Below are 72,089 nucleotides of genomic sequence, written 5' to 3'. Positions count from 1 at the left end.
CACTATAGTCTGCATTAACACCAGATAAGAATTTCAATCTTGCAGCAAATTTGTCTAATCATATTATTAAATATCCCATTCAAGTGACTTCAACAGCACATAGTTTGCACTGTATTATCAACAGCTCTTCAAAGGGCAAAAACCATCATCACCATCAATAAATAGCTATTGACCACTTACCGTGTATATCTTGAGTTTTTGAAAGATCATATTATTTCCAATTTGTTAAGCTAATCTTTTTTTTTTTTTAATTTATTTTATTTTTGGCTGTGTTGGGTCTTCGTTTCTGTGCGAGGGCTTTCTCTAGTTGTGACAAGCGGGGGCCACTCTTCATCGTGGTGCGTGGGCCTCTCACTATCGCGGCCTCTCTTGTTGCAGAGCACAGGCTCCAGACGCGCAGGCTCAGTAGTTGTGGCTCACGGGCCCAGTTGCTCTGCGGCATGTGGGATCTTCCCAGACCAGGGCTCGAACCCGTGTCCCCTGCATTGGCAGGCAGATTCTCAACCACTGCACCACCAGGGAAGCCCTTGTTAAGCTAATCTTTTATAGAATTTTTTCATGTTGAGAAACCAAACTCACATCATATCCATAAGGCAAATATTAATCCAGGAGATCCAGAATATTTAAAAGCCATTTTAATAACTGAATTTAAGAAATTATTCAACTGTTCATGATAATAGTATATGTAAAAAAAGAAAGTATAGAAACCGTCAAGAATTAAGAAATGCCACCAATATCTGTCAATATGAATTCTCCCATGTCCATATAATTAAATTCTCCATGTCCATATAATATAATATAATCTCCACAAATGTCCATATAATTAAAAAGCTTATTTTACTCTATTATCTCTATGAATTGATTCTGCCAAGTCTCTCCTTCTCCACTACTACCATACCACTCCAAGAAGGATCATCGTATACAGTTTTACAGTTTTTCATTATGCAACTCTAAAGAGAACTATTCACTTTGCAGTCTATGAGAATGGCGCCACCTATAGGTGAGCTGTACAAGAACAGCACAATCGCACACAGCAGCCCTGCTTCCAAGTCACCATCCTCTCTCACCGGGACTACTGCATTGTTTCCCATTTCATCTGCTTCCATTATTACTTACTCCAATCACTGTCTACAGTGAAGCTAAAGTGATACTTTAAAAGTGTACAATACACCATAATATTTTCCTATTTAAAACCCTTCAAATAGCTTTCCATTGCATTTCATATGCAATTAAAGTTCCTTACTTTTGTATTTGCTGTCTCCCTGACTTAAGTTCACTTGTCATGTTTAACTCTCAACTCAATTCAAATGCCCCCTCATCAAAGCAGCATTATCTGACCACTCATTTTTAATTAGCAGCTCCTTCCTCTTCAATTTATTCTGCCTGAACAACAGGTTTGTTTTCTTTGTGGTATTTCTTAGAATTAAAAATTCATCTTCTATTTGTTCATTTACTTTGGGGGGCGGGGTGTCTATCTTATTCTTTAAACACTAGGTTTAAGGAAAAGAATGGGAAATAATTCTCTTGTGAGCAATTGACAATGCCTGACACACTGAATGACTTCATATGTATTTTTGAATGAGTAAATGAATGAGTGTAATATTTAAAATTATGAATGTTAATATTGTGCTTTATCAAAATGTATTAAATTTTATGTATGGTGACTGATAAAATTTGTTTCAACTGAGGAAGAAATTAAATTATTGCCATTACAGGAATAGCAAAGTTTGAATAAAAATAATAAAGGAACTATAGGGAAAAACATATGAAGTAATATAATTGTCCTTGTATACATACCATGGAAAATTCACCAATTTTCTCTCAGCTTCAGTTTTCTCATATGGAAAATGAGAAAGATAGAGTAAATAATCACTTTTTTTTTTCAGTTACCAAACTCGATGATTTTATGATCTTGGGCAATTATTTAGACTCTCTGTCTCAGTTTGCTCACAGATCTAATATAGGTAACTGTTCTGCAACTCACATACCATTGGCAAAAGTAAAAGTAAAATGATTTGCACACACTAAATTGTTAAATAAACATAATGGGTTACCAACGTTTTTCTCTGGGCAAGGGCAAATTGAGCCCATAGTGAAAGTAATTCCATTAATGTTCGTGAAACTCTCATTTATGTAGTCCATCAAGATTTACAGAGTACTTTTATATTTACAATTGCTTCTATAGATTCCCACATCCTATGCATGAGACACAGAAACTGTTATTATCCCCATTGCACAGATCACAAAACTGAGTTTCAGTAATACTGGTTTCCTGCCCAAAGTCACTCAGATAGTAAAACTCTGGATTGTGACTTGAACTCATGACACTTTTGAGTCTACATCTAGAAATCTTTCTATTGTAGTACTAAAGTTCTAAACAGCAAAACAGTTGATTCCTTTGAATGGCCACACCAAGATACAGAAGTATGGCATTGTATGCTCAGCCTGCAAAGAATGTGTTAGTCTTATAAAAGAATGAAATGACACTATGATCTTACAAAATATAGATTACATTATAGTAAACCTTGAATATAGTACTAAATTTGCACCACAACTAGACAGATGAGTTCTTAAGGTCACTTATTTTTCAAAAACTATCAATTGCTAAAGTAGTCTTCATATCAGTAAAAGTAAACTGAATTATATTGAATTCTTAATATAAAAAGTGCACATAGCACCCTCTGTCAATTATTTAATCTCATTTAAAAAAATAGTTCTGTGTATTTGACACCTGTCAAAAATTTAGTCGGCAGACTTCTTTTTTCAATCTATTACACCTTCTAAGAATCTAATCAATGTGTCCAATTTACTATTCATAATTTGCATAGCATACTTATGGCTTTATTCCTTATTTATCTTCTATTTTCTCATCACCAACTTTCAGCATTCATCAGAAAGATTAATGAAAATCCTATTACTTCAACCACACATTTGGGTATATAATAATGCATTTATTAATTTTTACAAAATTAAAAACAAAACTAAGGAAGCTTTCTTAATTTGAAAAAATAATCAAGATGAGAAAAATATGTGTTTGATTTTACTGGGAATATTGTAGTAGTAATTGCACAAATTTGCCACATAATGCACCTTAAAGAAGGAGGAGAATCTTTATAATAATATAAACAGCATTTTGAGGTTTGTATCAGAGCCAGGTACACAAATTTTAGGCCACTGTTCAAAAATGAATATGCCCAGTGCTTTGTTCAAAAAACAGGGAAAAAGTATCACAAAAGGTACTTATAATACTTGTTTCCTTTTGTCCCTGGTATCGCCATTTCTTCCCCAACCCCTCTCCCTCCCCTTGCCTCCCTCAACTTGTCATGGTGTTCTTTGCTATTTAATATTGTTCTAAGGAAAGAACAATTAAAATTTTAAATTATTAACATGGATTTTACCTTTCATCTTTATATTGGTCAATGACAGTTTTAAATGGAAATATCAGGGTATTTCACTCATACGTGGAATTATTGAAATGACCCTATTCTTATATCCTGGCTCATCCCTAAGGGTGCCTCAAGCTAGGCAAAAAGAAACAAATACAAGCCAGACTCAGGAAGCTTGCAAGGAGAAAGAGATGTTCCCCATCCCTGGGCCCAACCCCTGCCATTCCTCATGCGCCGTTGTCCCACTTCACTTAAAAAGCACCATTTCAAGGATAAAATTACTAAGTATTTCAAGACATAAATGCAGAATATTAGACCCTAGGTGTGAAATCTTTTTGACCAACTATACTGGTTGCATGCCCCTGAAGGAGCCTTTGTTCTTACGCTCAGTAAGTAGATAGATAGTATCATCCCCATAGAACCAAAGGAAAATATTGTGACACAGTGAGATTTAATAATTGGCCCAAGGTTTCAAAACTAGTTACTAATATTCTCAGGGGATTATTTTCATCTTAAGTATGAACAATGTCTACGTACATGAATCATTGCATTAGATTTAGCCTAAATACATTTAACTAATTTTTCTATCTGTAGTATATTGCATGTGCACCCACACATATGTGTGTATGTGTATATATATGTGTATGTGTGTATATATACACACACACTATCTCCTCCTTAAGTATAAGTAAATTTGTATATAAATTTGTATATATATAATCTGTAAATACACAAGTAGGTGTATATATGTTTATATATACACACACTTATACACACACACACACACACCGGAAATTATCCTGTAATAAATTGGTTGGATGTCTTCACAATTTATCTATAAATTTTATTCTTGTAAATATATTGATTGGGAATAGTCTTTAGAAGTTTCAGAAGAGAATATTTCCCTTCAAAGAAGTCATGTTATCAATACTTTATGCAGTATGCTTCTATTGCAACTAAATTACATAATAATTAAATTTAAAGTTTTATGTATGTAAAACTTTAAGCGTCTGTCATTTTTCTTCCTGACTATTTAATATTACATAGCCTTCACACTGTTATATTTCAGGTATGGTAAAATTTCTATATGTATACATTCATGCATTTAAAAACTATATCTAATCTTACCAAAGTTATAGAATGTACGTATTCATTTTAATAAATTTAAATTCTCAACATGTCTGTATGATAAGGAAATCAAGAGATACTTTTCTTTTAGTTATGATTTGTATTTGGAACAGATACATTCAATGATACGTATTTTAATAACTTTTATGCTGGGACAAGACTTAAGCATTTAAGGAAAAGTGTTCAATGTTTTAGGATCTAAGAACTGCAATTTACATTATTATGCTTAAAAGGTACACTTGGAAATCTGTGAAACTTTAGAAAACGCATACTTTAACACAGAATGAATTAAAACAGCTTCTCTAGTGTGCTAACTGATTTTCATAATAGCTGGAGGCAAATGAACATATTTCATGTTTTTGTAAAAAAAATATATAATAGTAATAAAAACAACAACAAAAAGAATAACATGTAGCCTTTGCTTTGCAACTTCACCATCATAGACCAAAACTGTCCCACCATGGACTTGTTTCGTTGAAGTTCCCAGTTAAGGATATGTTTTATTCTTATAAATGAGTTGTTTTGGGGGAGATTCCTAATGGAATTCAGTCTTGTACTGCATAACACATCCGAGGATCTGTGTTATTCCTACATTACAATACACACTGTCAGGTCTAATTGCTTAATTATATTCTGACAGAATAGAATGTGGAGAGGGACAGGACTTGTTCAGTACATTCCTGCTAATGTCAGGAATCTCGTTTAGAAGTTAACATATCCTTCAATTCTGAAAGAATGAAATGTGTTCTGCTGATAAGGACTAAAAAAAATGTTTAACACAATTTGTGCATGGGTATGTGGTGCTGATTTAGGATATTTTGTCAATAGAGAAAATGAATAAAAATAAAATGTTTTATTTTTCAAGAAGAAAGAAGAAAACACATGAGTTTCAGCAGAAACAAAATCATTTTGTCAGTATATTATGTATAAGTTTCCATTGAGAAAATGCAGACAAATTCCCTCATGTTTAAAACCTGGACTCCAGTTTACTGAGGAAATCATACACATAGAATTGAAAAAGAAATAAAAGATATGATACGAAAACGTAAAAAGCTAATTTGGGAGGAGCAAGTCAGTAAGTCACTTGGAAAGTATTGCATTTTAAAAGAGGGTCTGTTCATTTTCTCTCTAATATAAAAATGGTGCATACATTGGAAATATCTTTTTTCCCTAAACTTTGCAAATCTCTATCAGCCATGAAATTCCTCTCTTGCCAGTTGTCATAGTCTCCTGCTTTGACTGAAATAACCTAGGCCATTTGCTATCTGGCCTTTGCAACATTAGTCTCTTTCTAGATCACCCAAGTACTTTAAATATAGGTGTCAAGGATATCTTCAATGAAGCAACACATTTACAATCTTTTGCAAATACTTTGTTAAAGATCATTTGCCTGGATTTTCTGTGAGACTAAATGGTATAGAGGATAAATTCTTATACTGAGAGAACCTCAGTGGTTACTAACTGTCCTTTATAAATATGTGGCCATCTTCCTTTATTTTCTGAGGCTATTCTCATCTACGAGAAGGGAAAAGCTATTTTATAAGACTAACCAGAGGTGAACTAACACTTTGTTAATTAATGTTATTTAATTCTCCCTACATCACTATGTTGCAGGTATCGTTATAAGCTCCATTGTACATATACAGACACAGCTTTAAACAGATTAAGCCAATTATGCAAGGGTGCACAGCTAGTAAATGAAAAAGCAAGAGCTAAAATCAAGATGGGTCTGATTTCAAAACACCTGATTTCAGAATTCATTTTTCAACTCTATACTGCTTTATCATTTCTCTTTATCTTCTAACATTCTACTTTCTTCTAGAGAGACTGAGTATGGACATATTAGATACATACAAGGCTCATTCCCACTCAGATAACTTTCCTTCCTTACATTGTTCTCTTTACCCAGATTTCTCTCCCATGCCATTTCAAATGATAAATATATTTTTAATATCATAAGTTTCTTTTCATAAATAAAGGTACTACCTTTGTCTTAATCTCTTCACTGCTACATAATGTCACATGTAAAGAAAATATTATATAGGACTGTATAGGAATACACACACAAGAATACACATATAAGAATACATATATAAATATACATATATTTGTTTCATTTCTTTACATTTATGTATTATATATTTTTGTAAATATGTATATGTATGCATGTTTATACACATACACATGCACACACACAAAGCAGAGGCCTCATTACAAAACAGTTTGTAAATATTTTACTTTTTGAATCAGTGCTAAGCACGAGTGACCTGTATCCCTGAAAACAACTGAAGTTTTATCTATGTATTCTGTGGTTCAGAATTAGTAGTAAAAACTATTGATTATTTGTTTAATACTATTACTACAGCTTTAAATAGTTAAATAAAGTCTTAATGGCCTTCAAGTGTACATTGAGTTGCCCCAAACTCATCTGTTTAACAAAATTTTGCAAGATTCACAATAATCCTAAACAATTTTGAATTCCAAAGGACATATTTCTCTTTCTATAAAAACTAGTATTTTATTAAGAAATCAATGACATATATTCAACTACATAAAAGCATATGTAAAATATGTAAAGACATCCCTAAGGTAAGGAAACTCATTTTACGAGATCTCATATGTGATATACTGATGACGCTTGGATTATAAATATATATGTATAAATATTAGATGTTTGTTTATTCTTCTCTAAGTGGAATTATTTAGAAACTTTTAAAAAATGGTCTTAAAATTATATAGACTTCTAGTCCCTTTTTCTTCCCTGCTGAAAGAAATTTTAAAATGTACATCAAATGAATTTTTCCCCAAAGTGAAATGATACATTTTTTTGAGTAAACAGGTTTCTTAGAAAAAATGCTCAGTGTCATCTTACTTGGTCAAATGCGGACAAATTTACACCTACTAATTCTGATGTTTCAATAATATAATTAGCAGCTATTTGCACAACCACATTTCCTATTTCACTAGTGGTGAACGAGTGAAAGAAAACACATTCTGCACTTTCTAAGCTTTCCAAAAAGAGATTTAAAGCATTGATAGATTTATGGTTCTTGCTTATTAAACATTAACTTTGGAGCTAACTGAGAGTTTGTTTATCAGCTCTAAATCTTTGTTGATATTTTAAAATACATTTTCAGTTTAAATTAAAAGAAAAATTAAAGATTTGTCTTCACATAAAGTCATACTTTATGCTGATGAAAGTGTCCTTCATAACTTATCCCAAAATATTTCAAAGACATGTTAATAACTAGATTCCCAAGTATTACTTGTTAAAAACTAAAGAAACAATGCATTATTTAGTATTGTTAAACTAATAAAATGGCAAGAAGTTTAAAGTCAGCTTATAGCTCCATATTTATTTTAAATTAGAAATGTAACATATCAAAATATCCCTGAGTATTTCAGTTCAACTCACAGTTTTAAAACTGGCATATAGTAAAGAAATGATACTCTTTGTATGGAGTATTCGATCCACTGAAGAACATTGATAAAGAAAGGAATACCAATATATTGGAAATGCTACTAAAGTGAGGGGTTTTACAGTATCAGTGTGTGGTAATAACTATATTTTCCATGATATGGTTTAGAGTCTGTTTTGAATAATAGTTACGTTTTTAAACCATGGTTCCTGTGATGACCTCGTGACCCAAGCATAAAAATTTAGAAGTAAGATTATATCCTAAGGCAATAATACATTCATATTTTAAAATGCATTATTTACTAATTCCATAATTGGCAACAACTATACAACATAATTGTTATATTGTACCTACTGTACTCTGCTATTGTTAGGAAGTTTTTAAAGAAGAAAAAAATAAAAATTGATGAAAAAACTTCTTTGTTTAAATACAAAACTACTCTAATTTTTCATTGCTATAGACAATGCTTGTGTTCCCCTCAAATTTGCATGTTGAAATCTAATTGCTAGTATGGTGGTATTTCGAGGTAGGACTTTTGGGAGGTGAGTAGGTCGGTCATAAGGGCAGAGCCCTCATGAATGGGATTAGTGCCTTAGAAAGGAGACTACAGAGATGTCCCTTACTTCTTCCACCCTATGAGGACCCAGTGAAAAAACAGCCACCTATGAACCAAGAAGCAAGCTCTCACCAGACACTGAATCTGCTGGCACCTTGGTCTGTATTTACCAATCTCTAGAACTATGAGAAATAAATGTGTTGTTTTTAAGCCACCCAATCAATGGTATTTTGTTATTGTAGCTTGAATGGACTATAAGAAATTGACACTGAGAAGTGGAGGTGTTGCTATAACAAATACCTAAAAATGTTGAAGCTATAATGGGTAGAAGCTGGAAGAGTTTTGAGATGTGTATTGGAAAAGGCTACATTGCCTTGAATGAACCACAATGGTTGATTCTGATGAGGGCTCAGCAAGAGAAAAGGAGAACTATAGAGAAAGCCTCGGTCTTCTTAGAAAATTCCTAAGTAATAATGAATGGAATGTTGGTAGAAATGTGGATGGTAAAGGCCATGCTGATGAACCTCAGATGAGAATGAGAAACATGCTATTGGAAACCGGAGGAAAGGCAGTCCTTGTGATACAGTGCCATAGAACTTAGCTGGATTGTGTCTGTGTCCTAATGTTAAATCCTAATTCACCTTCTAACTTCTACTCAAGCATCACTCTTTCTAGGAAGCCACCCATGACCTTGCAGTCTGATAGGGAAACCCCTTTTCTATGTATTAATAGCATCTATCACTATGTAATGTACCACTGATTTATTTGCATGCTCCATTTGTGCTATATTGTAAACTACTTAGTTCAAAACCCAAGATTGGGAAGAATAGTAAGTATGTAAGATAATAAGATGAAAAATAAAAGATGATCATGAGCTCAACATTCTTGTAAGAATGGAAATAAATTTAAAAATGAAATAAAAAGGAATAAATGTGTAACTGCTCTCTCTCTCAAAGAAAGGTTATAAGTATACAGGCTGAAAAGAGTCTAACTAGATACCTTTCACGCAGCTAAACCAGTTGGCACAACATTCTGGACTGGTTTTAATACCACGTCTTGTCTATATTATGGGATTTAATAAATTCATTTTCGAGGACAAGTTAAAGTTAAATGTATTTAGATATGGGCTAATTACTTTTTAGAAAAATGTATATGGACAACTCAATAATAAGAAGGAGTACTACAAAAATAGGGAGAACTCTGGATACCACTTTAATTGGAAAGTAGAGGAAGGAACTGGAGATCTTGAAGCCGGAAATGGGAAAACATGAACATATTTTCTAATGAATTAAAAGCCCAATATATATGATGAATTGATGTAATTTCTAGAGCTTCAGAAAGCAAACACAAAACACTTTATGCAAGTTCAAAAAATGAAATTAAGAACCTTTAAAGACTAGGTTGGGGAACTAATATTTTTCACATTTCTGCACAGCCAAAACTTTCTGAGCAAAGAGCGTTGGCACCTGGGTTAGAGGATGATTGAAATTCAGAGATTGTGTATTGCTCTGGAGGGATTTAAAGCATCCTTGCCCCCAGGCCCATTTTTTACATTCCATGGTGGTGAAGGAAAGCTGGAAAGATGTTCTCTTCCCCCTTTACATTCCAGAGCAATGCTCTCCCTTTCACTCCCCTGAGGGTCAGAGGATCCGATAAGCTAGCCACCCTATACAAGCTTTGAGTTTCATAAGTTTGGGGTTCCTCTCCTGTTTCCACCCCTGTTCATGCAGGTGATATCAAGCCCTCATCATGTTGCTGACTGGAGAATTAGAGGAACTGGTGTCGCTAAGATTGTTTTCTTAGTTTTCTTCTCTTGTAAAAAAGTCTGCTGCTCCTCTAAGCTAATTTGTTAGCTTGAAGACAGTATAACATGTCAGATCCCTCACACTTGCAGATGTGATAAAAGAATCCTTTAAAAATTGTTTAAACATTTTAGTCAGTCAGTATTTTCTGTATGTTATCTATGGGCATATATGTTGGGAAAATAAAGACGAATATGATATAGCTCTGGCCTCAAGATGTCCACACTCTAGCCAGGGAAACAAACATGCAGAGAGCTAAGTATATCACAATATCGTGTGTCTCTTTTAGAAGAATATATAAAATGTACTAAGGGATTAGAATAATCAATAAAAAGAATGTATTTTTAAAAGAAGTTGAGGAATTCAATGGACATATAACACATTATAAAGAAGAATTATGTTTTGGTTAAGAAGTCGAATAGATATACCTTAAATTTTCTACATGTTTTGAGAATCTAGGATTAAATGATTCAATGTAAAAGCAAAGAGGGATGGAATGCTTGTTAATGGGTCTAATCAGAGCTAACTCATCCATCAAGTACTCACTGAGTACATTTGTATGTCATTATATGGTTAGACAAGTTTTTCCCTCTGCCAAAAAATACACATTGGCTCCCACTCTTATTGGCCCCTTGAAGTGGCTTGGATTAGGTTAACCCTATTACAAAATTCATCACACAGTGATATAATGGCTTACTTAGTTGTGTTGTTCTACATTGGACTCTAGACTTTGAGGCCATGAAAAATACCTTTTCCACCCCAGTTCACCCAGTGCTAAGTAAAGTGCATGGTGAGCTGTGGCTGATAACCTCTTATTGTCCCCCTGTATTCATTTTCCTTTTTACACACTTAGTAATACATTTACAAATAACTGGGCACATGGATTCTCAGCTCAACACTATATTTCCTAGTTTCTTTCACAGTTAAGTGCATCTACGTAATTAAGCTCTTATCATGTGTTGTAAGTATTATGACTGAAATTTCTGAATATTACACTTAACATGATCAAGGATACATTTCCTTCTTTTCCTCTCCTTCTCTTACATGCTGAATGCAGATGTGGTCAAACACTTCACATTTGTAAGGACTGAGGTAAGAGTTCTTATGGAGATTCACATACCACATGTATAAATATTTAAAAGATACACGTCAAGGTAACAGTTTCATAAAGTGTGCTCTATCCTTCTAACTTGATGATTTCACCTTCCTAACAACCTGGAAAGCCAGGTTTAAATCTAGAATTTTCAGAATCATCTAAGTTCTGTGTGAGAACTTGGGAATACTAGAAAACCTGGCACCTAGCCCAAGGCCCATGACTGATTACCATTCTATTCCAGCCTCATGTTCTATTCTGCACAGTGAGATCAGCTGTAAACAAGCATGGGTACTTCAGATCCCAAGTCCAAGCCCCATCTATACTCCAAGTAAATGGGCAACGTTTGGCTTCATGGGTGCCCACACTGATGTCATCTCAACCTTCAGAAGCACAGTCATGACCTGGAGGCAAGGGATTTGGGGACAGGGAATTCTAAGGTCCCTGGTACTCTGACTGTAGTCTAAAAGTAGGAGCACAGATTTCAGGCTAGCATATACCCCTGTTCTTTGGTTTGCCTCTGTATGCTGAGAAGCATAGAGTGATGAGGTCCAGAGCAGGACCCTCTGAAGCATGGAACCCAAGGAAGCTGTCCTTCTTGCCCAGGTCTCAGGATGACACTAAATACAGTGGTAATGAGCCAATTTCCACCCCTCAGATAAGTACAGCACTCTGTAGCTGCACAGGCCAATATGGCAGACATTAGTCCAAGTTGAATGTCTAGTCCAAATTGACATGAGCTGCAAGGATAAAATATATAACCAGTTTTGAAGAGATTGGATGAAAAAATAGTTAAGTATCTCATTAATAATTGGTTTTTATTTATTACATGTTAAATTATAATATCTTAAATATACTGGGATAAATAAAATACCCTATTAATTTTATCTCTCTACTTTTTAAAAATATGGTTACTAGAAAATGTTAAAATGTATTTGCTTTTGTTTATGGCTTGCATTATATTTCTAATGGGCACTGCTGCTCAAAAGAATGGTGTGGTGACAATATGAGTAGAACCTGAGTCTCTGCGCAATCTTGTGGAGCAAAATCTACTATTTGCCAGGAATTTCCCATCTTCCTCTCTCTATTATTACTTAACAGAGAAATAAGCCACTGTCTTGTTTGACATTATATTCTTGGAGCTCTTTGTTGTATCAGTTGAAGCCACATACTAACTAATGGAACTTAATAGTTTCATGATGGTTAGCAGACCTCTTAGAGAAGCAGAAAATATTTAACATGGAAGTTTCTATTGGGGAATAGTGAAGCAATAACAGGAAATGTTTAACAATAAATGTTTGTTTATTAGTGTGATATACACATTAGTAAATTTATACTTTTCCACTATCCCACCCCAATATACTCTATAACTTAGAAACATATGTTCTTGGATGTACTGTCTTTAGGTGTAACATGGATATACACAATGTACTAGAAGTAACATCGCTCTTTATTATATGATGATATTAGGTGTCTTATGTTGGTTTTTAAGGAACTTCCATCAATACTCACAAATAATTATCAACAATACTATTCTGAAAATATTACTATATTATTCCTAAATCACCATAGTGTAATTTTAGTGGAACTAGTCTGTTTTGTCATCTTTATTTTAAATCAAAGGGATTTCAAAAGTGCATGGGATTTACAAATTTTCTGTGGTTATCTAGTAGCTTTTACGGCATTTCTTCACATACAGTATTTGAGAAAAACAAAACCAAAAAAAAAAAAGTTAAGACAAAGTTTTAAAAGGTAGTTCTAAATTATCTATTATTTGACCAAAGAGTATTATTTTTTTAATACTTGAGCATTGGAACAGTCTGTGTAAAATAGGTGCACTTAGATTACTTCTTTTGTGGTTGATATGGATTTACTTGATAAAAATATGCAATTATATTTTTCAATACCCTTCAAAATTCTTGATATATACAAGGCTTTTTTTTTTTAATACTGAAGAGTTGTAAAGACTATAAAAGTGTTATTGGTGTAAAATTCTTTAAACTTAAATAAATAGACTACTTGATATGACTTTTAGAAAGGTTGCTGAATAGAAAATTTTACTAATATTAAAAATATATGAATTCTAAACATTCTTTGGGCTGCTGTAAACACATAAAGTAAACAATGTTTAAATTAAAAAAGAAAGCCATAGAATTTGTTTTCAATTGTTTAGGTTTTATTTTTTTCAGATAAACTGTAAATAATTACTGCAATTTTAAAATTTTTGAAAATATTAAGCAAACTGTGTTTAAAAATGTGAGTGATGTCACTAGGCACCCAGCCAATGTACCTGATGTGATTAATTTTAACTCTTTTGACTTTTTACTTCACTAAACATGATGATGAATCTTTTTTTAAAAATCCAGTGAAATCTGCCACCAACAAACTAAGAAATTCTTACAGTCTTAGAGAAGAAAGACAAAGGTATCCTTTGAGAACTGTGAATGATATTATTAAAGAAAATGAACCAATAGAGCCTGAATATGTACTTGAAAAATCAACAGACTCAACATTGGTATTTCTTAAAAGATTGCTAGCTAAAGTATCACTGGAAAGTAATGATGTAAACAGACAAACAAAAAGACCATTGTGCTTTCATTTCTTATCACAAATAGTAAATACATAATTTCTTAAAATTTCCTTACAAAATGCTTTCTATAGTGCTTTAGCTTCACAAAAGAATGCTTTTGTGTCTTACTTGAGTCACTGATATAGATTTATCATTATTACTATTCTTTAAAGTGGCAAAATGCTATTGGCATTAATTTCAGTTTTGATTAACAAATTTTTGTTTGTCTCCAATCCTAAAAACCATTCTTATCCACACTCTGCTTCTTTCCTTGTCTCTCTCCTCCTTGCCTCTCTCTGTATATGACTATGCTGGCAGAATATGTACAAGTAAAGAAGTTTTGAATAGAAACATCACTGAAGAGTAATAATCCTATATTCTTAAAATAGTGTTGTAAATTTTACCAATTCTATACGCACTTTTAATTTCATAAACCCTCGGGAAATTCCTTTTGATTTTATGGGAACTGTATATGAGCTCATTATCTAAATCTGATTCAAAACTATTCCTAACATCAAATGTCTAAACAGAAGCCAAAAATTATTCATACACCATGAAGAAGAAAATAAAAATTAAATCTAAGGTGACTTCAATGTGAGCCAAATGGCATAATGAACCTATAAAATGAACCTAGTGAAATGCAGTCAGGCTTGTAGATGTGTTTACCAAAAAGGAATGTTCTGCTTTCATATTTATTATGATCATTCACTGATTTAAGACTCTTATATACTGAAACTCAGTAAGCATCTTTAATTTACATAAACCACAGCATAAAAAAACCTAATATAAGAATGAATTCTAAAAGCAGTAGTTTATTGTACCAGCCTCAGCAATTAGAAAAAGAGAGATGTTATTGAGCCTAAGGAATATTTAATAAAGAGTATTATCAATATATATTTCCTTAAGAGTTAATAATACTGCAGTGGGATTCATAAATGCCATCTACCTACATTTCATTTCTTGAAATCAATGAACTGAATCATCTGAGTAAAATTTCAATAACATATTTAAGAACCAAATAAGCATCATTTTTTACTTCTATTAAGTTGAAAGGAAAAAAGGAGGGTCTAGTTTACTTGTAGGGAGTTTGTTCTAAGTAAGATTTTACTTTTCAGACTGTTGGTCTAATGATTAATGTCACATACTGTACATCTTCGTCTAGAAACTATGGTGTCTATTAAATGTAATTACCTTTCCCCATGGCTTTAAATTGACGGCAGATTCAAAATGAAGGTGGCTTCTATTAAATTTAATTACTTCCCCCTGAAGCTTACTTGGCAAAACTGTGACTAGTAATGAAAGTGGATTCTATAAAAAAGCTGCATGGTCAAGTTGTGGTTATTAAATTAGCAACGTTGCTAATGAAAACAATGTGAAACAATACATGAAACGGGATATTTTATCATTCATGTGTATTTTTGTGATGACCGGTAAATTAAGTTCTCAGTTTTTTGATCACTTGTTTCAACTTTCAACCAATAGACGATAGCATATCGGTTGATTATAATAATAATTAAGGAAAAATGCCAACTTTCAAAAAAAATTCATCTAGTGTTTCCATGTACACAAAATAGTGACATTTTTACCATTTTAATTCAATGGATATTTTAAATCAGCATGGTGTAATAAGAGAGGAAAAGGCAAAGATTTTGAAAAGCAAATCCTGTTCTTACTGGCAATGTATTTAGTTCTTTCTTGCTGAGCTGATTACCTAATCTGTAAGATAGAGCAAATAATATATCTTATCTACATAAGGGAATATTAAGAAAATTAGAGAAAAAGGTATTAACTATTATTGCTTTGCAAATAATCTTGCCTATATTTTTATTTATTTATTTATTTTGGCTGCATTGAGTCTTCATTGCTGCGCATGGGTTTTCTCTAGTTGTGGCGAGCGGAGGCTACTCTTTGTTGTGGAGCACAGGCTCTAGGCATGTGGGCTTCAGTAGTTGCCGCACGTGGGCTCAGTAGTTGTGGCACGTGGTCTCTAGAGCACAGGCTCAGTAGTTGTGGTGCACAGGCTTAGTTGCTCCGTGGCATGTGGGATCTTCCCAGACCAGGGATTGAATCCGTGTCCCCTGCATTGGCAAGCGGATTCTTAAGCACTGCACCACCAGGGAAGTCCCTAGCCTTGCCTTTTTTAAAAACCATTGTTTTTGGATTAGCTTATTTTAGGTGGTTATTTTTCTGAATCTAAATCTATCATTATTTTTCTGAATCTAAATCTATCTCTCAACTTCTCATATATTCATTCATCATTCAGTGTCCAATTTACTACATATTCACAATGTGCCAACCACGTGTGGGAGGTATAAATATACAATATCTATAGGATCCTATAGTCAAGTGAGAGTGATGTAAAGACAAAAGACAATAAATATCTGTCACTATGGGAAGAACCTGCAATGGCTCCAGACCAACTCTCCAGATCCATAGGAAACATTCACATCCCTTGCCTCATCATTTGATAGAAATGTACTCTAGCCAAACTTAGCATCTACCCGCTCCTTCAGCCACAGTGTAGGCACACAATTTCTTACTATTCTTGAGGTAGGGAGACAGTAACTTCCATCCTTCTCCGTGGGTATGGGGGATGCTCTCAACATCAGAGAATGGCAACCGTTCTCTCAAGGGAGTTCTGGTATCTAATTATCCCACTTTCATCATCCAAATATATTTTATACTATGTTATGATACTTTAAAAAATTATATGCTATTTATATTTGACTTAGTTATGAACTTGTTCTCAGATGTTTCCTTTTTATGTTCTAAATATCTGTTTCTGTCTCACACTTATTTTTGCATCTGTTTTCTATTATGTGCTCATGAAATTTTTCATTTTAATGTGTGTTTAAAATGTGATAGTCATAAGCACTGTAAACAGTGGGAGCATAAACACAACTAGATAACTTAGGCTCATAAGAGGATAAGAGAAGCTTCTCTGACACAGTAAAATCTGAGAGGAAATGAAAAAGAAGAACGCGTAAGAGTTTGCCAAGTGAAAAGCACAGGGAAGAGCACATCACACACAAGGAACAGTACATGTAAAGACCCAGAGGCACAAAGGAGCATCACTTATTGGGAGAACCTGGCTTGAACATAGAATAAAACTTAGTGGAGTGAAAGTTACACAAATAGGTCAATTTTGCAATTGAAATTTAGTGTGACTGAAAGATTTTTCTGTCCAACGTCCTCAGATTTGCTCCAGTCAATCGTCCTCTATATCAACAAAATTTTCAAAATTAAATGACATTTTGAGGACCGTACTTTCATTCTTTTATATAAAGTACTATATTCAATGAACTTGCTTTTATGTTTAATAATAAAGTTAATATGCAGGAAATTCTATGTTATTATGTATTCAGTGAGCGTGAGTAGTATTTCTGTCTGATTATCGCACCTTGAATTTCTAGCAAAGTGTTTTAAATCTGGTATCAGATAGTTTCTCAATGTTTATTAATACATTTCTAGAAAATACTGATGAAATGTGGTAAATATTGAGAGTAAACATTTCACATAATACACTGACAGGTACCACTGCATTAGTTTTCTCTGTAACAAATCACCACTAACTTTAACCGTTTTGTAATATATACTTGTATCAAATCATCATGTTATTCACCTTAAACTTACACAATATTATATGTCAATTATACATCAATAAAGCTGGGAATTAAAAAAAAAAAAAAGACATACACAAATTACCACAAACTAAGTGGCTTAAAACGACACCAATTTAAATGTGTTATCTTACCTTTCTGGAGGTCAGAAGTCTTATCTCGTGTATCAAGGGCTTAAACTCAACGTGTCCACAGAGCTGCTTTCCTTTCTGGAGGCTCTAGGGGAGATTCCATTTCCTGCCTTTTCCAGCTTCTACCAGCCATTCCTTGGAGGTAGTACCTTTCCTCCATCTTCAAATCCAACACTGCATCTCCCTGAACACTCTCCTGTGGTAATGACTCTCTGATTCTCTTCTTCTGCCTTACTCTTCTACTTTTAAGAATGCATTGGGCCCACTTTGGTAATTCAGGGTACTCTATTTTTTTGTTAGCTGATTAGCAAAATTAATTGCATCTGCTACGTTAATTCCCCTTTGCCATGTAACCTAAAAGTTTTAGCTTCCAGGTTCAAAAGTTGCAGGGAATTGGATGTGAGCATTTGGGGTGGGGAGAGGGGTAGCGTTCTGTCTACCACAAACAAAAATGGCAAAACCATTTGTTTGATTTGCAATTTGATCTCTACCTCTGTGATGGCCACTGTATCAGCCAGGATATGCTGCCATCCCAAAGAAACACCAAAAATAAAGGCTTATTTCATTCTAACACTGTATCATTCTATGACTCAGTCTGACAAAGCAGTTATTATTTCATTCTTTGCTTGTTGCCATGGCGAGAATAAAAAAGTACTTGGGAGGTGAGAGAGTTTCTCACGCCAGGGAATGAAAACTCTGTCTCAGAAGTGACACACGTTATGCCTGCTCAAAATTCATTCATCAAAACTATAAAAAATTCTCCACCCATGGAAGGAGACAAGGAAATGCAATCTTAACCAGGTGGTCACAGGGTAGAGAGCTGAAAATGTCTGGTGTATATTACTAATGACAAACATTTCTCTCCTGATTCCTATAACCTATATCCAAAGAAGAAAATTACCAGTGTGTTGGTAGATGATTTTTGAAGCACAATAAAAATATTATATTAAATGTGATTGTTCAATTTTAACTGTCTTATAATCCAAATCAATTGATGAAGACAATTATTTTTATTAAGTAGAGAAATACCCTGGTTTACCACAAACTGTAGAGAACAGAGAAATAAAATTTAGATGCCAGAGAAACAACCCCAAAACAGGTGCTTCTTAAATACTTTTAAAAAGTAAAATTCCATTTAGGAAGTTATTTTGATGTGATTAATACATGTTAAATGCAGTTATCTGTAGCTAACAGGAATTTGACTGGCTTGTTACATTGCATACTTGGAGAAACTTTTGTGTGTAAAACAAGTCAGCTGAGGCAATTTAATTAGGCAAGTTGAGTCTAATTTAACAATCTGATATTTTGCTAAATTTGAATTATTATAGAGAAATTGAAAATGCTCCTTAAAAAAGGATTAGGGGATAAAATTTAAAATGCATTGAATGAAATTAAAAGTACATTTTTTTTTCTCTGTGTTGATGTAGTCTGCTGTATTTTTTTCTTTAGATTTTCATTGGATACAAATCCTGGCTTTAGGTTTTGAAATCTAGTTTGAGAGATTAAATATCTCATGTTAATTTCCACATTGAAACAAATAAAATCCTGAAAGAGTAGTAAGAAATAACTAAATATAAATAAAATTCATTGCTAGCTTGGCACACACACACACAAAAGTAAGATCTATTCTGAGCCCCCGAATGTGGAACCTGGAACCCTGCAAGTCAAAAAAGAACAAAATCCATGTTTTAATCTTGACAATTCACCCTGAGGGTACCTGCTGAATGCTGGAGACCTTCAGCTTCTGTTTTGAAGACTATTTTAAAGACCATAGGGAACAGGAAATAAATCTCTAGGCCCACATAGCATGGAAACTCTTAACAGGAGACATCTGTGTAAAACTAGGACATCAAAGGGCTACATGCTCTGAATAATGATTAATTAAAGATTACTATTTTTCCTAAAAAGAACAGCAAGAAGGTTCACCATTTTCAATTCTGGAACAAGGTGGAAAGGGACAAAACTCTGGAAAATCTGTAGCCACAGCTGGCTTTCATACATATTTGTTTTATGAAATTATAATATTATATGTGTCTAAAACCTTGAGAGAGAATTTAGAAATGTGACTGGTATAAGCAAATGTATATCCTTTTGGGGAAATTTAACATCAACTCAAGTTTCCAAAAATAATGTTTCTAGGGAAATGATCAGTTCACAGTCAAAAATCACAAAACATGAGAGAAAATAAGGCTCTCAGAGTCAAAACCAGCATAAACAGACATACATTATTACTGAAATTATTAGACAAAAAATAAAATTTTACAAACGTACATATCAGTTACATATAACATATACATATAGAGAGAGTTGAAATAAATATAATAAAGTCTTGAAAATAAGAGCAGAAAACCAGCACATTTAAAAACCATTCAACATAACCCCAAAGTGGATAATTTTTTAATTGAAATGTAAAACTCTAGGTTTGCATCAACAAGCAGATTAATCACACCTAAGGAGAATGTTAGAAACCTAGAGGAATAAATGTAAAATATGTAACGTGGAAGACAGAGTAAGAGAGAATAACTAAGTCCACGCAATGGTGTGCTAGGACCAGCTCTGATTCACTTATGAAAGCTGATTGTGCATATCTTTTTCCAACTCTGGATTCAAGAACATCACCGTGGTAGCTTGAAACTGACTATAAGGAGGATATTCACACTGTGGAAATTTGCAAATGCTACAATCAGGGTTTTTATTTTGAAAAACCAATTGTTAAACATTTACCAACACATCAAAAGGTCCATAAAAAAATTCCAAACCATCTAATACAAAGAAGAAGGAAAATAGCAGTATCCAGAGACAATGGATTATAGCTTTCCATTACTGTTAAAAGATATCAATCCTGGAAGGCCCAGCCATTCTAAAGCAGGAAATTTAAAAAGAAACCCATGCCTAGATAAAGTATAGTGAAGACGCTGAAGAAAAATAGAATATCTTAAAAGTAGAGAGAATAAAAAGCAAACTACCTGAAGGGAGTGGAGATTATACACATTGCTGAAATCTTATCAGCAACAATAAGAGAAGAAAGAGAATTCATACCTGTAAAGAAGTTAGAGATAATTATCAACTTGGAATTTTATACCCAGTAAAAATATTGTTTAAGAATGAGGGTTAATTGATACAGCCACTATGGAGAACAGTATGGAGGTTTCTTAAAAAACTAAAAATAGAATGACCGTATGACCCAGCAATCCCACTACTGGGCACATACCCTGAGAAAACCATAATTCAAAAAGAGTCATGTACCACAATGTTCATTGCAGCTCTATTTACAATAGCCAGGACATGGAAGCAACCTAAGTGTCCATCGACAGATGAATGGATAAAGATGTGGCACATATATACAATGGAATATTACTCAGCCATAAAAAGAAATGAAATTGAGTTTTTTTGTAGTTAGGTGGATGGACCTAGAGTCTGTCATACAGAGTGAAATAAGTCAGAAAGAGAAAAACAAATTCCATACGCTAACACATATATATGGAATCAAAAAAAAAAAAAATTGGTTCTGATGAACCTAGGGGCAGGACAGGAATAAAGATGCAGAGGTAGAGAATGGACTTGAGGATACGGGGTGAGGGAAGGGTAAGCTGGGATGAAGTGAGAGAGTGGCATGGACATATATACACTACCAAATGTGAAATAGATAGCTAGTGCAAAGCAGCCACATGGCACAGGGAGATCAGCACAGTGCTTTGTGTCCACCTAGAGGGGTGGGATAGGGAGGGTGGGAGGGGGATGCAAGAGGAAGGAGAGATGGGAATATATGTATATGTATAGCTGATTCACTTTGTTATAGCACAAGCTAACACACCATTGTAAAGCAACTATACTACAATAAAGATGTTAAAAAAAAAAAGAAAAGAATGAAGGTTAAGTGAAGATATTATCATCCAGGAAAAAATAAAAAATAAAGGAATAAGGAAATTCAAAAGGAAACATATAAGCAGAAAGTAAAATTTCAAAGTCCTACATTGAAATTTCACTTGTATAAACAAAAAATGGTTGTAGAAAAAAGTGATAAATGGATACTTTTGGTAAAGCTATTTAACTATGCTTTTACTTATTTAATAATTATAGAATTTTTCTAAGAAAGTCACCTATACCCAAGGGTGAGCCAGCAAATATCTCCAATGACTATCCATGCAGGTAATTCTTTTCCTTTTCTATTTGAGCTATTGAGCTATTTTAAAGGGTCTCCAATTCAACCTCCCACTTAACTCAGACAATAGACTAAAATCATCAAAGAAATGTCTAGTCCATTCTTATCGCTTTAGGTTAAGACTTTATAAAATCTTAATTGATATCCTCAATCCAGTCAAAACTTTTGTTGGTTTGAGACTGGATTGCAGTTTTGGTAGTCAATTATTAGTTTATCCTTGTTTCTAGAGCATGACTCTTCTTTGTTCCTTCAGCCTGGAAAGGCAATAATGTAACAGAGAAGAACAAACCTGACTCCACAGTGGATTTATTCCTTTAGCTCTAACCTTTGTACTCTATTGCATGTGCCTAGTCATGCTGGCTCTGCACCGTTGCAAAAAAAATGTTGTCTATATGCTGAAATATACGTTATAGCCCTTTCTCAAGGCTCTGTCTCCCAGGCTTGACCTCCATTCCTATAGAGATAAATAGTTGCAGAACAGAAGATAACATTTATCTTGTTGGAGGTTTTCAGGAACTCTGTGACCAGATCTAGATGGGTAGCTGCAAGAACAAAGGATGATCACATCCCCTCAGGGGTCTGGCAGGCACAAAGTAGTCTGCAACAACCAGCCAACTACCTCCCCTTTTAGTCTAAAAGAAGCCTGAATTCTAACTCTGGGTAAGATGGGTTTTGGGGACACTAGTCCAGTATCTCCTCAGCCTGCTGACTTTCCTGAATAAAATTGCTATTATTTGCCTCAAAACCTCACCTCTTGATTGATTAGCCTGTCATGTGATGCGCAGCAGGAGTTGGTAACAATAAGAGACTCTTCTATCTTTCAGAAGTTTTTAGTTTAGCTCTTCATTTTTCAGCACCACGCGGCTTCAAAACACAAATGTCTCAATGTATAGATGCACCACATATTTCATACCCATCCAGTGTTACCTCTGCAAGCCAGAGGGAATGCAAAATCTCTACTGATTTCCTTTTTCCTCAACAAAAGCCTTTTGTTAAAGAGCAAGCCTAGATTCTACGTCTCCATCTACACCCAGATTCAGGAAGTTCCGCCAAGGGAAATGTGGCAAAGGCACCTTGCACAGGAATGCATGATTGAAGCCACAGCTTAATTATTTTCCTTTGTCATCCCTCCTTTTTATGATTGATAGTTGTATTATTTTTTCTGAATCCTCTTCACCGGCCAAAACTTGCAAGATAGAGGCTACTCCCAGGCCAGTGAGCTTTATATTCTGTGTAAAAGGAGGAAAGGGGTGTAAAAAACTCCACTGCATTTAACTACAAAAATAAAAAAGTTTATGTTCGATTAAAACAAAAACTTGTTTTTCATCATATTAATGAAGAACCTCCGTCCATTCAACTCTCCTTCTAGGACTTTAATCATTTTTTGTTGAAGTTCTCCACCCACTCCAACTCTATCCCTCACCATGGATCTTTGTTTTTTAAACACCAGTGAACTTTATAAGATTTTTGCTCTAATTTTCAGAAGTTTTCGTTCTACGTAGCATTTTAACCCTCAGCATAGCCTTAGAATACAGAGCATGTCTTGTGGAGGAAAGGGCCAGACCTTTGAGGACACTCGGTTCTCTAGTTTGTCACTTTAGCCCCATGTGAGCACTAAAAAAATCTGTTGGTTTTGCTTTGCCTTAAAGAGATTCCACCTGGACCAGGTCATGATTAATTTTTATTTTAAACCAGAAGAGGTAACTGTGTCCTCACTTTGGAATGAATCTCCCTTTTGTGGAGTGTTAGTCCATCTAGTTCTCAGCCTCATTTCTCTGTGATGCTTTTAAAATTTTTGTAATCAATAGTGATTTTTTCTAATTGTTTTCAGCAGGAACATTGGGCTGCCACACCCTACCATAAATAACCAGGAAGCACAAGCACATTTAATTATTAATACTCTTCTTTAGAATGTACAGGCACATTATGTATAGTCTTCTTTTTGAAATATCACAAATTAAACAGATGACAGATGAGCAAGTGAAATATACAAATCCCTAAAAAACAAACAAACAAGCAAAACCTATCAAATAACTTGTCAATAAAGCAAAGCTGAGGTCATTGCTTCTTAGAGTAGAAGAAACCGCTAGCTTAGAGTTTTAGTGCCTTTTTGGAAGTGGCAAGATAAGGGTAGTATATTTACAGTCTAGTATAAGGTCGATTTTTTAAATAGGGCTTTGATCGAGATTGGGAAATATTTTTTGGATGATGGTAGAATCGCGCATAGAATGAAGTAAGGGGGTTTTGATGAAGTGTTTTGAAGAACTCTTGAAGCATTGTCTCTGAATTCCTTTGAACAATCTATTGCTCTCGTAAGGATCCTTGATGAGGACTTGTTCTATTGTAAGATAAATGGATTTTCAGGAAGTTCCTAAAATAAATGATAACGTTATCCGTAACTTATAAATATAATTGTGTTTCCTGTAATAGTCATACCAATATCATATCAATAATTAATGAAGGCAGTTGAATTTTAAAGTCATATAAATAAAGACATTCTCCTTAATGTTATTAAGATGTGCAATTTTATTTCCTAAGAAAGAGAAACCAATGGTGACATTCCAAAGAATCATTTTTGTAGGATGATAACAAGAATTGAGGTATATGTCAATAAGAAAGGGAACAATTATTTTCAAGAATTTTTAAATTATTTCCTATTTTCACAATAAAAGGGAAAGAAACTGATAATACCAAAATGTTTAGAAGTGTTGAAAAATATTTTTGTTATTTATTTTGGTTTGGAATCCTATTCCCCTGAGAAATTGCATTTGCCCTTGATTATTAAGGATATGCTAAATATAACTTTGTGCTTACTGAAAGCATTTTTCCCTCAGGGAGAGTATATGAAGAGTGTCTTAGAATGACCACTGATGCTTCACCTCACCTTCAGATAGAATAGATTTGGCATCTCAAAATCATTTACAAGATCTTCCTTAGAACAATAACAAAAACAAAAAGCAACCACTGAGTTTACAGAATAGAGTCTCTTGAGGAGGGAGGTGGAGAACCCGCTGGAAGAATGGGTTGCATGATTTTGGTGGTTTAATGAGTCTTCACACAGTCCTGGATGGATGTGGAACTGGAGGTAAAAGACTGTTTTTCCTTGATTTTAAAGTAAAACTTGTCAAAGCATTGGATGTGGATCTCAAAGGGAGAAAGGGATGCTTTTAAGGTTCCAAATAGTAGCTAATTCTAACTTAGACATCTTCTGGTTGGGAAACTCTCTAGAAGATAGTTACAGTGGGAATGGATAGAGCTGAACACAGAAAGCTGAAATCCTAAGACTCTTGACCAAGTTTAATATTGAGGGAGTGAGATCATTCTCCCAGAGAGAAAAATTCCTGTAAGGTGTTCTGGTATCTGGAGGGAGAAAACTGAATCATAGCAGTTCAATAGCAGCAACTGATGCTTTAGTTCCAAATCAGAATTAAAACACCACAGGAACTATGTAAGACAAACTACACAGATACATAAAGAATATGTTAAAATTTCTGTTTTTTAAATTTTTATTTTAAAAATTATGAAACCATTTAGGTGTTAAACTTTTAGTGGATTAATTGACTTGACAACCTTTCTCGGGTCTTATTTCATGTCAATTGTTGCATTTATAATGGAAGGTTTGAGAGAAAAGCAGGATTTCCACAAGGCAGAAGAGTTAAAGGAACTATTCTCATGGGTTTGGTGTCCAACAGAATATTTCAAGGATATTTCCACAGTTAAATGGATTTGCTACTTAATCATCCAGTTTTAACTGAACTAACCCAAGCACAATGGACAAATGGGTTAAACAAGATTTCTGCATGATATGGGTTGATGATAGTCCCAATGATTTAAGCATAGGAGGGCAACAGGATCACAGAAGAGTTGACAGTTTACTGTCCAGTGCTCTCTTTATCTGTCTCATTCTGAGCAAAATCATTTGTGACATAACCGTATCTAACAAGTTGTTCAAAATAATTCAGAATTATCAGGAATACCAACTAAAAAGTAGATCTACCACATGCATTAATAACCTTGCCTGAAGTGTATATTTTCCCTTGAGATATTAATTATTGATAATATTAAGCCATTATTATTAGGAAGACATCTTACCAATTCATACATATGAGAGTGCTTTCCTAGAAATAGCATATATTACTATAAAAGTTCATATATATATACTTTATACAACAACAAATATACACATAATATATTGGAGGTATCTAAAAGTGTGGATACCTATTTAGAATATTTAGACTCAATATAGAAAAGCATAAAATTTCTCATTTCCAGCCTCTAGGTTAGTGGTATAGACTAGATAAAGGGATCAGAACCACAGCTGGCAGTATTATCTTTAATTTGCATGCTACTGGATTCAAAATGCTTTACATACACTATCCTTACAATAATTGTTATTGATATCACATCACTATCACCACCACGACCATTACTACCACTATCACCACCAACAAAACAGGTATGGGATATTGTAAAATGTCTAAATTAATACAGATAAATGTCATACACAGGGTTTTAGACTAAGTCTCTCCAGCTTCAATCCTCAGGATTTTCAACAATGCCAGCCAGTGCCTTAACTATCCTGCCAAGACCCAGGTGTCCTCAGGAAATCCTTTAGGCACTGCTATGATGATGGGAGGAAGTAAGTCTATTATAGTTAACTTGATTTACTCTCTGGTCGTTTTCACTAGCATAATTCTCTTTGATATTAGATTGTAATTTTCACATTACTAATGCTGAAATCAAGGGTACTGTTTCTGATAGTGTGTAGTAACTTAATTCTTTCCAAATCCTACTCCTCCTATACAAACTAGAAACAATTTCCTTGCAAAAATTAAATGAATGGATTAAAAAAGTGTTTGCTAGGCACACATTTCTCAGTATTTAGAAACTGAAAACCTAAAGATATTGATAAGAAAATGAATATCGCATACATCTCTAATGAGGTTTTCTAAGAAATATAATCTCAGAAAACAATGCCATTGAAGGTGCTTAATTTTATCATGAAATAAACCAAAACTTGATAATGCATTATTAAGTAAACTACCCTATACTTCTTTATATGGTACTTATATTACATATTCTGACTGCCACTCGTAAAGTAATTACACATATTTTCTCTTCTATCTCTATTGACAGAAGTTTTGAGTTAAATTCAATTGGACAATAAAGCAAAAAATATATATATATATGGCAAATGTTTGAAAATACCCTCTAAGTTTAAACACTCAATTTAGAAAAGCATAAAATTTCTCATTTCTATGCAAACATTTTCAGGCTGCAAATGGATATTAAAGCTGCTTATTTTAGAAATATTCAACCAAGGTCGAAAAATATTGGCAGTTTCAAAGATAAGAAATGGATGTAAATATTTGAAGCACATTGTTACACAGTCATTAAAACTAACAAAACAGGTGACTACATCATCCTGAAATTCAGTTCATTTGCCAATCTTCGATAAAATGTTTCTTATATAAACCTTTACGTTCTCTTTAAAACTAATATCAGAGAAACTATCTGCTTTTACTAGATTATATTTTAAAATGGGAGACGTAGAAAATCAGTAAATGAGGTTATATTACTAATTAGCATACTGTCTCCGCCACCTATAATACACTACAAAAAATGTGGCTTCCATTTTATCACATAGATGAAACAGTTATCTTTCAGGGTTTGAAATTTCTGTGATCTTTATGCTTAATAAGCTCAGTAAAAGGCATTCAAATTACACCACTTTTGTCTTGGAAGTTAAATTGGGAAATATTGCATTCTCTGAGATGATAAACTCCGCAGAAGATAAATTATCATGAGAAATAGTTTTAATTGATTTACCATAATAAAAGTTATGTGACTTTGAAGTGCAAATGACACATTAAAATGAATCTACAGTATGTTGATAATAAAGTGGCGTCTTTGTTAATGGAATTACTGACACTGCAGATGCTTTCAGGAGTGATGTCTTCTACTGTTAATCAAGAGACATCAATGTAAAATGAATACACTGTTTATTTAAATCCCAGCCCACCTTTCTCACTTATTGCTTCAGAGTAGCTCAATACTAAGGTCCGAATGTTGGAGATTCTGGTCATCATATAGAGTCAATAGTATTTTAGCTGTTCCACTTCTACTTTTTCCTGAACATCTTAATGCATGCTCAAGTTGTCCCTGTGTATGTAAATCAGAAAGACTCTCAGTGCAGAGGCAAGTGACAAAGTCCAAGATGAAGTTTATATTTAGATGCTTATATACATGTAAACTAATAAAAAATTTTTCTCACACATAAACCTTTACAACATATGTTCCCAAAGGTTCTGAACAATAAGATTCAAAGGAAGTTTGTGAATGTTTTAGAGGTTTCTTTCTTTGTTTGTTTTGTTTTTTTTAAGAAAGGAATACAACATTTCAAATTTGCCTGATAGTTCAATAAAACAAGGTAAAGTAACTGCATTTCATAACCTGTGACTCTTCATTTATCTTCTAAAAAAATCCATTTTTCACTGAACTGTAGGAATAGTTTGAACCCTATTGTTTGCTGATTTGCCAATCACTGTATTAATCATATAATTTATCAGTTGTCGGTCTATGATTCTACTTAATCAGTAGCAGTCTCTACAAATAACATTTCACCCTTGACCTCTGATTTGTAACTGAAAAGCAAATTAAAGTCCCCTGTCATTCTCATCTTCCAAGGACTGTGAAGTGGTTTGGCTGGGGAGGTGTGGAAAGAGATGAGACAAAAATGCAGGACTACAATACATTATGGCTGTTTCAGTGCTGGGCTTACGGAGTGTTATTGGAACACATAGAATACATAAGATTAAACATCAGTTTATTTGCTCCAGGAAATTCTGAAGAACATTATACAGTGATATAAAAGGGGTGATATAATATCATCCCTTTTAAAAAGTGATATAATATCAATAGGAATTATAAATATGAGAGCCATAAAATTTAAAAAGATACATTAAATACCTACCTCTGACATTCACATCCCTATGTCTCAATAATTAGCACAACCTTTCTTATTTCCTAAATTCTTTAGACTAAATTTAACATAAGGTGTTCACTTACCCTATTTTACATATATTAGTAATGAATTATATGATTCTATGTTTAAAGGCTTAATGGCAAGCAAGAGAAAAATACAAATTTTGCAAGTAACATTGTTATTTGAGCAATAATTTGACATACTATGTGAACAGATTTCAAGAGAAATAAGCCAGATGAAAGTAGTAATGTTTATATAATTGTAAAATAGCTATAAAGAAAAAACATTTTAAAAATGTGTTATTTTAAAAGTGTTATGTAAAACTAAGTAACAATAACTTTAGGAGATTTATTTTTAAACCAAATAATATGACTTTTAGAAATAGTATTTGACTAAAACTGGAATACTCTTCAAATGCAGGAAAAAGCAAATATTTGATATTTCAATTTAGAAGAAATTGTTTCTATGAGTATTGTTGTTTGATTTTTTAAAATTCTGTTAGTCAAGGTTGTTGATAATTCTACCATCTTGATAGAATTTATTCTTTGAAAACTTATTATTTAATCCCAGAAAATACTGAGCTGTGGTTAAAAACATAGAGGCAAACATCAGAAATTTTCCAGAGTGCATTCATTTACCAATTTGAAACACTTGTGCTTTCTTTACCCTTTCAATCTGGAAAGCTTCTGATTTTTTTACTGGCTGTTTAAACAAAAATAGATGTTTATCTCTTTAAAATTTTGCCAGGAAGCTGTCACTTTCCCATTTACTCAAGCGATGTTGTGACAGAATGTGTCAGCTTCTCACAAAAATGAAGAGATATAGACCTGTATTTACTTTAGCTGAAAAATAAGTAGTCATCAATTCAGAGAAAAATGTTTTCCCATCTGAAAAGATGAAGTAAATAGGAGTGGTTGAGAGAAGTATTTCCTAATACTTAAAAGGCAGATATTAACCAAACATACAACACTGATTCATTTTTGGTTATCATCCTGGAAGTGGATAATCTCATGGTATGTAGGAGTTGGTACTTCACCTTGTGTCTTTTGCAGTATGTGATTTTGTTTTAAAAATGATAAATGTGTTTGCAGTTAACCTTCCTACATTCTCTCCTATGCAAGCTAAAAGCTTTGGAAATTTCAATGAAGATAAGAAAAAAATCATCTTTAAGAAACTGCTTTGAGAATCATGTTAGATTCAAAACAAACGTAATTAGCAGAGATTGGCCCAAAACTCTGTACTTCCTTAGGGTACTTGAACTGATAGTAATGATCTTACCGGATATTGAACATTAAATATACATTTCAGTATATATATTTTTCCATTAAAATACTCTTTTATTTTTGTTTAAAATTTCATAGGATAAAGTTTCATTAAATATAGTACTGAATGCACTGAAATTATCAAAATTGACACTGAACAGAAGGAGATACGCAGTGATAAACTTTTATTCAAAAGTGATTAGAGTGGTGCAATTAAATCGAAAGCAACTATCTTTAGTAGAACAGAGGGAACAACCTAGCCTACCAGAAAAAAGTAAAGTTAGGCACTTTAGAGTATAACTATCTGTCTCTGGCTAGACGTTTGACTCCTGTAGATTACTTAACTACAAGATACTTAAATTCTTTGATTCTGTTTTCCAATCTGCTAAAGGAGCAAAATGAAACTTATTCAATAGAATTTGTGTGAGAATTCTGTAAATCTAAAAATATCTTAAATCTTGTTTACTTTTAACATATAAAACTGTTGTTTACCTGAAATTCAAATTTAACAGGTCATCCTGTATTATATTTGGAAGTCCTATCCTTCCACAGTCTTTTCAATTATCATTATATAAATGTTTGATGAAATCATCATTTATTGGGGATACGACTATAACCCTGTATTCACAGATGAGCCTTATATTTGCAATGATTATTGCAAATATATTTTGTCTGCGATATTTTGTTTTCTCTGAAACTGTATTTTGTGTAGATTTTAAACCTAATTTATAGCCAAACTTTCCTTAATAGCCTAAATCTTCTCAGTTCCTTCATATGCCTCAAGTAGTCCATCATATCTCTTTCTTAGAAATGAGCCTCCTTTGCCTTTTTCGATGCACAGCATACAGTATAGATACTTCCTTCATTATCACTCTGGCAGTTATTCTGCCACTTTCTTGAAATAGATCCTCTTTTTACTGTTTTTCCTGATTTACTTCCTCATTTGGGGGGAGCACTTCTTCCAGTAGCTTTCTAATTTAGGGTGCATAGGAAGGACATTTTTTTGAGATCTTAAATGTCTGAAAATGGTATTTAGCTAACCTTACATTTAATAAAGAGACCACCTTGCTATGTAACTACAGGATTGAAATATTTTCTCTATCAACTATGAAGGCCTTCTTCCATAGTTAGGGACCAGAAAAGAATGCATTCCTGAAAGACAAAACTTCACTGAGTGAGATTTTTGAGTTTGTTGTTGTTGTTTATTTGTTTTTTAAGTGAGTACATTTCCAGTCTCTGCAGAGCTTGGGCAGCAGGAAGCCAAATGCTCACTCTTTGAGGTATGAGAAGACAGACCAAGAATACAAATAGCTAGAAATTTATGAGGCATTCATAGAAACAAAGAGACAAAAGAAAGGGAAAGCCCCAAAGATGCGTATAAACTGTACCCAAATACTTGGCTGAACACCACACTCTGCAGCTACAGAGGAAAATACTAGAGCGCCAGAATGAAAATACAATAGACTAAAACAAGCAGAAGGCAAGAACTGAGCAGATATCACCTACTATATACTGTGGAAGGAAAATAGAGTCTACAGTTTGAGTCTAGGAAGTCAAAGCCTGCCAGAACAAAAAATTGAGAATCCTTTGAAAAGGATAGCAGCCTCTGAGTCACTATTACACTTTATACATATTGTCCAATTTACCACCAATATTTCACAGTGATTCAAAGAAATGGAAGCAAGACCTGTATTCAGGGTAAAAAGCAGTCTACAGAAATTGATTTCAAGTCAGTCATCACAGATGTCAGACATAGCAAATCAAGACTTCAAAACAGCTTTTACAAGAATATTCAAATAATTTAAGGTGAAAAAAAGGCCATAGTGAGGGGAGATACAAAGGATCTAAACAGAAATATAGAAACTATAAAAAATGGAAATGCTAAAGCTGATCAGTTCAATAACTGAAATAAAATACTTATTAGATTGTTTCAACAGAGATTGGAAACAATAGAAGGAATTAGTATTTTAAGATAGATCAAAAGAAATTTTTTAACCTGGAGAACAGAGAGAAAAGATTTAAGGATACTAAAATGAGTTTGAGAGACCCATGTGAATATATCAGGTAATTAAAAAAAAAAAAAAAAAAGCAAGTGAACTTTGAATCTCAGAATGAAAGAAGACAGAAAAGAAGAGAGAAAAAAGATTGAAAAAATAATGACCGAAAATTTTCCTAAATAATTAAACCCTAAACAGAATAAAAACAAAGAAAACCACTCCTTGGTACAGATGAAAACCAATGATAGGAACATCTTGAAAGCAGCTAGAGATAAACACTTCATATATGGAGGAAAACACTTTACATACAGGAGAAAACAATAAGATTAATGGCTGATTCTTATTACAAACAATTATAACATGATATCCTACATACTGAAAGAAAAAATATATAAAATCTGCCAACAAAACTTTCTTTATCCAGCACATTTATTTTTTAAAATAATGAAAATGATATAAAGACATATTCATATAAACAAAAAGCTGAAAGAATTAATCATTAGCAGACCTACAGTCTCCTACAGTGTTATAGGAATTGCTAAAGTAAGTTCTCCAAGCTGACGAAAATGACCCCAGATGGCAAGATGAATGTGAATAAAAAGGACTTAAATGTTGGAAATGGTATGTGAGAAAACACATACACACTTCTGTCTTTTCCTTAAAACCATGTTATTGTTTAAAGCAAAAATTATAGCAGTATATTGTTGTGCCTATAACATTTATGAAGATATTAGCAATAGAATAAGGGTATAATTGGAAATATATCATTGCAAGCACATTTCCAACATTTTAGCAGAAGTAATTCAATATTAACTGTAAGGAAATTGCAACAAATTTAAAAAGCACATTTTAATCCCCAAAACAATCACAAAAATATCTTTTCTATGGAAGAAAAGTAGAGCATACAGTTTGAGTAGGAGGTCAAAGTCTGCCAGAACAAAAAACTGAGAATCCTTTGAAAAGGATAACAGAATCTGAGTCACATTCTATCAACTAGAATGCCAATAGGAATTAAAAAGGTGTGTTACATTTTTTGATTAACACAAAATAAAGAAAGAAGAAACAGAGGAGCAATAAAAAAAAAAAAAAAAAAAACTGAAGGCAAAAGGGAAAACAAATATCAAAATGTCAGACATAAATACAACAGTATCATTGATTGCATTAAATGTAAATGGACTAGACATTCCATTCAAAAGCTGAGATGAGGTTTAAAAAAAACAAGAACATAATATGCTGTCTACAAGATACACACTTCTTAAGTGTGTATACATATTTAAGTAAGTTGAATGTAAACAGGGGGAAAATACCAAACAAAGAAAAAAAGCATAAAAAATGTGGACTGGTTAAATAAATATCAGAAAAATAAAACTTAAATACAAAGAATATTATTAGAGGCAGAACACCTAATCATGATACAATTTCTACATATCCCAAAGATATGATAATTATAAATATAGATATACCTTACATCTGAGTTTTAAAATACATAAAACAAAAACTGATGGAACTTGAGGGAGACATATAATTAGAGTTGGAAATTTTAACACATTTGGCTCAGTAACTGATAGAAAAACTATGCCAAAAAAGGTCTACAGGAATATACAATACACCTCCACCTAATTGCCGCATAAATTGCATGATATACATTATTTTTAAGTGCACATGGGATATTAACCACTATAAATCATATTTTAGTCCATAAATAAGTTTTAATAAACTTTAAAAGATAGAAATAATGTGGAATATGTTCTCTGAGCAAAGCATAATTAATTTTGAGATCAGCAACAATTTGAAAAGGGCTCTAAATATTTACAAATTAATCAAGACCTTCTAAACAACTCATGAGTCAAATAAAAAAGGCCAAGGAAAATTAGACAAAATCTTGAATGGTATAAAAACCCAGAACATATCAAAATTTGTGGTATGAAGCTGAAGAAATTCTTAGAGAGTAATTTACAACGTTAAATATTTTTACTAGAAAGAAACTAGTCTAAACCACAAATCTATGCTTACACCTCTGGAGTCTAGAAAAAGAAGAGCAATTTAAGCCTAAAGTAAGTATGAGGAAAGAAAAATATAAACAGTGGAAATCAATTAAATAGAAAAGCAATAAGCAATAAAAAGTAATAAAGAGATAAGCAATAAAGAGAATTAATAAAACCCAAAGCTGTTTATTTGAAAATATCAACAAAATTAAAACACCTTTGGCTACACAGACCAAGAAATGAGAGAGAGAGAAAGTCTTGCTATTCATAAACTACCCAATTTGTGGCATTTTATTATAGCAGCCCAAACAAACTAAGAGAGTCGACACTGCAGAAGCTATTCATTTTTAAATGAGTTCTGTGTGTTATTAAATATAAGAAACAGTGACATAGAATGATGCTTCCCAGCCAGTTTTGGGATTGACCCTAAAGTGTCAAACACATTTTCACAACACTCACAAAAACTCTTTCAGCTTAGTTCCAGCCAGCTGTCTAATGAGGACAGCTATAAACTTCAGACTACATAAATGTGGTGCATTAGCTTTCTTCAGTATCTTAGTATATTCATGTCCTCCATAAATCTTCTCTTCCAAGCTGTTCAAATTACCTTCCAAAGAGAAAATATGAGTTGTCCAGCTTAGAACAGTTCATGGATAATGGTGACTCTTGTAAAATGAGTGTTTGAAAGTGTAGTGAAAGAATATAGAGAGATTTTGAGATGAAGTCAAATGTAAAGCCACTCAATGGAGAATAAACATTTCTTAATGTCATCATGTTGCTACATTGAAAGTAAACTTGATTTGGAAACAATGTTAACTGGATCTTTTCATTTTTTCTACATCTATTCAGCAAATTTTTTCAGGTGTTCTGAATTGACAGTCTGGGCAACCTCCCAAAGATTATTTGGGAGAGAGAGTGAAGTTAAAGGAAACCCAAACATACAGGCTCTAATACCCCATTCAAGCTTCAAATATAGGAGAGTTTTTTTTAATACACTAAACTGAAATTTACTATAAAATTACTTCTAAATATGGGTTCTGGATCCAAAAAATTGAAAAATATTGTTACTTATCCTCAAGAAAATATTTTCTGAAGTTCTAATTTTTGTATATCTAAATATTAGGAATAAGATCTTATTATCTCCCAATTTTGTTGATACCAATGTACAAAGAATCAAATAGCTTATTAAATGTTTATAAAGTCTTCCTTTCTAGCTTTCACATCTTTGCAGTTTGATTTGTTTTTTTTTTTTAAACAGGATTTCTGAAGGCAGTTTTTGTAATTGCTTTTTCTACTGTGCTTTATCATTCAACTTTATGCCCTGTTGGCTAGTCCTCTTAATTTAAGTACTTCACTACATTTTATAAATCTCCATTGATTTGAATTTAATGAATATATTTAGAACACTTCATTGGATTGAAGAATAGAAGTATCAGTTAATTTCAAACCAGTCAAAGGAGAGATATAAACATAAGCAAATATTAAAATATATTCAAATGAACAAATTACTATCTATTTTAACATGCTGTGGATATAAAAAGGCTTATTTTTGAGTAGTAGAATGCTAGCATCCATTATCTTACAATTTTTACATTGTTCTACTTTACTTTCAGTATGTTTGTATTAAGCAATTATGAGGCAGGTGTCTGGAGTTTCTATAAAAATCAGTAAAACTAAATTTCCAAGAGCATCAGAAAGACCAATTGTGCATCTGCTTTTAATAAATACTGACCTTACCTCTGAGGATAATCTATAATGTCTTAAACTTTTCCTGAATATATATTTATGTACATACATTCATGAAAACACAATTATATTTTTTTCAAATTAAATGAAATAATTATCAACAGTTGCAGTTATGTAATTTTCCATCAGAAAAAAAGGATGTTCATAGAAAGCTACTTAAAAATCAATGTGGTTACTACATTTTCAAATGAGTAGAAAGTGAGGCATGGCAGACTTAAAGGAATAAGTAAATGTTTAAGCAAGTAGAAAAAAAATGCCTTGATGCTGGCTTAAAATCTAAGACTGCGATTATAAGATCAAGCTAGTTCAAAGATTCAAATGGCTATGTCATATAAATGAGTTGTACTGTGTCAAGCTCACAGGATTTAAGCTGCAGTTCATTCCCTTTACCACACATAGATGTGCTCTTAGCCTACCATCCTATCCATTACACTCCCCTGCCTTTTAAGCAATTCAAGTTCAGCAATATACTTAGAACAGACAGATCTCAGATATAGAGAGCTCATGCCCTGGACTCACAAATCACAATACCCAAGGATAATTTGTAAATATAAGCTCTTGAAATTGAATGCATTTTAGGTTAGGGGTAATCTATTAGAATTATACAAATAATCTAAGTGCTTGTGAAGACATATTGTTGTATGCCAACCTCACAGAGGTTCCAATTTGCTCTCTAGGTCACCCCAAAGAAATTCTCCCTATGGAATTTTGCCTTTAGAGAGACAAAGTGAATTGATTCTGTTGAAATATTCATTAAATTAAAAGGCTTCATTTACTATTCTAAAAGCAATTAATCAGTTCTTCTCATTCTGCATAGTACAGTATTAGCTACCACTCCACAAAAGGGCATTACTGCTCTAGGGAAAATGCAATATATTGAAAGAAAAATTGATAGGATCTGTTATGAAAGTTAGTTACAGACATAAAAACTTAAATTTTTATGGGAATATAGAAAACTTTGCAACAACCTGATTAATAAAATTGCTTGCAGATAGCAATTGAAAATAAAAATAAATAAGAAAAAGAAAACATGACTTTTATGGATACCATTGAAGAGTTTAAGATTTATTAGATATAATATAAATCCAGGCATAAGGAAAAGCAACTTCATAAAAAATAAGAGAAAATATTTACTTTGATCAAGAAAGTTCCCCCAAATATTTGTAGCAATGATAACAGCAAGTACTCTTGAGCATGAGGAAATGCCTATTTCTGTAAAATTTCTTTACATTCACATATTCATAATTATTCTGGTAGCAATGTGTAGAGCCCATCAACCTTAGGTCACCAGCTGAATACAGCCCAGGTCAATAGTTAAGGATGTTGTAAACCAAAGATATATTCCTTTGACAACATTTCAGGGCAATATGTAAATTATTGTATGATATATAATGAAAAATCAATGCACTTTTGCTAACTTAAGCAGAAACTCTCAATACAAAATTATAATTTAAAAATTTTCAATAAAGAAAAGATGTATCTATGGAAATATGTAAAAGTTTATATATATATATATTTATATTTATTTATAACAATAGAAGTGGGCCAAAGGAAAGCAAAAATGATACAAAAGAGTCTTATCTTAAAATATGTGAATCTAAATTAATTATCTTTGATCTTATAATAAAGAAAAGTTTACTAAAATTACTTTTAAGAAGAATGTCCAGATGCTACAGTTACAGAATAACTCCTACCACAGAGAAAAGCTGAACAAGTGATTCACTAGCCAGTGTGCTGTCCTCTATGATCTATTTTTTTTGCAAATATCCGAAGGGTACTTATCCTACCTTAAAACCTGCAAACATGTCTTGCACATCTAATCAATTTCTTTGAGGTAAATGAATAATGATGTTAAATGAACACCAGTAAATTTCATACATTTAGAAATTTTGAAGCCTCTACAATAAGTTTACTTCCAAAAAGACTTTCAAAACATCAGTTAACATAGAATTACAAAGGAAAATTTAAGATGGTGAAAGAACTGACTTTAAAAAGTAAATTAAAATAGGCATTTCAAGATGAAATCAGTGTCTGTCTATTAAGAGCTTTCTAAATCAGATGAAAGAGTGGGTGTGTAGGTACATGTTGGGAGGCAGTGGCTCAGAGTGGACCCTCCAGAATGCCTTCATGGAAATCCAAGTTCTATCATGTGCCAGCGGCATAATCCTGGGTGGTTTACTAAACTCTCAGGATCTCAGTTTTCACAGCTGTGTAATGGGGATAATAATAGCATTTCTCTTGTGAGAATGAAAAGGGGTGTCTTTAATGTGCTGAGCACAGGGCTTGACATGCAAGAAGCACAAACCAGTGTTAACTTTTTATCTCTCATATTATTGCTTAAGTTTTTAAAAATACTATGTGAGATATTAAAATAGAAATAAGCACAAGATAGCTTTATAATACTGTCTGTATAGGCAAAAATATATAGACCATGGTTAGAAAAATCTATAATGGAAGAATGAAACTATTTTCCAACACAAAGATTTTGTACTCAGCTCTCAATTATAATAGCTGACCTAGCTCTAATTATCTAGGTGGGATCATGTTCATTATCCTACTTCAACTTTATTAACCTATGACATGGGCATTATGGTTCCCACCTTGCAGAAAACTGAGGCTTAAATTGCTCAGGAGACTTGTTGAAGATCATAAATTTAGAAGTAGCAAGTCTAGGATTAATAGAGAATTTTATATCATCTACATCACAATAATTCCAACTATTCCTCAGGGTAACAGAATGTCACCAGTGCTTAGGGAATCCTTTGAAATATGTAGTTATAACTCTTTATTAGAATATTACAAATTCCATGTTCTCTCTCAATTTTTGCACATGTATTTTCCATTGCCTGAAATATTACTCTGCTCCCAGCAGGGCTGCTGAGACTGGAATGAGGCAAGCAAAGCACTTGTCCAGGTACAAATCTTAATGGAATTAAAAAAAAAACCTTCAGACTAATAATATTTTAATGAGATATTTTCAAATATCAAAATTAATGCAAAAATCTGTGATAAAACATATCAAAATTTTAGAGACAGGATAAACTGGTCCATATAGGAGCTTGAGGAAAAAGGGAAGAATCAATCATATGTTATAATTGCTGTCCTTTCAGCAGGCCTCAGCTTAAACATTACTTACAGTCAGAAACATTATCAGACTGGTGTAGATGCTGTACTTCCAAGCTCTCATTGCATCCTATGCTTACCTCTCCAACAGAACTTATCCACTCTATGATAATGTATTAGCTATCTATTGCTGCATAACAAAAAAACTTCAAATTTCAGTGTCTTAAAACAGCAAACTGGGCTTCCCTGGTGGTGCAGTGGTTGAGAATCCACCTGCCAATGCAGGGGACACGGGTTCGAGCCCTGGTCTGGGAAGATCCCACATGCCGCGGGGCAACTGGGCCCGTGAGCCACAACTACTGAGCCTGCGCGTCTGGAGCCTGTGCTCCGCAACAAGAGAGGCCACGATAGTGAGAGGCCCGTGCACCGCGATGAAGAGTGGTCCCCACCTGCCGCAACTGGAGAAAGCCCTCGCACAGAAATGCAGACCCAACACAGCCAAAAATAAATAAATAAATAAAAAATTTTAAAACTATGTAATTTATCTCCACCCTTCCTTTAAAACAAACAAACAAACAAACAAAAAAAACCAGCAAACTTTTGTCATCTCACATTCACTGTGGGTCAGGAATTTAGGAGTAGTCTACTTAAGTTTTGGCTCAAAGCAGCTGAGGCTGGAGGATCTGCTTCCAAAATGGCTTACTCACATAGCTATTGGCAGAAGGCTTCAGGTCCTTGCTACATGGATCTCTTGAGTTGCTTGAACGTTCTCTTGACATAGCCATTACCTTCCCTAGACTAACAAACACAGAAAAAGAGCAAGAATGAAGCTGCTGGGCCTTTTATCATCAACTCTCCAAAGTCTCATACCATCACTTCTACAGTTGACCCTTGAACAACATGAATTGGAACTGCACAGATCCACCTATGTGCAGAATTTTTTTAGGTTTTGTTTTGTTTTGTTTTGTTTTGTTTTAATTGAAGGTTTACAATGTTGTGTTAGTTTCTGGTGTACAACAAAGTGATTCAGATATATAGATATAGATATAGATAGTTTTTAATATTCTTTTCCATTATGGTTTACCACAGAATATTGTATATAGTTCCCTGTGCTATACAGTAGGACTTTGTTGTTTATCCATTCTATACATAATAGTTTACATCTGCTAGTCCCAAACTCCCATCCAACTCTCCCCGGCAACCACAAGTCTGGTCTCTATGTCTATGAGTCTGGTTCTGTCTCATAGATAAATTCATTTGTGTCACAGTTTAGAGTCCACATATAAGTGATATCATATGGTATTTGTCTGTCTCATTCTGACTGACTTTGCCCTACATACTACAGGACTACACAATCTAAGGTTGGTTGAATCCACAGATGTGGTACAGCAGACTTGGAGACCCAAACTGTGAAGTTATACACAGATTTTCAACTGTGCAGAGAGGATCGGAGCACCTAATCCCCACATTATTCAAAGGTCAATTGTACTTTATTTTATTGTTTGGAAATGAGTAATCATGTAGCCCAAACTCAAGTGGAAGAGAATTTGGCTTTACCTCTTCTCACCACAAAGACTTACCTGTTACTTGGTTATCTCGGATGTTAGACTATACATTCTGTGAAAAGAGAGACCATGACTGAATTGTTTGCCACTTGATCTCCTGGTCACTACATTATGCTGACATATACTGGGTACTCAATAAATAATGTTTTAATCATTAATGGAATTTATGAAAACACCCCATCAATGATAACATGTAAAATAATTTGATAAAAGAGCCACAAAATTATTAATAAAATGACATGAGAATGGTGAAGCTTCCTAAGGAGAATAAATACTATCGTCCTAGACAAAAGATAATAGGAATATGACAAAAGTTTTGACATCATAAGTGAAAGAGATAGTTAAAAAAATATAAACTCTCACTAAATTTGAATATTGAAAAAAATTCTTGGGCTTAAAAGAGATAATTTGAAGGAGGAAAAGCCAACTGAAGTACTGTTATTTTCCAATTGAGTTTCAACCCAAACTTCAAAGAAAAATCTGATTTGACTGGAATTAAAATTCTTCAATGATGTGACTGAGAACTCTGTTTATATCTATAGTTATATATATGATACATATAATATTTATATTATATATGTATAGTTATATATATGTATATGCCTGGCACTTAAGTCATGCTTTTTCTATTGTATCATGTTGTTATATAATAGAATTAAAAAATAGAGACCCAAGAAGATTTTCCAAATTTATGAAAACACACTTGCTGAGATGGAAAATTAGATTTTATTTTTCCTTTTTCTTAAGTTTTTATGATTTTTGAATATTCAGTGTTTGCAAAATGTATGGATAGTTTGTTGGAATAGTTTGGTTGTGCTATTTTTTAAATCTTTATTCCATAATGTATATTTACTCAATGTTGACAATTTAAATTTTTAAAGTTGTGATAGAAAATGCTATTGATTCATACAGTTTTCACATTTGAAGACATCACTATGCAGATTATTTGAATTTGGGATAACAATTAATAATTGAATCTGTGCTCACAAGTAAATGATTTTCTATTATAGATCAACATTTCTCAAAGAATGGTCTGTGGACTTCCTGGTACCCCTGAGAGGGGGTGGAGGACACATATGGGACCCTTTCAGGGAGTCTTGGAGGACAAAACGTTTTCATAATAATATTATAATGTTATTTGCCTTTTCACCATGTTGATATTTGTGCAGATGATGCTAAAACAATGGTGGATTCGATTGCTGGCTCCTTAGTATGAATCAAGGAAGTGACACCAAACTCTAATCGTACTTACTATTTTCTTCACTGCCACAAGCTTGCAGGAAAGAAAATTCCAGTGGTACCTAATAATTTCTTAATAGAGTAGTAAATATTCTTAATTTTATTAAATCCTCTTGAAGTACATCTTTTTAATATTCTGTGTGACAAAATGAGAAGTACCCTTAAAATACTTTTGCTGCATTCCAAAGTATGTTTATTGTTTTGAGGAAAAAAGCAGCTGTTTAATTGTCTGAGTTATTAGTCGAGCTAGCCACTTTTATTATAGAACACTATTGTTAATTGAAAGAGGAACTGAGAAGGAATCTATAGGTATTCAGACTTGGGTATTTAATAGTTTTTTGACAATGAACAAAAAGAGTCTGCTCTTCATGGAAAACAAATGATAGCATTTATTGCCTATGAAAAAATTCAAGTTTTTAAGTGAAAATAGAAATTTGAGAAACTTGTACCTGTCATCTAGAGCTTAACAGATTCAGAACTGTGATGAGATTACTGTTGTTATTAATAAATAGTATTTCTCTACATTATATTATAAGATGTTTCAACATTTGGAAATGTTGAATATTCCAAATGTTTCAACATTTGGAAGGTATGCATAACTCTATAAACCAATATTTTTCAAAACACCAACGCATAGCTTACAAATTATGCTTGAGCAAATATCTGTTCAAAGTACAAAACAGACCCATAGACTTCAATATAAGTATATAAAGTTCATTAATATGGTTTCAGATTCCAGATCACAACCAACTTTTAATAAATTACCATTTATGAGTTTGATGTAGTTTGGTGTAGTGCCAAAGAAGAATACCCACAATTTTCAGAAAGATAATTAAAATAAGTCACCAACATATATATATATCATGTTGCTTGAAATTAAACAAGTCAGTAATTCCAGAATTGGAATTACCAATTCGAATTATATACATACCAATTCCAATATATATATATATATATATATATATATATATATATATATATATATATATCAGTGTGAGGTAGGATTCTCTTCATATACTTCAACCAAAAAAAAAAAAAAAAAAAAAAAGAGAGAGAGAGAGAGAACTCAATATGCTGAAAGCAAAAGGATAGGCCAAATTCCAGTTGTCTTGTATTAAGACATTTTAAAAGGGATTTACCAAAGAATGCTATTTTTCTCACTAACTTTTTTAGAAATATTATTGTTCATTAAAGTATGTTATTTATATTAACATCTAGTGGGTTTATTTCTCTTTAAAAATAATAAATATATTTTTTTAAATTTCAGTTTTAGTTTCTATTATGGTAAATATATACATATAAATATGTTATGTGGTTTACATAAATATATGTAAACCACATAAACAAAAGCTCTTCGAGGTCCCTGATAAATTTTAAATGTTTAAAGGGGTCCTCAGACCAAAAGCTTGAGAACTGCTTCCAAAGATTATTTAAAACAGGACCAATTTGTTCACAACAAAAACTAGAATTGAAGGGAGGAAATATGCTGAAAAAGGCTAACTTTAAAATAATACTATGTATTAGCTAGAGCAAACTGTGGCTTAAGTCACAGATGCAAGTAAATCTAAGAAGCTGTGTAGAGTCAAAGTCAAAGGTACTTGAAGTAACTCAAGAATAAATGATTGGTGTTTGATAGAATTTATTTATTGACCCTGAAATGTCATCCCTGATCATAATGCTTCATCTCTGTCTAGTGTTCCTAGCTTTGTGAGAATATATTTAGGGTGCTCTAAATGCACACAAGAATATGCATATACTATTTTAAGTAGATCTAATAAAGTGATATAAAGAAAAACAATAATTTAATATTTCAGAATGAAGCTTGTCTTAATGATTCATATTAGCATAAATGATGTGGTACTTCCAATTGAATTTTATTATTACATAGTTTTGAACTTAATTCCCCAAAACTTCATATTGCTTCCTTTTGCCCTAGAGCACTGACCTAATAAAAATGTGATCACCTTACAGGTAGAAATCTATTACTTTACCAGTGATTCTTTATGTGAACACATAGCACAGGGGAAGCTAATTTGTATATTAAAGAGTGAAATTAATTAACATAAAACAAAGACTAAATAAAATTTACTACTACAGTGAAATACTACAACATTTGGGTCTGCCAATGGGACCCAAACGTTGGGTCTCATTGGAGAATGGGATTGATAGTTTTGCTTAAATTAAACCCTGAGCCTTAAGACAATCTCTAACTTACATTAGTGTGTACTTAAAAGTAAAGTGTATAAATTCTATACTTGTGAGAAACATAGGAAAATCTGAATGAATCTGGAAACAAATTGGCATAATACATTTTGATACCTCACTCCTCCTGTCTCCATTAGACAAAAATTACCTATCTGAGTGATAGGAAAAAGATCTGTTAGGTGAAAATTTTACCAATCTCATGGAACTTCTAAAAAATATATAAAATTATTCTAAAGAATGCACTAAAATAAAATAATAAATTATTTGAACAAATTTTCTAATATTGTATCTATATTTTAAAATAAAGTAAAATAGTCAAGGTAAACAGCTAGACATCATGTGTCCTTAATGTATCTTTATGTTGAGTGCTTAAAGATTAATCTTGATCTAATTTATCCTGATTTTGATACCATACATATGATATCAACTCTTCAGTATGCTCTGAAAATAGAGCATCTAGGTACATTTCAAAATTTCAATACACTATATTTGAGATTTTATAACATTAATTTTATGATACTCTTTTCTTTATAATTATCTGAAGCATTTATTAATGTATTATAAATAATTTGATTACAGGTCCATTCCCAAATGTTATTTTTGTTTATTTTATTACCTTCTATAAATATCATAGGTACTTGAAGTATTTCCTACATATTTATATTTATCTTGAAAGAAAAAGCAATAAATTGTGGTCAGATATAAGGTATTTATAGGTATCATAATCCAAAGCATTTATAGAAGCCATATTTTTTACATACTCCAACACAAATCTGCTTTAGCCAGGCTTCCCACTCCCTCCTCCAAATACCATATTCTTTCTTGCTTCATGATTTGTTAATTTATTATTTTCCTCCAATGAGTGTTTCTTCCCTTCTTCAACTTTTCACGTCAAGCTGCAATTCCTGTTAAAATTTTTCTTGATTATTTGTGGGTGAAGTGATCTTTCCTTTCTTCTTACATTCTTTTTATTCCTTTGTGTTTTAGTTATCTGCACATATGTCCCATATATTAAGGATGTTTGGATTCCTAAAGGTCATAGATAAAACTTTATTTTTGAATCCTTTCAGGATACAGATAGCATTAATGGCCACAGTTGTTCACATTTACTTGCATTTAAGCCTTTCATTAGTGCCCTCCCATATTGAGTCTAGACTTGGACATGTGACTTAACTTTGACCAATGGAGCAGTAGCCAATAGAGTAGTTTGAGCATACCAGATTCCTGCTACCTCCATAAAAACATGCCTATGTAGCCTGACAGAGGGATGTGTGAACAGAGCCAAGAACTCTGTTCTACAGCATGCCTACTCCCAAATGCATCAGCTCCCAAGTAGCAGCCAGTGGACCCCAACTTATATGAGTGAGCACTGCCAAGACCAGGATAGTCCAACTTAAATTACTGAACTGCAATTTTGTGATTCAAATAAATTTTATTGTTTTGAGCCACTAAGTGTTGACATAGTGTGTTACACAGAATTTTATGCAGTTATACAACTGATACACTATTCCTGGAACCAAATCACAGCAGCCTCACAGTACTTTGCACATGTTCAAAACTTAATGAGGATTGAATGAATGCATTCTATATTATGCTTAAAGTTGGCTCCAACACATTCACAAACTGGTTGGCAATAATAAGCAAAGGGAGCTGGTTTCTCACTTAGTAATATGCTAAGTAAGATGTATAGAGTTACATTTTGATCCACTTACTCCCTGTCACATATATATGGAGTAGTTGTTAAAAAATCTATTTTATGGATATTAAAATTGAGACTTAGAGAGATAATGTAGCTCATTGACTTAGTACATAGAATTTAAAAAGGGATTAAATGATAGCATACCAATCTGATGGTAAAGTTTATGCTTGTTATTGTTAGAATTATAGCACAGGCCCCTGGGAGGAAGTGGATATTAAATACATAATAATTTTTAAACTAATTTTTAGATACTTTGTAACTGGCATTTTTTAAATGACACTTCTCTTCTTTGGAATGGAATTTGATGATATGAAGGGATAAGTCTACTTGTAAGTACTTTTACACTTCTATCTTGCTTCTCACATCATCCCACAATTTTTTCTATTGTTCAACAAATTTTTTATCAGTTGCTTACTCTATGTCCAATACCGTACTAGGTACTAGGTAGATGGTTGTGGACAAAACAGATACTGGTCCATACAGGCTTATGAGTCAGTAGTATACATCATTTCAATGATAGCAGTTTGAAATCAGTCATGAGGGTGAATTTACATTACAGCATTTGGCAAATACTACAAATTGAGGCAATTTCTTTTCTTTTCTTTTTTCTTTTTTCTTTTTGAGACATTATTTTTAAACATTTACCAGCATACATTTAGTAGCCTTTGACTCATATAAAGAAGGAAATTTGGACTTAAATTGCATTTGAAAGCCTACATACAATGATTATAAAAAACAAATTAACTCAGTTAATGAAAAATGAAAAAAATTCAGATGAGGAGCAAAAATAAATATAATAATTAGACACAAATAATACATAAGGACACTCCTACAACACAAAGAAATAGAAGGATGTGAAAATATAATCAGGCAACTGAGATATACAGGCAAGCATCAAACTAAATATATGTTAAGGTATAAAGTACTGTTAGAAATGAAGACAATTACTTCATACTGATAAAAGGGGGAGTTGACTGTGTATTTAAAAACAATTCTGGAGGAAGACCTTAAAGATCTTAAAGGAGGAAGACCTTCTGGCGGAGGAGTAAGACGTGGAGATCAACTTCCTCCCCACAAATATATCAAAAATATATCTACATGTGGAACAACTCCTACAGAACACCTGCTGAATGCTGGCAGAAAACCTCAGACTTCCAAAAAGGTTAGAAAATCTCCATGTAACTGGGTAGGGCAAAAGAAAAAAGAAAAAAAAAAAGAGAGAAACAAAGGAATTGGGATGGGACCTGCACCTCTGGGAGGGAGCTGTGAAGGGGGAAAAGTTTCCACACACTAGGAAGCCCCTTCACTGGCTGGAATGGGGGGGAGCTTCGAAGCCCAAGAGGAGAGGACAGCATGAGGGGTGTGGAGGGCAAAGAGGAGAGATTCCTGCACAGAGATCGGTGCCAACCAGCACTCACCAGCCTGAGAGGCTTGTCTGCTCACCCACTGGGGTGATTGGGGGCTGGGTGCTGAGGTTCAGGCTTCAGAGGTCAGAACCCAGTGAGAGGACTGGGGTTGGCTGCATGAAGACAGCCTGCGGGGACTAATGCACTACAGCTAGCTGGGAGGGAGTCTGGGAAAAAGTCTGGACCTGCTGGAGAGGCAAGAGACCATTGTTGCAGGGTGCGCGAGGAGAAGGGCAGGCCCTCCATAGGAGCTTCTTGCTCCATGCATGCACAGACAGCAGGGCACAGCCTACAAGAGCTCCAGAGGTGGGCATGAGCCGTGGCTGTTATCTCGGTCCCCAGAGGAGGAGGCGATGGCTGCTGCTGCTGCCACCAAGGATCCTGTGAGCAAACAGAGGATCACTGCCCACACATTTCCAGGAGCCTGTGCAGCCCATCACTGCCAAGGCTCCTGCGATCCAGGGCCAACTTCCCCAGAAGAAAGCACAGTGTGCCTAAGGCTGTTGCAACTTCTTGTCAGCCTCTGCTGCTGCAGGCACTCCCCACACATCCAAATTGTGACTGCTGTATCCCTCCCTCTCCCTGGCCTGAGTGAGCAAGTGAGCCCTAATCAGCGGCTGCTTTCACCCCCTCTTGCCTGGGTGGGGAACAGATGCCTGAGGGTGACCCACACGTACAGGTGGGGCCAAAACCAAAGCTGAACCCCAGGAGTTATGAAACCAAAGAAGAGGAAGGGAAATCTCTCCATGCAGCCGCACGAGCAGCAGATTAAATCCATACAATTGGCTTGGTAGACCCTGCATCTGCAGAATATCTGAATAGATAACGAGGGTTCCCACAATTGAGACTGTGGACCTTGGGGACAACTGCAGCTTTCGGGACAAGTACACCCTGGAGTAAGGCCAGATCAGAGTCTGAGCTGGTCCCACAGTGCCCACAGCGGGTCCAGAGACCTACCTAGAAGTATTGAAGAACTTGCTGGGTAGGCAGGGATTGGCAGTGGCTCACTCTGGGGGCAAGGAAATTTACAGCTGAGGCCACAAGAAAGTATTATTATTACTACTACTTTTGTTTTGTCTTGTTCTGTTGTTGTTCTTTTTTTATTATTCTTTTTATTTTAATTTTTATTTACTTTTCTTTTTTATGCTTCTATTTTTAATATATTTTTTATTTTATTTTTTTCCTAGTTCTACTGCATTTTTTCATTATGTTGTGTTTTGTACTTGGTTTTCTTTTTGGTTTTCCTTTGTTTTTATCTTATTTTTAACTATATTTTATATTTTTCTATTTTTACTTCTTTGTTGTTTTGTAGTTTTTCCTTTTGTTTTCATCCCTCTTGTTTTTTTACTTTTTTGGATTGTTTTTGTGTGTTTGTTTTATGCTTTCTTTCCTTTTTTTAGTTTGCTTGCTGTGTTTGATTTGTTTTGGGGTTTTTTTTTGTTGTTGTTACTTTAGTTTTTAGTGCTAGTTTTGGTTTTGGGGTTTGTTTATTGGTTTGGGGTTTGGTTGCTCTCTCCTTTTTTGTTTTCTCTTTTTTTTCTTTTCCTTTTGTGAGAGAGTGTGTGTGTTCTTTGTGTAATTTTGTCTGTTTAGTTTTGCTTTTACCATTTGTCTTGTGGTTTTCTCTGTTCATTTTCTTTTTTTTTTTTTTTTCCTTTTTGTCCATGCTGTGCAGCTTGTGGGGTCTTGGTGCTACAGCTTGGGGTCAGGCCTGAGCCTCCAAAATGGGAGAGCCAAGTCGAGGATGTTGGACCAAAAGAGAACTCCCAGCACCATGAAATATTAACAGGTGAGAGATCTCCCAGAGATCTCCATCTCAACACTAAGACCTGGCTCCACCCATACAAGCTCCAGTGCTGGATGCCTCAAGCCAAACAACTAGCAAGACAGAAACTCAAACCCACCCCTTAGTAGACAGACTGCCTAAGGTCATACTAAGCTCACAGACACCCCAAAACACACCACCGGACGTGGCCTGCTCATCAGAGGAACAAGATCCAGCTCCACCCACCAGAACACAGGCATGAGCCCCCCTCACCCAGAAACCTACACAAGCAACTGAAGCAGCCTCACCACTGGAGGCAGACACCAGAGAAAAAAGAACAATGACCCTGCAGCCTGTGGAAAGGAGACCCCAAACACAGTAAGTTAAACAAAACAAGAAGACAGAGAAATATGCAGCAGATGAAGGAGCAAGGTAAAAACCCACAAGAACAAACAAATGAAGAGGAAATAGGCAGTCTACCTGAAAAAGAATTCAGAGTAATGATAGTAAAGATGATCCAAACTCAGAAATAGAATGGGGAAAACACAAGAAACGTTTAACAAGGACCTAGAAGAACTAAAGAGCAAACCAACAGTGATAAACAACACAATCATTGAAATTAGCAGTACTCCAGAAGGAATCAATAGCAGAATAACTGAGGCAGAAGAACTGATAAATGAAAATAACGGCCATGGAGCAGAATAAAGAAAAAATAAGAAAAAGAATGAAAAGAATTGAGGACAGTCTCAGAGACCTCTGGGACAACATTAAATGCACCAACTTTCAAATTATAGGGGTCCCAGAAGAAGAAGAGAAAGAGAATGAGTCTGAGAAAATATTTGAAGAGATTATAGTCAAAAACTTCCCTAACATGGGAAAGGAAATAATCAATAAAGTCCAGGAAGTGCAGAGAGTTCTGGATTATCTCCAGGATAAATACAAGGAGAAACATGTCAGACACGTATTAATCAAACTATCAAAAATTAAATATAAAGAAAAAATATTAAAAGCTGCAAGGGAAAAGCAACAAACATCATACAAGGGAATACCCATAAGGTTATCAGCTGATTTTTCAGCAGAAACTCTGCAAAACAGAAAGGAGTGGCAGGATATATTTAAAGTGATGAAAGGGAAGGACCTACAACCAAGATTACTCTACCGGGCAAGGATCTCATTCAGATTCTACAGAGATATCAAAAGCTTTACAGACAAGAAAAAGCTAAGAGAATTCAGCACCACAAAACCAGCTCTACAACAAATGGTAAAGGAACTTCTCTAAGCGGGAAACACAAGAGAAGAAAAGGACCTACAAAAACAAACCCAAAACAACTAAGAAATGGTAATAGGAACACACATATCGATAATTACCTTAAATGTGAATAGATTAAATGCTCCAACCAAAAGACACAGACCGAGTGAATGGATATAAAAACAAGACCATATATATGCTGTCTACAAAAGACCCACTTCAGACCTAGGGACACATACAGACTGAAAGTGAGGGGATGGAAAAATATTCCATGCAAATGGAAAAAAAAAAAGAAAGGTGGAGTAATAGAACACATATCAGATAAAGACTTTAAAATAAAGAATGTTACAAGAGACAAGGAGAACACTACATAATGATCAAGGGATCAATCCAACAAGAAGACAGAACAATTATAAATATATATGCACCCAAAATAGGAGCACCTCAATACATAAGGCAACTGCTAACAGCTATAAAAGAGGAAATTGACAGTAACACAATAATAGTGGGGGACTTTAACACCTTACTTACACCAATGGACAGATCATCCAGACAGAAAATTAACAAGGAAACACAAGCTTTAAATGACACAATGGACCAGATATATTTAATTGATATTTATAGAACATTCCATCCGAAAACAGCAGATTCTACTTTCTTCTGCACATGGAACATTCTTCAAGACAGATCACATCAAGCCTTGGTAAATTTAAAAAAACTGAAATCATTACAAGCACCTTTTCTGACCACAACACTACGAGATTAGAAATCGGTTACAGGAAAAAAACTGTAAAAAACACAAACACATGGAGGCTAAATAATATGCTAGATACTAAATAACCAAGAGATCACTGAAGAAATCAAAGAGGAGATCAAAAAACACCTAGAGGCAAATGGCAATGAAAACATGACAACCCAAAACCTATGGGATGCAACAAAAGCAGTTCTAAGAGGGAAATTTATAGCAATACAATCCTACCTCCGGAAACAAAACGAATCTCAAATATACCATCTAACAGTACACCTAAAGGAACTAAAGAAAAAGGAACAAACAAAACCCAAAGTGAGTAGAAGTAAAGAAAGCATAAGCATCAGAGCAGAAATAAATGACATAGAAACAAAGAAAACAGTAGCAAAGATCAATAAAACTAAAAGCTGGTTCTGTGGAGAAGATAAACAAAATTCATAAACCATTAGCCAGACTCATCAAGAAAAAGAGGGAGAGGTCTCAAATCAATAAAATTAGAAATGAAAAAGGAGAAGTTACAATGGACACCACAGAACTGCAAAGCATCATAAGAGAATACTATAAGCAACTCTATGCCAATAAAATGGGCAACCTGGAAGAAATAGACAAATTCTTAGAAATGTATAACCTTCCAAGACTGAACCAGGAAGAAATAGAAAATATGAACAAACCAATCACAAGTAATGAAATTGAAACTGTGATTGAAAATCTTCCAGCAAACCAAAGTCCAGGAACAGATGGCTTCACAGGTGAATTGTATCAAACATTTAGAGAAGAGCTAACACCCATCCTTCTCAAACTCTTCCACGAAATTGCAGAGGAAGGAACACACCCAAATACATTCTACAAGGCCACCATCACCCTGATACCAAAACCAGACAAAGATATTACAAAAAAAGATTACAAGATATTACAAAAAAAGAAGATATTACAAAAAAAGAAGACCAATATCACTGATGAATATAAATGCAAAAATCCTCAGCAATATACTAGCAAATGAATCCAACAACATATTAAAAGGATCATGCACCATGATCAAGTGGGATTTATCCCAGGGATGCAAGGATTCTTCACTATGTGTAAATCAATCAATGTGATACACCACATTAACAAATTGAAGAATAAACCTATGTGATCATCTCAATAGATGCAGAAAAGGCTTTTGACAAAATTTAACATCCATTTATGAAAAAACTCTCCAGAAAGTGGGCATAGAGGAAACCTACCTCAACATAATAAAGGTCATATATGACAAACCCACAGCAAACATCATTCTCAATGGTGAAAAACTGAAAGCATTTCCTCTATGATCAGGAACAGGACAAGGATGTCCACTCTCACCACTATTATTGAACATAATTTAGTAAGCCCTAACCACTGCAATCAGAGAAGAAAAAGAAATAAAAGGAATCCAAATTGGAAAAGAAGAAGTAAAACTGTCACTCTTTGCAGATGACATGATACTATACATAGAAAGTCCTAAAGATGCCACCAGAAAACTACTAGAGCTAATCCATGAATTTGGTAAAGTTGCAGGATACAAAGTTAATGCACAAAAATCTTTTGCATTCCTATACACTAATAATGAAAGATCAGAAAGAGAAATTAAGGAAACAATCCCACTCACCACTACAACAAAAAGAATAAAATACCTAGGAATAAACCTACCTAAGGAAGCAAAAGACCTGTACACAGAAAACTATAATAAACTGATGAAAGAAATCAAAGATGACACAAACAGATGGAGAGATATACCATGTTCTTGGACTGGAAGAATCAATATTGTGAAATTTTCTATACTACCTAAAGCAATCTACAGATTCAATGTACTCCCTATCAAATTACCAATGGCATTTTTCACAGAACTAGAACAAAATATCTTAAAATTTGTATGGAGACACAAGCGACCCCGAATAACAAAAGCAATCTTGAGAAAGAAAAATGGAGCTGGAGGAATCAGACTCCCTGACTTCAGACTGTACTGCAAAGCTACAGTAATCAAGACAATATGGTACTGACACAAAAACAAAACTATGGATCAATGGAACAGGATGGAAAGCCCAGAGATAAACCCACACACCTATGGTCAACTAATCTGTGACAAAGGAGGCAAGGATATACAATGGAGAAAAGACAGTCTCTTCAGTAAGTGGTACCGGGAAAACTGGGCAGCTACATGTAAAAAAATGAAATTAGAATAATCCCTAACACCATACACAAAAACAAACTCAAAATGGACTAAAGACCTAAATGTAAGACTGGACACTATAAAACTCTTAGAGGAAAACATAGGAAGAACACTCTTTGACATAAATCACAGCAAGATCTTTTTTGACCCACCTCCTAAAGTGGTGGAACTAAAAACAAAAATAAACAAATGGGACCTAATGAAACTTAAAAGCTTTTGCACAGCAAAGGAAAACATAAACAAGACGAAAAGAGAACCCTCAGAATTGGAGAAAATATTTGCAAATGAAGCAACTGACAAAGGATTAATCTGCAAAATATACAAGCAGCTCCTGCAGCTCAATATCAAAAAAACAAACAACCCAATCCAAAAATGGGTAGAAGACCTAAATAGACATTTCTCCAAAGAAGACTTACCGATGGCCAAGAAGCACATGGAAAGCTGCTCAACATCACTAATTAGTAGAGAAATGCAAATCAAATCTACAATGAGGTATCAGCTCACACCAGTTAGAATGGGTATCATCAGAAAATCTACAAAGAATAAATGCCAGAGAGGGTGTGGATAAAAGGGAACTCGCTTGCACTGTTGGTGGGAATGTAACCTGATACAGCCACTATAGAGAACAATATGGAGATTCCTTAAGAAACTAAAAATAGAATTACCATATGACCCAGCAATTCCACTACTGGGCATATACACAGAGAAAACCATAATTTAAAAAGACACATGCACCCCAATGTTCATTGCAGCACTATTCCAAGTCATGGAAGCAACCTAAATGTGTATGGACAGATGAATGGATAAAGAAGATGTTGTACATATATACAATGTAATATTACTCAGCCATAAAAAGGAATGAAATTGGGTCATTTGTAGAGATGTGGATGGACCTAGGGACTGTCATACAGAGTGAAGCAAGTTGAAAGAGAAAAACAAATATCATATATTAACCCATATATGTGGAATCTAGAAAAATAGTAGAGGTGAACCAATTTGCAAGGCAGAAATAGAGACACAGATGTAGAGAACAAATGTATGGACACTATGGGGAGAAGGGGAGGCGGTATGAATTGGGAGATTGGGACTGACATATATACACTAATATGTATAAAATAGATAACTAATGAGAACACACTGTATAGCACAGGGAACTACACTTCACTGTACTGTAGAAACTAACAGAACATTGTAAAACAACTATACCCCAATAAAAACAAACAAACAAAAACAATTCTGAACTTTGGTGCACCTACTAACAAGCCTCATAAAATGTGAGGCAAAACCAAAACTCCAGAATATTATTAAGGAAAGGTTTTAAAGCCTTAATGATGGTGTGGTATTTTAATATAAATTTCTTATTTATTTGTATATAAATCAGGCTAAAAATTGGTAAATAAGATTTTCAAAATGAACAAGCATATTTACGGGATATGAGAATTCAGCCAAAACAATTCGAGAACGCCCCTTGATTCAAGTGAAAATGAAATTCACACACCATAGTAGATTCAGAGATTTCAGAAATAAATAATATTACCAGTGACAAGTGTTCATAATTAGAGAAATTCCCTGAAGGACTTTCTATCAGTAAATTTTTAAGCTTACATAAAATGGACAAACTTCAGAACACTATACCTTCCTAAAATTAACTCATGAAATTTTAAAATGTTAAATCAAAAATTTACTATCTTCATATATACACTTAACAGCCAAGGTTTCTTACAAGTGCTGCCAAATTTTTAAGTTGTAGACAGTGTCAAATTTAAACACATTCTTTCATATAACGCAGGGATAAAATTACTCCCCAATTTGTTTTTTTTTTAGAAATTCACGTTCTTTTATTTATTTATTTATTTATTTATTTATTTATTTATTTATTTATTTATGACTGTGTTGAGTCTTCGTTTCTGTGCAAGGGCTTTCTCTAGTTGCAGCAAGTGGGGACCACTCTTCATCGCGGTGCACGGGCCTCTCACCATCGCAGCCTCTCTTGTTGCGGAGCACAGGCTCCAGACACGCAGGCTCAACAATTGTGGCTCACGGGCCCAGTTGCTCCGTGGCATGTGGGATCTTCCCAGACCAGGGCTCGAACCCGTGTCCCCTGCATTGGCAGGCAGATTCTCAACCACTGTGCCACCAGGGAGGCCCCCCAATTTGTTTTATGACACTAGTATACCCTTGATACAAAATTAGGGGATACTATGTAAATTAATAAATTCTGTCATAAACATAAATACAAAAATCCAACTTAAATATTAGCAAACAGAATTATCAAACAAAATAACAAGGCATGACCAATTTTGGTTTATCTAGAAATATAACAGAATATCTAATTGAAAATCTATTAATGAAATCCACTACATTACCAAATTAAAGAACTACCTCAGAATATACAGAAAATGCATTTGAAATAATTTAAAACATATTCATAACTCATTACAAACTATGAGTAAAAAGAACCTTCTTAATCTGACAGAAGGAATTAACAAACAAATGCATAACTTCCTTAGACTAAAACAATGTAAGAGTTGTCCTTACAGTCAAGAAGAAAGAGCTTTATTCAAAATGCACTATAAATCCTAGATAACTCAACAAAATAAGAAAAATATATAAAATTTAAATAATTGGAAAGGATGGAAGAAGATATCATTGTTCATAAATAATGGTTGTCTTCATGAAATAATCAAGAAAATAGACAAATTAAGAAATTAATGAGAGTTCAACCAATGGATATAATAACAATATACAAAAATTTAATACTATGCACCAAGAATAAATTAGGAAACCTTATTAATTCAATGTAATTTTGGTACAGGAATTGACCAAATTTCTTGTGTCCTTATTAATTCAATGTAATTTTGGTACAGGAATTGACAGATTGGCAGAAGATAATAGAGCCACAGAAACCACATTCACTTAAGCCTGGTAGAAAGAAAATGGTGAACAGCAGGTTAGAAAGGGTATAAAGAAAAGGGCTGAGATTCATCATCAAACTCATGAGGCCAATGCTCCCAGAAAGGAAAGAAGGAAGGTGATCTGATCAAATTTCCTCATAAACAGTTTAATGAACAATCTTCTGGCAAACACAGGAAAGATATTAGCTCATGAGGGAGGAAATGCTGTTTCTTAATCTGTCTAGGTGACTTATGGGCAATCATTTGGAATCTATGGATTTGGAGGCCTTGGATCTCTAGGAAGGGTAACTTTTTGAGTATAAAATGGAGCTGTTCCATGACTGATACAGCTCATCTTTGTAAGTGACATGACTGCCAACTTCTTTGAGAGACCTCATACAATAATCATGGTCACAAGAACCATTTACATATCAGTTGCTTGTTTCACTTGAGTTAGTGAATTATTGGTGTTTTTAGAATTATTTGTAAAGCTTGATCCTGGGTCAGATGTATGATTTAAGTAAGTCTGATTTGACAATGATCGTTTTTGTGTTTGCCCATAGGGACACCTGAGAAATCAAAGACTTAGTGTTACAGATCAGTGGGAAAATAATGCACTAGTCAATTATCTTAGTTATCCATGTGAACTAAATAACTTTGGAATCTTGTTTCAAGCCATAGGCAAAAATAAATTCCATGTGGACTATAAGACCTAAATGTGAAGCTAAGCTTTAAAACTTTTGTACAAAGAACAGGAGAATATCTTGATAACCTCAGGAGGTAAAGAAATTCTTAAACAAGATATAAAAAGTACAAACAATTAAAAAGATCGGTAAACTTGATTGCTTTGAAATTAAAACATCTTAGTGATAAAATCAGACAAAAAAAAAAGATCAGAGACAGATATTCACAATGCATAAAATAAAAGATTGGTAACTGAATTTATGAAGAACTCCCATAAATAATTTAAATAAGACAGACATTCTAATAGTAAAAATAAATAAAGTAATAATAAATAAGGTAATGAAAAGGTACAAAAAGCTCAGTCTTATAGTAATTGTGGAAATTCAAGTTAACCACAATAAATATACTATTTCAGATTCATCAGATTGGTAAATTTTTAAAAGTATGACAATATGTTGTTGATAAATCTGAAGCATGATAGAAAACTTTATGCACTGTTGGTTTGTAGTTGTAAATTGATTTAAAAACAACCTTGGAAAGTAATCTAGAAATAGCTAGTAAAGGTTAAAATTTATGTACTTTAGGGCTCAGCAATTATTAGGTATAAATACTAGAGAAACTCTTGTATACAAAGAAACTTATATAAGAATGTTCTTTGGAGCATTGCATTTAATATCAAAATGTGGTAATACCCTAAATGTCTACAAACAGAATATAAATGGATTGACAAATTGTGACACATTTATATAATGAAAAGCAATATGGAAAATGAAAATGAATGACTAATGATACGTGTATCAACATAATTTAATCTCACAGCTTTTTTCTTTTTTGGCAAATTAAAGTTGCAGAAAGATATACACCATAAGTTATTATTATAGAAAAATGTGTATATTTGGGGGTTCAGAGACATGTGGTAATAGTATAAAAATCTCCATAAAATTTATAAATGTCAATTTCAGAATCAAGATAATGTCTGAGAAGTGTCAAAGGGGAATAAGATTGGGAAAGTTATCTCAGAAAACTTTAATTCTGTTGATAATATTTTATGGTTAATTTTTATATGTGGTATTTTAGATCTTTATTGCCTTATTTTCTATACTTGTTATATGGCTTAAATACTTAATAATCTTAATAAAAATATGCAAATAAAGAAAAGAGGTTATTAAACATTCAGGTCAACACTGAAGATGTTGGGTAGAGGGGAAGTCATTCGCTTGAATGACCAAAGGTTATGGGATTGAAGATCTTGGACTCAAAGGGCTATACCCTCAAGAAATAACAAAGAATTAATTAGATAAATATCTTTCTTACACAATGAGCACACAACCAGAGAGCTTCTCTGTTTCAGTATAAGATCTGAATTAAAAAAGAAAAAATGTTACCAAGAAACAAATGATTCACTTGTTATGCATTGGTTCCATGGATAATGTATAACTGTTCTGAAATGACTGAAGATGAGTGCAAAATCCAAAATCATGAGACACTTGAAAAAACAGACAACCACTAGTGAGAGTCAACACACATGAAAAAAAAAAAAAAGGTTGTTGAGGTGTTCCAAATAATTATTCCATAGAAATAATGAAAAATACCTACAAATCAATTACCCAGAATTCAAACAATTTAAAAAAAGATGTTAAAGATAAAAACATGTATCAGAAACCGTATTGGTCACACGATGGGAGGAGTTGATGCTATCCCCAGCTACAATTGCTGACCTGACAGGATAGGGCTGAAGACAAAGTTCTGCCATGTCACATCTTTAGTATCCTGGCCTCTCATTGCACCAGTGGAATGGCCAATTCTTCCCTAATCATGCAACTTAAAAACATGAAAGTCAACTGCGAGGGTACCACCTCAGTCAGATGTATGGACCTGACACAAGATTGTGAGCTCCCCCAAGGGTGTGGTGAACTATAGGAAATTAAAGTTGGCAAATTAAAGTTGCAGAAAGATACACACCATAAGTTACTATTATAGAAAAATGTGTATACTTTGGGGCTCATAGATAAGTGGTAATTGTTTAAAAATCTCCATAAAATTTGTAAATGTCAATTTCAGAATCAAGATAATGTCTTGATGAGCTGTCTTGATGACCACCAGTCTGCATGAGCTATCCTTAGTGAGTTTTGTTGCTCAAGGTCAGCTGTGAGAGCTGTCTGAGAATTTGACCTTCTTTGCACAGCAGGTAAGCTAGACATTCTACCAATCTACCTGAAGAAACATTACAAAAAATGCTTTGAAATTCTGCATTTTTATGTGGATTAATCTCCATGCAAATATTGGATAGCACTCTAGTGAACTTTCAAGAATGAAAGGGGCAAGCAAACTTCAAACTTGATCTTTTTCTCCCTCTCTCCCTTTCTTCCTCCTTCTTTTCTTTTCCCTTCTATTCTCCCCTCCTTTTCTTCCCCCAACTCTGTCTTTCTGTCTCTTGTGTTTTGTTTCCCACATAAACACATATATGCATTCACAGACACACACAATCCCATTCATGTACTACTGAGTATGCACTGTGTGCAAGGTATCCTGCAAAGGAACTCAGACAACTTATTTTGGGATTATAGGCAAGAATATACTGATGATTTAAATGTAGACTTTGCCATCAAGAAGCTTAAAGTATACTAAAAATTATTTTAATGCACATAAATAATTTTAGTTAGAATATAATTCAGTTTAGAATGTTTCATACTTAAGAATTACTAACCTTTACCCAATGCTTATTATTTGTCAGGCTCTGCTCCAAGCATTTTACTGTATATTATCTCATTTAGTCCTTACCTCAATTATGTAAGATGGATAGGTACTATTACTCTTTATAGTTTTCCATCTGAAGAAACTGGGACTCTGATATTTGAGTTGTTTGTCCAAGATTGTATCTCCAATAGATAGCATACTTAGAAGTTTACCCAAGCAGCCTGACTCCATAGCTTTTGGGTGCACTTTGCTAAAAGCCAGCTTCAAGGATCATGGGGTACTTTTGTAGGAGGAAATAACATTGATTCAGTTTCAAATGATGGATTATCCTACCATATATGAAATAGCCTTGAATATCAACACCTATATTACTACTAAAATATGACTATAGAATTAGTTTTAAGATATTTTGCAACTATTTGTTCTTACACATACTTATAATATAATCATACTGAACTTGAATAGTATTTGGGTTGGCCAAAAAGTCCGTTTGGGTTTTTTCTGTAACATCTTATGGAGGAAACTGAATGAACTTTTTGGCCAACCCATAAATACCACTATGAACTTATTTATTTCCTTTTAAAAATATGCATTAAGAAGACTTGAAAGCAATGACTACCTTATAGTCATAAACATCATCAACACCCAGATTATTGTCCCTAAATACCAGGGAACCAGAACTCCTTGAGGAGTGGCCTATTTTAGTTCTGGGGCTGGAAGAATACAAGACTTCTAAATATTGTTGCTCAAGAAAGCATGGAAAACATTCAAAAACCAATTGGTTATACAAAAAAATACAGAATTCAACATGAAGGGTTCACTCTAGCCAAAGATGAGACAATTTAAGCATTAAAAACTGATAATTACAAGTGATGGAAACAATGATTAATAAAAACCAGGAGTTTATATATATGCTTTTTAAAAAAGACAGAAAGGAAACAAACAAGTCAACATAAACTGAACATAACTTGGGAACAAACTCCTTATGCTAAGACACCAAATAGAAAGAACAAAAACATCTATCCTATCTTTTCTGAGTGAACTGCATTTCAGAGTTACCTAATAGCTCTAGTTGATAAAGGAAAATTCTCTTTAGAGAAGGAATGTTGAAGTAAACAAGTATCCATTTTGCAACCTTTAAAGAAATAATTAACACAGTCAATGAACATGAATAGTTACAACCAATAAATAAAAGGTTTATAGTAGAGAATTTTAGGCTGGGAGTATGAGGGGCAATTTTATGTGTCAAGTTGACTAGATCACAGAGTGCTCAGACATTTGCTTGACCATTCATTATTCTGGGTGTGTCTGTGAGGATGTTTCCAGATGAGATTAACATCTGATTTTTTTTTTTTTTAACGTCTTTATTGGAGTATAATTGCTTTACAATGGTGTGTTAGTTTCTGCTTTATAACAAAGTGAATCAGCTATACATATACATCAGTAGATTTAGACTGAATAAGGTAGATTACCCTCAGTAATGTGGATGAGTCTCAATTAAACAATTGAAAGTTTGAATAGAAAAAAAAGCTGAACCTCCCACGAGTAAGAGGAACTCCTCCTGCTTGACTGCCTTGGAGCTGGGACGTCAGTTTTTCTTCCTGCCTTTGGACTCTAACTGAAACATCAGCTCTTCCGGGGTCTCAAGCCTTCCAGCACTTATACTAGGACTACATCATTGGTTCACCTGGCTCTCCAGTTTGCGAACTACAAGTATTAGGACTCATCAACCTCTATAACTGTGGGAACCAATTTCTTATAATCAATCAATCAATCAATCAATCAATCTCTATTTCTATAGAAAACCATGACTAATACAGATTTTGGTACTGGGAGTGGTTCTAGAAGAACAATGTTAAGGACGATTTTTCTGACTTGGTTCTATGGTTTCTGGAATTGGCTCTCTAACCTGATAAAATGTAAATATGCTAATGACTTTATTTTCAGTTGTAAAGAGACCACTGATAGTCCATAGTGTGATCTGGTAATAGAGTGTGACAAAATATCACCACTGTATACTACTAATCAAACATTTATAAGAAGGAAGGATCTGGGTGACCATGATACTCTCAAATGATACTCTCAAACATTTTTGGCAAAATAATGAATATCATAAGATTGGCTGGTTGCTCCTAAAATCACTGGTGACTCAAATTCTTAGCTCAAGTACTGCCTAAGTGACTGGAATGCTATTATGTGCCCTAAAGGAGACCTCCTTGGATTTTGGAGGCAGCATACTCCTTGTTTGGTTGTGTTATTCTTGCTCATTTCTTGCTCATCACCCAAAATAGATGCTAGTTTTGAGTGAGGTCCAGAAGAAAAGAGAGCTCTGAAACAGTTCCAGGCTATTGTGCAAACTGCCCTGATACTTGAGCCATAAGATTCAGCAGATACAACGGTGCATAAAGTGTCAGTGGCAGATTTGGAGCCTCTGGCAGTACCCTTCAGGTGAATCATAGCGGAGGTCCTTAAAATTTTGGAAAAGAGTCCTGTCATTTTTTCTGCAGATAACTACCTTCTTTTTGAGAAATAGCTCTTGGCTTACCACTGGGCCTTAGTGGAATGCTTACCCATGAGCCAGCAAGTTACCATATGAAGTGAGCTACCCATAAGGAACTAGGTGTTATATGTTATAAAGAGGTATAAATGAAATCTGGCCCAAGCAGTCCCTAAAGGCACAAGTAACTTACATGAAGTGGCCCAAATGCCCATGGTCCCCACTCCTGCTAAACTACTTTCTCTCTCTTAGCCTGTGCCTATGGCCTCATAGGGAGTTCCCTACAATCAACTGATAGAGAAAGAAAAGACTTGAATGACTTTAATAATAAGGTGGAAAGATGACCCATTGTGTAGATACAAGTCAGCATCCTTCCCCAGTGACCCTTGTCATCACCGAATAGTCCTATGAACAAAGTGGCCATAATGGCAAGGATGGAGGTTATGCATGGATTCAGCAACATGACTTCCACTCCCCAAGGCTGACTTAACCACAGCTACCACTGAGTGCCTAATCTGCCAACATTAGAGCTCAGCACTGGGTCTCTGATAGGGCACTATTTACCTGGGTGATTAGCCAGCAACTTGGTGACCAGTCGATTACACTGGACTGCTTCCATCATGGAGGGGGCAGTAATTTTGAATCCATGCAGGACCCTGTGGGGCCCTCCTAAATAAAAAGGCCTTTCATGTGTCCCCTCTTTCTTGTTTGCAGGAAAAAGGTTTTAGCCTCCTAGGTCTTTTCTGAGTTTCAAAGGGCAGATTCAGTTAGTAGTTAAAGGCATGAGGAAATGCACAAAAAAAATGAGTGCAGCAGTGGGGCCTGGTCCTGGTTTCTCTTCAGGGGATGTATATAACAATTTGATACTTATCTCTGAGTTCTTTTACAGGAACAAAGGCTCCCACCCAGGTGGAGGATAGTATCTTCAGGCTGAGCACAAGCACGTGGACCCCAGACTGGATGGAACCAGAAGGCTGACAACTGAGATTCCCGAAACACCACCCAGTTACCTCTCCACCAACCAATCGGAGAAGGATTACACACCCTGAAACCTATCCCTCCCCCCAGTTTTGCCAATAAGAACTTTTTCTCTGAAACCCATCAGGGAGTTTGGGTTTTTTGAGCACTAGCTGCCCCAGACTCCTTGTCTGGCACCTTACAATAAAAGCTGTACTTTCCTTCACCACAACTTGGTGGTGGTATATTGGCTTTACTGCATGCGCGCAAGCAGACCCAAGTTTGATTTGGTAACTGTTTGTTCTACGGGAATAGACAGTTACTATGGTTATGAATTTTCCTCCCCTACCTGCACTGCTTCTGCACAAACTATCACTGTAGACTTAAAGAATGCCTTATCCATCAGCATGGTATTCCACACAGCATTTCTTCTGATCAAGTAATTCACTTCATAGTGAATTAACATGGCAATCGGCCCATGCTCATGGAATTCACTGGTCTTATTGTTACTTACCCTCCGGAATCAGTCCTCAACAAGGGTCCTCCTGCACAAATAGAAGGAGACCAAGTTCGGTTCAGAAGCAAAGGAAATCTTTATTCTTGGATCAAAGAATGGAGAGGCAGAGGAGCTCAAGCTCCTTTCACAGGCCTCTCTTTAGCAGCTGCTCTCTTTCACAGACCTTGGGCGGGGCTGCTTTTTAGGGTTCTCCTCAGCGGGGAGGGCTGGAGCTCTCATGGGCGCAGGCGCAGCTGCACTGCTCACGCTCCAGATCACAGTCTCGGTGCGGCGTCTCTGCACAAGGCCCGCCACCGCCACCTTGAATTGAGTATGGCGCGCTGCTGGCTCTTCTGCACACAGTCATGAATTGCGTTGTAGGTACAGCCATTCCACACTAGGAACTCAGGTCTGAAGTGCCAGGTGCCAAGCCTCTTCACGTGGTACCCTATGAGCAAGTGAGACTAGACTAAGCACAAAGGAAAAAAAGGTTGAACTTTATTTTATTACCCAGAATCTATTTTTACTCCCTGGAAATTGTTAACGGGTTTTGCTGGTGACTTTATCATGTTCCCCATCATGAGGCAGCTGGCTTGATAGAATGGCAGAATGGCTTTTGGGAGACTCAGTTAGACTGACAGCTAGGTGGCACTACTTTGGAGGATGAGGGCAAGGTTCTCCAGAAGGCTGTATGTGCTCTGAGTCAGTGTCCAATATACGGTGTTGTTTCTTCTACAGCCAGGACTCATGGGACCAGGAATCAGGGGGTACAAGTGGGAGTAGCACCACCTACTATTACCCCTAGTGACTCACTGGCAAATTTTTAATAGATTTTACTTTTTGAAAACTTTCAGATTTATACCATGATTGAGTAGAAGATACAGGGATTTCCCATATCCCCTCTGTTCCCACACATGCATAACTGCCCTTATTATTAACCTCCCACACCAGAGTGGTATATTTATTACTGATGGACCTACAGTGATACATCATCAGTCAAAGTCCATAGTTTACATCAGGATTCACTCTTCATGTTGTATATTCTATGATTTTGACCCAATGTATAATGACAAGTATATGCCATTATATTATCATAGTAGTTTCACTGCCTTAAACATCTGTTTTTTGCCTATTCATCCCTACCCTTCCCCCAATCCCTGGCAACCACTATTCTTTTTACTGTCTTCATAATTTTGCCTTTCACAGAATGTCATATAATTGGAGTCATACAGTGTATAGTCTTTTGAGATTAGTGTCTTTTCTCTTAGTAATGTGCATTTAAGTTTCCTCTATGTCTTTTCATGGCTTGTTAGTTCATTTCTTTATGGTGTTAAATAATATTCTACTGTCAGGATGTACCATAGTTTATTTATTCATTCACCTACTGAAGGACATTTTGGTTGCTTCCAAGTTTTGGCAATTATGAATAAAGCTGCTATAATCCTCCATGTGCAGGTTTTATGTGAACATAAATTTTCAACTCTTTTGGGCAATATCAAGGAGCATAATTGTCGTATCATATGGTAAGAATATATTTAGTTTTATAAGAACTGCCAAATTGTCTTCCAAAGTGGCTGTACCACTTTGCATTCTTGCCATCAATGAATGAGAGTTTCTGTTATTCTATGTCCTCACCATCATTTAAGTGTCATCAGTGTTCCAGATTTTCGCATTCTAATAGGTATATAACAGTATCTTATTGTTGTTTTAATTTGCATTTCTGATGACAAATGATGTGGAGCATCATTTCATATGTTTGTCATCTATATATATTGTTTGTTGAGATGTTTGTTAAGGTCTTTAGCCAATTTTTAATTGCTTGTTTACTTTTTTATTGTTGAGTTTTAAGAGTTCTTATGTATATATTGTATATCAGTTATTTATCAGATATATATTTGTAAATATTTTCGCTAAAACTGTGACATATTTTTATTCTCTTGCCAGTGTCTTTCACAGCACATAAACTTTTAATTCTAATGAGGTCTAGCTTATCAATTCTTTCTTTCATGGATTATGTCTTTGGTGTTGTACCTAAAAAGTCATCATTAAATCAAAGGCCATCTAGATTTTCTCTCATGTTAATCTTCTAGGAGTTTTATAGTTTTTCATTTTACATTTAGGTTTGTGATCCATTTTGAATTAGGTTTTGTGAAAGGTATAAGGAATGTATCTAGATTCATTTGATTGCATGTGGATGTCCAGTTGCTCCAGCACCATTTTTTGAAGATACTATCCTTGTTCCATCGTATTGCCTTTGCTCCTTTGTCAGAAATCAGTTGACTATGTTTATGTGGGTCTATTTCTGGGCTCTTTATTATGTTCTGTTGATCTATTTCTCAGTAACCACAAAATAACTTACTGGGATTTTGACTGAGATTGCACTGAATCTATAGATAAAGTTGGAAAGAACTGACATCTTGACATTATTGAGTCTTCCTATCCATGAACATGAAATATCTCTTCAATTATTTAGTTCTTTGCTTTCTTTCATCAGAGTTTTGTAGTTTTCCTTTTGTAGATTTTGTACATATTATGTTAGATTTATACCTAAGTATTTCTTTTTGGGGTGTTACATTAGCTAATGTAAATGGCATTATGATTTTAATTGTACTTGTTCATTGCTGGTTTATAGGAAAGTGATTGACTTTTGTAACATTAACCTTGTGTCCTGCAACGTTGCTATAAACATTTCTTTGTTCCGAGAGATTTTGTTGATGTTTTTGGATTTTTTACGTAGACACTCCTTCATCTACAAACAATGACAGTATTATCTCTTCATTCTCAATCAGTACACCCTCTGATTAATTATCACTAAAAGTGAGATAATCAGATACTATGTACCTTCGGATGTGAGGCAACATGTAGCACCCACCTTAGGTTGTTCTTGCTGAAAAAAAGCAAGTTAAACCTGAAGCTACACCAAGCCTCTGGATTTAATTTTTCATTTTATTAAATTTGGAAGATAGAGAAACGAGGTAAATATACCACAAAGTACCATAGTCACAAATGCAGAATGTGGGCCATTCCATAGAAAAACTAACGCAGTTTCTGCCTAAAGTCAATGGTATGAAAAAAAGAAGAGAGAGAAACTGCTCTAGATTAAAAAGTAGCTGGCTCATTAGGGCCTAGGGGGATCCAGGAGGCAAGTCTCACTAAAGTAGTGTCACCAAAGGTGAGAGTGGTATGGAAGGGGCACCCTGAAAATGACTTCAAAGTTATACCAACTTGATTCCTTCCAGTTTTAAAATTTCAAACTTAATGTCACCTAAATATTACCTTATAGGCAACAGCTTGGAGGAAGAAATTGAAAGTTTTTCAATGACAGGTTAAGATGTTTAAATTTAAACAGTGTTACATTTATGAGTTATTTTATTTAATTATTTCATTTGACAACAAGCATTCTTTAGTGAAGTGATATTGCCACCTAGGAGAGGAAAGTGGTTCTTGGGAGGAGAAAGATATTATAATAATCTGTGGCCCTCCAAAGGGTTACAGTACATGAATAGATACATAGTATATCTGTGATATTAAACTTTCCTGATGGTGAGATTGATTAGGAAAAAAATAATGAAAACTTATCCTTAGGGTGCAACAATGAAAACAAGTTTGAAAGAAAAACACTGCTCTAAAAAAACATGTAAATTTATAATACCAAACCACATACAAATTACACATTTTATAAACTTTCTATCATATATTAATAAAACTGCTGTCTGTTTCAAAATTTTAGGCATGATCTAAGAACAAATTTCTTTGGACTCATTCTCTTTTCATACCCCATGAATCAAGATATTATGTCTTTTGATCTATTTGTCTTTCTACCCCAAAACTTCTTGCTCTGAACCCCTGACTTTCAAATCCCAATTTGTTATGGCACATGAGGTCACCTTCAGTTCTAACTGATATATTTCTGCTATGAACTGAATGCTTTTGCTACCTCCCACCTGCCCAATTCATAAAATGAAGTCCTAATCCCCAGTACGATGGTATTTGGACTTGGGGCCTTTGGAAGGCAATTACATTTAGATTAGGTCATGAGAATGAGACCACTGTGATAAAATTAATTCTCTTGTAAAAAGAAGAAGAGACCTGAGAACTCTTTCTAGGCCACTGAACAATATTGCCAGAGGGCAGACATCTGCAAATCAGGAAGAGAGCCCTCACCAGGCAAAGAATTGCTGGCACCTTGATGTTGTACTTCTGAGCCTCCAGAACTGTGAGAAATATGTGAAAATGGTACAAATGAAACTATTTACAAAACAGAAGTTGAGTCACAAATGTAGAAAACAAACATGTGGTTACCAAGAAGGAAACAGGGGGCGATAAATTGGAGACTGGGATTGACATACACACACTATTATATATAGAATAGATAACTAATAGGAACCTACTGAATAGCACAGGGAACTCTATTCAATACTCTGTAATGACCTATATGGGAATAGAATCTAAAAAAGAGTGGATATATGTGTATGTATAACTGACTCACTTTGCTGTACAGAAGAAACTAATACAACATTGTGAATCAACTATACTACAATAAAAAAAGTAACCTAATTTTTTTTTTTAAAAGTAAAAGCAGCCTAGAGTGTAAATAAATAAATAAATATATAAATACTTGTTGTTTAATCCACTGAGTCTATTACATTTTGTTATAGCAGTCTGAACTGAGGCAGTTCCTAATCCAGGTTTGACTGTCACCACATTAGTTAAGCTACACTTCCTTTGAAGTCAGAAATTGAGTTTAGAGTTCAAATATGAAGAAAATGTTTACCTTTACTGATTGAGCAGGAAAAGTTTTTAAAATATATGGTTTTTACAAAGCTGTTGAGGGAGAGCAAAAATAAAACTGTGAAGATGACATGGAAAAGGCTTTTTTGGAATGTGATCAAACTGAAGGAAAGCAAAGGAGAAAGAGATATTAGGTTGATTAACTGAGGGAATGCCAGATAAGGTTTAGTACTATTTTGTTCCAAAGTATTCAACTTCTCTTCACCATAGTCAAAACTTAGTAAAGACTTTTTTACCAGGTTTTGGAGTTTAGTCATATTTAATGTAAATAGTGCTTTCAGAAAGGACTATTGGAGAATGAAAACACTGAACAGGACTAACCTATCTTAAAGTTTACAGGTGAGTAGAAGGGATAAGAGGGTAGAAAATGCCCTGACAAATGATGGAAGAACTATGATAGGAACACCAAGAGCTAGAGGAACACAGAGGAGAAGAGATTCCTTCCATAAGGGACTAACAGGAAGACATAGAGGGTAATGGTAAAAAATCTAAGCTCAGCTTCTAAATATGGATAGCCTGACTTTGGAAAACAAGAAGTAACAAAATTGAAGGCTGAAAAGAAGGAACTATAGTAATAATGGTGCATTTAAAGAAGGTTTGGCAGTGGTAAACCCTGTAAACTGTGGAAAAGGAGGCTGAAAAGCTAAGGCAAGGCTTATTTTAGAAGCCTCCATAGTCATGTTGATAATTTGACACTTACTGTCTTGTCAAAGGGGAATTACTTTTCTGTTTGTGTAGAAGAAACTGATGGCTACCTTTCCTTCTCCATGTTCCTCTTCTTCCTTTAACAACTGAGCCCCTGTTGTGTGGCTACCCAAAATAAAAACTACGTTTCCTAGCCTCCCTTGTAGCTGGATGCCATCATATGACTACATTACTTCCAATGATAGAAAGGCAGAGGTTTTGTGTGCAAATTCCAAGAAGTGTTCTCAAAGAAAGAGCTATGTCCTTCTTTGTCCTTTCCTCTTCCTTGTTGCCTGTACACGGATCAGAAATCTGGATCTGGACTATCCATCTTTTTCCATGAGACAAAGGCTATACTATAAGAACAAAATAGTGAATTGGAAGTAGTCTGGATCCCTGAGAAATTCATGAAACAGAGCTCTGAACTGTTTTAGCCACTGTTGTATTGTTTTGTGTCACTTGCAGATAAAAGTAATTCAGAGACAAATTGTTTTTCATTTGCCTCTTTTTTTTGTTTGTTAAACCGAGGAATGACATAGTCAAGAGTTTGTGTGCATAGACCAGACTGGGTTAAAAGAGATCCTTTTGAAAAACACACAAGTAAGTCTCTAAAAAAAGACCGGTGGCAATAAAGTTCATGCCTGAGGGACAGGATGAATATATATATGGTTTTGAGCCAGGTGACTAGAATAGTACTGGAGCCTAAAAGTTTGGGAAAATAATGAGGGGTGTGTGTGTATGTGTGTGTGTGTGTGTGTGTGTGTGTGTATGACCTGATTATGATGGCTATTAGAATTGCAACAATTTTATTTGTTACAATTCACCCATTTCCTTGGTGAAAGCAACTAGGTCATAAAAATGGTTGAATCACAATAGCACCAAACCTGTACTATAAGAATATTTACCCAAATTCACACATCTAGTAGGTAGAATAGCAGGAATATTTGAGTTCTTGGTCTCTGTGGCCCATTACCTAAGTAATTGTGGAGTATAACAGAGAATTTTCTTTTTTAACGATAAAACTGACACAGGTATCAAATCAGCTTAATAGCAGGCTTCTTTTAAACCAGCGTTGCTCAACCTTGGCATCTGGGCCAGATGCTGTTTGTTGTGGGAACTTTCCTGCACACTGTAGGATGTTTAGCATCATCCTGGCCCCTACCCACTAGATGCCTAACATTCTTCCTCTCCCTTCCCCACAGTTGTGACCACCAAAAATATCTTCAGACAGTGCCAAACCTGCCTTCAGGGGCAAAACTGTCCCCTGTCCAGACCCACTGGTTACAAGGTATAGAAGAAAGAATGTGTCTTTTTACTTAGTTTGATTCCTTTTTTTTTTACTTCAGTCTTACTTTTGCTCTTGATCCTATAACTTAATGTGTGAACTCAAACAAGATACCCATTTGTAAATTAGAAATAACAATCCACTACTTCATCTCTACCTGCATTATCTCTAACAATGACAGGGATAAAAAGATAATGTACACAAAGCCTGCAGTATGCCCTTGACAAAGAGTAACCATCATCATTGATTATATTTCCTAAAAAAAAGAGAAAATACACCAAAGTAGATTTTTTGTCTTCCTCATTTGTGCTGAAACTTTTGAGGTATTCAGTTATCTATTTCTAAGGCCTTCTTTTGAGTGTCCAATTCTCCACTCTCTGGTTTTAGATTGTGACCTCCTACTGAAAAGTATGATTATTGAAAATCTTTTGCACACAGTCTATACAGCATCATATGCTCATAGGCCTCTTCATAACATCAGCTACACTAACAGCAGTGGTGTCGGTCTGCTTTTCACCTCTTTGCTGTAACATCCACCACTATGCATGATACATTGTTCATTTTTATAACTTTTTTTGTTCTAAAATAGAATTCTATATATTCAAAGCTAAGTAAGATTCTTGAGTCTCACACAAAAGGTGTGATCGAAGACCCAATTGTGTCTTCCCTTGGGTCTAACTTTGAGTCAGGACTAGAAATTACAATGTTATATGTTTATGAAATACTTGACATCCTCTGCTCGGAGTAATTATTGTTTTCTTTACTTATAGCTAAAGTTGATATAGGAAACAAACCAGACAAAAATTACACTGAGACATCTGGATTTCTCTGGAGAATTTTGAGAATCTGCTTTGCCATGTTCCAAAGAGGTGCTATAGTGACTTTCTTACTTTATGCTGACAATGCCATAAGCAATTACTACAGCTTGGCAGTCACTATAGAAAGATCTCTAGCTTTTTTCCAAAGGTTTATGATCAGTTATTGAAATACATTTTCTCCCACATAGGTATGCATGGAATTCTATTACTCCAAATGCCCTACTTACAGAATTTTGCTCAAGTAGAAAATTCCCATCTTTTTCTGTTGAGATAATAAATATTTGCACACTGGTTTATCCACTGCTAGCAGAGTACCCGCCAAGTGAGCTGTCTTGTTCAGCAACTTCCTCTCAGAGCAAATATTAGTGTTTTTCTCCACAGATGATCTCTACTAACCAAGGTTGCAGCACAAAGAATCACAATGTGCTAACATCTGGTCAGGTGCTCTCATGACCTTTCCAGTGCTACATAGATTTCCCTGTGGTGACAATTTCATTCAGGCAACAGTTAAATCTGGATTCAGTGATGCAATCATTTATGAATTTTACATACAAAGCCAAGCATGAGAATAGTTCCAAGAAGGGAGAAAAAGGAAGTGGACATTTTTATTCAGAGCTAGTGTTTCAGTGACTGCCTGAAAGAATCTATTAAAAGAAAAAAAAAAAAATCTTATTTGACTTGCTCTTGCCCATTCTCTTTTTTTTTTTTTTAACAAATAGATTTCGGTTTGAACTTAAAATATTTCTAGCAAGCATTCCACCCTATCTAATTTCTGAGTGATTCAAAGGGAAATTACAAATTATAACATTTCTTTGTATATAACACTTTAAACAATTAATTGAATCAGTGATTTATATAAAGACAACCTATAGTAAATACAAATGGTATCTGGTGAAGCAAAGGTTAAAATGAAACACCCAATAAAATGCAGAACACCTTAAGTGAAGGTGTTAAGTTTGAATTTCAGATAAACTACACGTTTCGTATTTTAGTATAAATATGTCCCAAATATTGCATGGAACATACTTTTACTAAAATCATTTTTTATCATAAATTCAAATTTAACTGGGAATTTTGTATTTTTATTTGCTAAATTTGACAACTCTACTCAATGAAGGCAAATGAAAGATGTAGATATTAAAATATCACCACCCTACTATGCTAGAGTCACTGTATTTAAACATCTGAAGTTTCTTCCTTTATTTTCAAGCTCCATAATATAAAATATTTAGAACAAATAAAAGGAGATGCTTCACTCAGCAGGCAGTCACCTTGTGAAATTCACTGTCACCATAGGTCACTGGGCTGGATAATTTTA

Source organism: Balaenoptera acutorostrata, chromosome 18, assembly GCF_949987535.1.
Source record: "Balaenoptera acutorostrata chromosome 18, mBalAcu1.1, whole genome shotgun sequence".
Classification (NCBI taxonomy): domain Eukaryota; kingdom Metazoa; phylum Chordata; class Mammalia; order Artiodactyla; family Balaenopteridae; genus Balaenoptera; species Balaenoptera acutorostrata.
This window is presented reverse-complemented; position numbering follows the sequence as displayed.